Source organism: Notolepis coatsorum (assembly GCF_963971535.1).
Source record: "Notolepis coatsorum genome assembly, chromosome: 1".
Classification (NCBI taxonomy): Eukaryota; Metazoa; Chordata; class Actinopteri; order Aulopiformes; family Paralepididae; genus Notolepis; species Notolepis coatsorum.
In genome coordinates this window covers 118,566,521-118,638,609 of record NC_140165.1, presented here as the reverse complement: position 1 = coordinate 118,638,609, position 72,089 = coordinate 118,566,521, and the positions used below count along the sequence as shown (strand labels likewise).

General features: G+C 49.7%; 2 protein-coding genes across 2 annotated transcripts in view; one reads left to right on the top strand and one right to left on the bottom strand.

The window, feature by feature from the left end:
• The window catches only part of abca2 (ATP-binding cassette, sub-family A (ABC1), member 2), a gene marked incomplete at both ends in the record, with an annotated part of 250,124 nt that extends 227,034 nt beyond the window's left edge, over positions 1-23,090 (top strand). Inside the window, 5 exon segments of the mRNA XM_084338063.1 lie at positions 6,104-6,196; positions 14,010-14,112; positions 20,213-20,350; positions 21,917-22,126; positions 23,055-23,090. Coding sequence (XP_084194189.1) covers positions 6,104-6,196; positions 14,010-14,112; positions 20,213-20,350; positions 21,917-22,126; positions 23,055-23,090 — 580 coding nt within the window.
• A 4,581-nt stretch (positions 23,091-27,671) lies between these two features.
• Positions 27,672-56,924, bottom strand: LOC311248828 (radial spoke head protein 9 homolog; the record flags this gene model as incomplete). The annotated part of the gene is made up of 5 exons (XM_084338050.1): positions 27,672-27,832; positions 31,661-31,807; positions 47,698-47,830; positions 47,964-48,123; positions 56,698-56,924. The coding sequence occupies 5 exons, from the start codon at positions 56,922-56,924 to the stop codon at positions 27,672-27,674; spliced, it is 828 nt and encodes a 275-aa protein (XP_084194176.1).
• Between the last annotated feature and the right edge of the window lie 15,165 nt (positions 56,925-72,089).

The window sequence follows — 72,089 nt, the reverse complement described above, 5'->3', positions numbered from 1 at the left end:
GTTTCATGTAGCGTGTGGTGTGTCTTTAGCTGCTGAACTGTTTCATGTAGCCTGTGGTGTGTCTTTAGCTGCTGAACTGTATCATGTAGCGTGTGGTGTGTCTTTAGCTGCTGAACTGTTTCTTGTAGCGTGTGGTGTGTCTGCTAGCTGCTGAACTGTTTCATGTAGCGTGTGGTGTGTCTGCTAGCTGCTGAACTGTTTCATGTAGCGTGTGGTGTGTCTGCTAGCTGCTGAACTGTTTCATGTAGCGTGTGGTGTGTCTTTAGCTGCTGAACTGTTTCATGTAGCGTGTGGTGTGTCTGCTAGCTGCTGAACTGTATCATGTAGCGTGTGGTGTGTCTGCTAGCTGCTGAACTGTTTCATGTAGCGTGTGGTGTGTCTGCTAGCTGCTGAACTGTATCATGTAGCGTGTGGTGTGTCTTTAGCTGCTGAACTGTTTCATGTAGCGTGTGGTGTGTCTGCTAGCTGCTGAACTGTTTCATGTAGCGTGTGGTGTGTCTGCTAGCTGCTGAACTGTTTCATGTAGCGTGTGGTGTGTCTGCTAGCTGCTGAACTGTTTCATGTAGCGTGTGGTGTGTCTTTAGCTGCTGAACTGTTTCATGTAGCGTGTGGTGTGTCTTTAGCTGCTGAACTGTATCATGTAGCGTGTGGTGTGTCTTTAGCTGCTGAACTGTATCATGTAGCGTGTGGTGTAGCAGTCTGTCACGGTAGGACACTAATCCTAATCCAAAACAGACTACAGATTACAAAAGGTAAAAAATTACACAAAGACTTTCAATCTGATTTCAATCTGAACAGTGTTCGCTTCTCTGGGCCCTCTCCGCAGCAGGAGTTAGTATAGAGAGGTGTAGTCTGACGTCACTCTGGACCGCCCGCAAGGTCCACCCGTATAGAGAGGTGTAGTCTGACGTCACTTTGGACCGCCCGCGAGGTCCACCTGTATAGAGAGGTGTAGTCTGACGTCACTCTGGAGCGCCCGCGAGGTCCACCCCTATAGAGAGGTGTAGTCTGACGTCACTCTGGCCCGCCCGCGAGGTCCACCCGTATAGAGAGGTGTAGTCTAACGTCACTCTGGACCGCCCGCGAGGTCCACCTGTATAGGGAGGTGTAGTCTGACGTCACTCTGGAGCGCCCGCGAGGTCCACCCGTATAGGGAGGTGTAGTCTGACGTCACTCTGGAGCGCCCGCGAGGTCCACCTGTATAGGGAGGTGTAGTCTGACGTCACTCTGGACCGCCCGCGAGGTCCACCCCTATAGAGAGGTGTAGTCTGACGTCACTCTGGACCGCCCGCGAGGTCCACCCGTATAGGGAGGTGTAGTCTGACGTCACTCTGGAGCGCCCGCGAGGTCCACCTGTATAGGGAGGTGTAGTCTGACGTCACTCTGGAGCGCCTGCGAGGTCCACCCCTATAGAGAGGTGTAGTCTGACGTCACTCTGGACCGCCCGCGAGGTCCACCCCTATAGGGAGGTGTAGTCTGACGTCACTCTGGACCGCCCGCGAGGTCCACCTGTATAGAGAGGTGTAGTCTGACATCACTCTGGACCGCCTGCGAGGTCCACCCGTATAGAGAGGTGTAGTCTGACGTCACTCTGGACCGCCCGCGAGGTCCACCCGTATAGAGAGGTGTAGTCTGACGTCACTCTGGACCGCCCGCGAGGTCCACCCGTATAGAGAGGTGTAGTCTGACGTCACTCTGGACCGCCTGCGAGGTCCACCCATATAGAGAGGTGTAGTCTGACGTCACTCTGGACCGCCCGCGAGGTCCACCCGTATAGGGAGGTGTAGTCTGACGTCACTCTGGACCGCCCGCGAGGTCCACCTGTATAGAGAGGTGTAGTCTGACGTCACTCTGGACCGCCCGCGAGGTCCACCCGTATAGAGAGGTGTCAATCAACAGTTATCTCCCGCCTCGACTACTGCAACGCACTGCTAGCTGGCCTCCCGGCCACTGCCACCAAGCCTCTTCAACTCATTCAAAACGCAGCGGCCCGCCTGATCTCAAACCTACCGAAGTCGGCCCATGTCACCCCACTTCTTAGGGACCTGCACTGGCTCCCCATTGCTGCACGTATCCGCTTCAAGGCCCTCGACCTAGCATACCGTGCGGCAAAGGGAACCGCTCCCGCCTACCTCCGGTCAATGGTCTCTAACTACACACCCTCAAGACCCCTACGCTCTGCATCTTCTGGCCGCCTCAGATCTACTCCTATCCAAGCTCCCGGAGGGTCATCAAAGAGAAGCCGCCTATTCTCAGTCCTTGCCCCACAATGGTGGAATGAACTACCCATCCCAGTTAGGACAGCCGAATCCCGTCCAATCTTTCGCCGTCGACTAAAGACTCACTTCTTCAACCATTATCTGAAATGATAAAAAAAAAAAAAAAAAAAAAAAATCTAACCCTGACTAACCTGTCATGCACTTGTCCTAATAAACTAACCTACACTGTAACACGCAACACTTTGATGAACATTGTTACTCAGCTGATAGAGTTATACCCTTCTTGCTGTCTTGTCGCACAGAACTTGTAAGTCGCTTTGGATAAAAGCGTCAGCTAAATGACTAAATGTAAATGTAAAATGTGTAGCCTGACGTCGCTCTGGACCGCCCGCGAGGTCCACCTGTATAGAGAGGTGTAGTCTGACGTCACTCTGGCCCGCCCGCGAGGTCCACCCGTATAGAGAGGTGTAGTCTAACGTCACTCTGGACCGCCCGCGAGGTCCACCTGTATAGGGAGGTGTAGTCTGACGTCACTCTGGAGCGCCCGCGAGGTCCACCCGTATAGGGAGGTGTAGTCTGACGTCACTCTGGAGCGCCCGCGAGGTCCACCTGTATAGGGAGGTGTAGTCTGACGTCACTCTGGACCGCCCGCGAGGTCCACCCCTATAGAGAGGTGTAGTCTGACGTCACTCTGGACCGCCCGCGAGGTCCACCCGTATAGGGAGGTGTAGTCTGACGTCACTCTGGAGCGCCCGCGAGGTCCACCTGTATAGGGAGGTGTAGTCTGACGTCACTCTGGAGCGCCTGCGAGGTCCACCCCTATAGAGAGGTGTAGTCTGACGTCACTCTGGACCGCCCGCGAGGTCCACCCCTATAGGGAGGTGTAGTCTGACGTCACTCTGGACCGCCCGCGAGGTCCACCTGTATAGAGAGGTGTAGTCTGACATCACTCTGGACCGCCTGCGAGGTCCACCCGTATAGAGAGGTGTAGTCTGACGTCACTCTGGACCGCCCGCGAGGTCCACCCGTATAGAGAGGTGTAGTCTGACGTCACTCTGGACCGCCCGCGAGGTCCACCCGTATAGAGAGGTGTAGTCTGACGTCACTCTGGACCGCCTGCGAGGTCCACCCATATAGAGAGGTGTAGTCTGACGTCACTCTGGACCGCCCGCGAGGTCCACCCGTATAGGGAGGTGTAGTCTGACGTCACTCTGGACCGCCCGCGAGGTCCACCTGTATAGAGAGGTGTAGTCTGACGTCACTCTGGACCGCCCGCGAGGTCCACCCGTATAGAGAGGTGTCAATCAACAGTTATCTCCCGCCTCGACTACTGCAACGCACTGCTAGCTGGCCTCCCGGCCACTGCCACCAAGCCTCTTCAACTCATTCAAAACGCAGCGGCCCGCCTGATCTCAAACCTACCGAAGTCGGCCCATGTCACCCCACTTCTTAGGGACCTGCACTGGCTCCCCATTGCTGCACGTATCCGCTTCAAGGCCCTCGACCTAGCATACCGTGCGGCAAAGGGAACCGCTCCCGCCTACCTCCGGTCAATGGTCTCTAACTACACACCCTCAAGACCCCTACGCTCTGCATCTTCTGGCCGCCTCAGATCTACTCCTATCCAAGCTCCCGGAGGGTCATCAAAGAGAAGCCGCCTATTCTCAGTCCTTGCCCCACAATGGTGGAATGAACTACCCATCCCAGTTAGGACAGCCGAATCCCGTCCAATCTTTCGCCGTCGACTAAAGACTCACTTCTTCAACCATTATCTGAAATGATAAAAAAAAAAAAAAAAAAAAAAAATCTAACCCTGACTAACCTGTCATGCACTTGTCCTAATAAACTAACCTACACTGTAACACGCAACACTTTGATGAACATTGTTACTCAGCTGATAGAGTTATACCCTTCTTGCTGTCTTGTCGCACAGAACTTGTAAGTCGCTTTGGATAAAAGCGTCAGCTAAATGACTAAATGTAAATGTAAAATGTGTAGCCTGACGTCGCTCTGGACCGCCCGCGAGGTCCACCTGTATAGAGAGGTGTAGTCTGACGTCACTCTGGACCGCCCGCGAGGTCCACCTGTATAGGGAGGTGTAGCCTGACGTCGCTCTGGACCGCCCGCGAGGTCCACCCGTATAGGGAGGTGTAGTCTGACGTCACTCTGGAGCGCCCGCGAGGTCCACCCGTATAGAGAGGTGTAGTCTGACGTCACTCTGGACCGCCCGCGAGGTCCACCCCTATAGGGAGGTGCAGTCTGACGTCACTCTGGACCGCCCGCGAGGTCCACCCGTATAGAGAGGTGTAGTCTGACGTCACTTTAGTTTCCCGCGAGGTCCACCCGTATAGGGATTTATCATTGGGAAAATGGATGATCGGCTATTGTAACAATTCTACCTCATGAACATTGAAAAGCTTTCCATTTCTGCACAAAATGAGATCCCTTCTATCACTAACATTATTTTTTAAGCATTTTTGGTTGAAATAAAATTCTGCAATTCTTTTTTTTTTTCGATTAATTGCGAATATTTTCATGTTGAGCTATAGATTGTGGATGAATACGCACAGAAAGGTACACAATGCCAATGTTCATGCTTTATTGGTTTTAAACGAGACGATTTAGAAATGGGCAATGGGCAAATGCATTGCGTTTTCAAGATGGGGGACGGTGAAGGCAGCTGGGTGGCGCAGGAGATGCTGGTATCGTCATACTAACACAACATGCAGTGTTAGAGGGTGGGAAAGCCGGTGGGTGGGGATTGGACGTTGTGGACAGCGACTCCTACAGGTCGGTTGGGTGACGCCGGTGCGACGGAAGCAGGAAGTATCGGGGGCAGCGTGAGCCTCCCACGCGTTACTCCTCGCCACTGAGAGTTCGAGCTGCTGCGGTGAAAAGATGCGACAGGCTGCCTCCTCGTGTACCGGAGGGGACACGTGATGCAAGGCTTCTATCCTCACTACAGCCGACCAGTGGGAGGCATAGTCTAGCAACGTTCAAGACAGGGGAGGGGAGAATTGGATCATACGAAATTGGGATGGGAGAAAAAATAGAAAATGGGGAGAAAAAGTGGATACAAAAAAAAGATGGTGGACCGGCCGGAAACAGCAATCACGTAACCACTACACCTCCCTATATTGTGCTATGCTGTGAATAATAGGAATGAACTGATGAAATGATTAAATGAAATGATGGACTGATGAAATGATGGTCAGTTTTAGCCCTTCTTATTTTATGTTTTTTACACTTTTACAACAAATCAAATCAAATATATTATTAATATTATTACTTATGAAATGAATACAAATATATATATATATATATTTTGATAATAAAAGAGAGAAAATGTAACTAACAGTGTTCCCTCTCTCCGCAGCATGGAGGAGTGCGAGGCCTTGTGCACCAGACTAACAGTGTTCCCTCTCTCCGCAGCATGGAGGAGTGCGAGGCCTTGTGCACCAGACTAACAGTGTTCCCTCTCTCCGCAGCATGGAGGAGTGCGAGGCCTTGTGCACCAGACTAACAGTGTTCCCTCTCTCCGCAGCATGGAGGAGTGCGAGGCCTTGTGCACCAGACTAACAGTGTTCCCTCTCTCTGCAGCATGGAGGAGTGCGAGGCCTTGTGCACCAGACTCTAACAGTGTTCCCTCTCTCCGCAGCATGGAGGAGTGCGAGGCCTTGTGCACCAGACTAACAGTGTTCCCTCTCTCCGCAGCATGGAGGAGTGCAAGGCCTTGTGCACCAGACTAACAGTGTTCCCTCTCTCCGCAGCATGGAGGAGTGCGAGGCCTTGTGCACCAGACTCTAACAGTGTTCCCTCTCTCCGCAGCATGGAGGAGTGCGAGGCCTTGTGCACCAGACTAACAGTGTTCCCTCTCTCCGCAGCATGGAGGAGTGCGAGGCCTTGTGCACCAGACTCGGCATCATGGTCAACGGCAGGTTTAAGTGTCTGGGCAGCATCCAGCACCTGAAGAACAGGTCAGCGGGGGTCAAACCTTCCTTTGAACCCTTTCACTACCTTTCACTACTATCCGTCTGTGGTGTGGTAGTGAAAGGGTTAACCCTTTGTTGTGTGGCAGTGAAAGGGTTAACCGTCTGTAGTGTGGTAGTGAAAGGGTTAACCGTCTGCAGTGTGGTAGTGAAAGGGTTAACCTTCTGTAGTGTGGTAGTGAAAGGGTTAACCGTCTGCAGTGTGGTAGTGCAAGGTTAACCTTCTGTAGTGTGGTAGTGAAAGGGTTAATGTGTCTGCCTCCACCTTGTTTCATTTATATTTGTCAAGATAAACATGATTTATTCCATTTATGTCTTGATTATAATAGATTATTATAAAAAAAGAAATTTACAGACATCAAAATTCAGAAAAAAAACAAATGGCACTCTTATTGATAAATGGGATCTAGAAGGGGTAAATATTAACCATTATGCTGTCTAGATGGCTTGTAATTGAGATAAAGTTAACGTTAGGTTATGACTATAACCAAGTTCTGTTAGTATAGCGACGCTCGGCGTCACTCTCTGCACTGTCCTTGCACACGTGCACACGCACTGAATAAAGACCACAATGTACCTTTAATCCCAATATTTGTCTGACCACACCCCTATCAGCTTACCCATATAAGCAGGGGTGGGGCCACCCACTCGCCTCCTTCCCAAGCTTTCACCACAAGGCGAGATCAAGGGCTGCAGCGGCGTCGGACGCCGAGCGTCGCTATACTAACAGAACTTGGTTATAGTCATAACCTAACATTCTGTATCGTATTAGCTCTCGCTCGGCGTCACTCTCTGCACAAGGGAGGCCGAGCGAGAGCCATCGGCCGACAAATACACCCCGCTGAAAGCCCCCCACAACCATCAGAACAGGGAGGGCCGAGCCCCCCCGACCCACCCTAATGGAGGGCACCCCCCCTATTGGGGGCTTCACGGGAGGGCGATGGACCCGACCGTGCGAAGAGGCACTCAAGCAACTCAACGCACAGGGTGAGCAGCCGTGGCTTGACCCCACGACTACACACACGCACAACCCGCATGCCACCCGGGAACGAACGGAGGAAACAACCTCGTTACTGCCCCCAGAATCACGGGGTCAAGGGCAAACCCAACCCCGTGGCAAGGCCGTAGCAGCGGAGCGCGAAGGAAGACCCAGACCCACCAAAGGGACTGGAGCCCCTGGAACGGGGGCCCGGAGAAGTCCATGATGCCAGCATCAAGACCCCACCAGGTGGGCACTTAGTGACCCCGCCCCCCACATCGCCAGCGTATTCGGACAAAGGCCCCTCAGCCGAGCGGGTCCTGTCCCCCCAATAGTACACCGCCTGGCACACTGACCCTGCAGAACAGGCAGTCAGCATGGCCGTAAGCACACAAAAAAGGTTAACCAACGGAAGCAGGCAGCGCACCGGGGAAAAACCAGGCAACAGGCTATTAACCCTAGCCTGGAGACTGCGGACGAGACAGGCGCCAGAGGGGACAGCTGAACACAGCCGCCCCGGCGGAAGGGGCGGAAGCTGGCGGTGTTGCATGACCAAGCCTCAATTTAAAAAAAACCCACCCAGAGGGGTTGAGGCAGAGAAGGCTGACACGATTGGCAGACGTCATGAACGTGCAGGGGCACCCTCAAACGGTGAACCCAGGAGTTGACACTGCTCCAACACACCAGGGAATCAACCACCTTGGTGTTACCCAATGCGGTGGTTGTTCCTATAACCCCTCAAGAAAAAACTCCAAAACACACCTGCGGGTATACACCGGCTATACCGCAGTACAAGTGTTTCAGTTTTTCAAAAAAGGGTTAACCCAGGCCTACGGGTCGATGAAACATTACTTCGGACCGGGCCCGGCGATACGGGAAGCACAGGGTCACCAGAGGAGGTCAAAGACCACCCCAACAGGCCCCTCTTCGCCATGCGTGAGAGAGGAGCGAAAAAGAATGGAGAACCAGCCCCTAAGCACACCGTACTTGGTATTCCCAGGCGGTCTCCCAACCAAGTACTAACCAGGACCAACCTGTGTAGCGGCCGAGATCTGACGAGATCGAGCGTGTACAGGTTGGCATGGCCGTAAGCCATTGCTGAGTAAAAAACTTACCCAACCAGGGTCTCCATAGTGCTTAACCCTGTGACACCCGGACCAACCTGGCATTTTTCCCCCTGAAAAAAGCCCAAGTCCCTCAGGGTACCAGAACAGCAGATTTGCATCCCCGGCGGACAACGGGTTCAACTGATCCGGACCAGCGTGACCAGAACCAGTCCTGTGCCCTAACCACGCCGACATGCCTACTCCAGGAGAAGGGGCAGATATGCGTGTTGATCTTAAACATGAAAAGAAGGCGCCACCCAGACGTTCGGGCGAACCGCGCCCGGTGGCCCACCCCCAGGGGGTGAGACCCCTCTACATATGTTCAGATCCATTCCGTCATCATCCCCCAGACATGAACGAGAATCCGTCGATGACAAAAACCAGGTCGTTGGATTTGGTCATCGGAAGAGGAAAAACCTCCATCCCAGTTGCTTTATAAAAACGCCGTTTTAACCTCAAGCAACCAAGGCGTGCCAGTCAGTCGCCTGTTTACAGAACACCCCAAGCTAGCACTATACGTGCGTCGGGACACACCCACATCAATGAACAGGCTATTTAGACCTGTCATTGAATCCCCAAGGCGCCATGGGGAACGACAAGAGGGGTGTGACACTTCCTAACTCCAACTCTTTTTAGTAGAAAAGAAGGAAGCACCAACAGTATGTATCCCAGTCTACACAGCCGGGGGTAAAAAAAATTCACATTTTTACATCCCACCACCCTCCCATAGGAAGGAGACGGGAATCCAGAGAGACTTCCCACGCGAGCTGTACAGATTGAAAAGAATATATTGCTCCTTGAGCCATGTAAAAAATTGGATTTAGGGCTCTCCGGGGAGGAGGCACTGAACCCATACACACTCAATAATCGAATTGAATCGAATACATACACAATAGAGTAGGACTCCTTCTAGAGGGTCCACTCACCTTGACAATCTGAGGAGGAGGCTCTGTACTCTGAAGGAGGCTCCCTTACATGGAAGGAGGAGTCCCAACTCACAGAAGGCCAGAATAGGAGCTTGGTGAGGAGGAGCCCTGACCACCCCCGCGAAACAGATCCATCACATGGACCTGAACAGCACACGGAAGTCCTACCAACAGAGACGCGCACGGTGACGTACTCTATGGCGGGGGAATTTCTGCGGTGCACACGCCCAATATTCCAGGCCGTGGGACCAGGAAACTCCTCCCCCCCCCCCCCCCCCCCCTCACCCTGTAACGTGCCGAACCGCAACGTGACAGGAACCTTGAAGGACAGGTGGGTTTACCCCTGACCAACAGAAAAAAGGGGGAGGAAAGGTTACCAGTTCACCCCTTTACGACCCCACACCCATGATACGATGTAATGACAAAAAGAGAGTATGACAGTCATAGTCAGCTCTATGAAACGTCTGACAGCTTCACACAGCGCATGAGCTAACCTGCTATCTGATTTTTACTAAGGAAAAAACACAGAATAGAAAGGGCTCTCCAAGAGCCCCGGTACCAAACTTACACATGTGCTTCTGTGGCCAGTCCAACCCAGTTGTAGGTCACATGACACACACAACCCATCATCATCTACAAAAAATGGCAAAAACACACTACAGAGGAACGCCATTTTTCATAATGAGAGAATACATAATTCTTAATTAGTATCGGCCACAGGCCTTGCTAAGCACACACGAAAGCGACCAAACAATTTTTTCTTTTAGGAAAATAAAGTTTCTCCAGCAGTTTTAGCACAACCTCAGCAATCAAGCTAAGGGTTACATCGTATCCCTACCACACAGTGACACAATGTAGTGCAACAACATGTCTGAAAGGAGGATGAAGAAGTCCCCAGGGAACCGGGGGGAAACACAATCCTCCTACTTTACCCTTAATACGGCCAGTTAAAACAGGAAAACCTGTTAATATGTGAACACGCTGTTCATTGTCATTACAGGCTGAGAAAAGAATCATTCTTTACTCATTTGTCACTAAGCATAGCTTCATAGGTTAGTTAACCCCCTTAGTTGTGAGTACACGGTACATATAAACACACATGATGTTTCTCACACAACAACCAGATCATTTTCACATCTGTAACAACAACCCGATTTGCACGGAGAAGCTATTACCAGTGACAAGACAATTCACACATAACTCGTGTCGTATCCTAAATGTATTGCAGCAACACACGTTTTTGGAAAACATCGTTATTTACAAAACATTTAGAAGGGAAAAACCAGAAGACGTGTATAAGGTCTGGCCAAACCTCGCCTACCCGGAGCGTAGATCAACGAAGTGCAGTCTCAAGGCACCGTAGAAAACACAGCGTCCTGTGTTGTCGATCTGGGCAGCGTCGCCGCTCCAACCCGTCGCTACGGTCCCCTTTGTTGACGCAGGCTTTGCCGTCCTGGCCCAGGGCAGGTTCGACGAACATCCTCTGCCAAAGATGACGTCGTAGTCAAGAGTGTTTAAAACATGTTATAATCAAAGCACGTTCAACAGAGTAGCATTAAGCTAACGGCCGCCCTAACCGTCGGACGCTACCGCCCCTGCCCGCGAGACGCCGAGCGAACGGCGCGCGCGACCAGAGGGGAGCTTCGAATCCCCCCCCCCGCCTCTCCCCGAGGGAGAGGGGAGTCGGGAACCGCGGCGACGCGCGAGGTGCCGGAGCCACCCCGCGCTGGGCCTAGGCCGATAGCAGCAAGCTAACGTTTCCTAGCCTAACCTAGTAGGCCACCTAGTGATCACAGCAGGCCAGCGCCGCAGCTAACAGCTGACTGGCTAACAGTAGGCCACCACTAGCACGTAAGCTAAGCAGCTATCACCTGAACTTGTACACAATGATATAACACTCACCCAGACAGGCCGCCGTTCTGAAACCCTCCTCACTTTTTAAGAGAAAAGAGAAACAAGATGTTAACACAGTTTTACAACGGTGATTTTACCAACACCCGACGGAGCCAGCACAATACCCAACTGGCCTGTGTAGCTGACTTGAACACAGATCTTCCGCTATCGAACATCTATGCCCATATCTCCTCGTGAGGGAATACTCTCATTTGGATATGAAAGAAGGGGCCTACACGGTGGCAGAGAGATATCCACTCGTCCAGAAAACACAGGGATCACCAGTGTTAATGGTCGCGGCCCACTAGTTAAAACTATAATGGGCTTCAGACCAAGGTCTTCTGTCGCCTAAGAGGCTGAACAAAGGACCCTAGCCTGGGGCCGGTTTTCATAAACATTGTCAATTAGCCCCCATAGCACTAACAGACAAGTGGAGCCTGCCAGCAAAACAGAACTCACCAAACCTGGAACCCACCGCTTCTCACAACAGCGGCGCGTCCTACAGCCCAGCTGTGTCTTTACCGCAACCAGCACACAGCAAGGACTGCAGTTGGAAAAGCATGTAGCGGCGCGAACTCCCAATACGAAAACCGGTGGAGGATTTTTAGAATGATCATCATCTTCCAGACACTCCAGTACGAAGACAATATCGCCGTATTTTCTCGAAAATAGTGAGAGAGAAAATAAAGATATGATGTCAACGTATCCTTGCTTTCCAACTCTTCTTCTACCATCACATCACTTCAAGTGTGGGGATCTACCGAGGCACTTCCTTGTGGTGAAAGCGAGAAGGAGGCGAGTGGGTGGCCCCACCCCTGCTTATATGGGTAAGCTGATAGGGGTGTGGTCAGACAAATATTGGGATTAAAGGTACATTGTGGTCTTTATTCAGTGCGTGTGCACGTGTGCGAGGACAGTGCAGAGAGTGACGCAGAGCGAGAGCTATACGATACAGAACATCTGTTAAGTATGTTTACATGAATTGTTATTGCGTCATTGTTTTAAAATCCCAATAATGTTGTGGGTCCACCAGACGCTGGGAACACCAACACCAGGGTTCACTTAGTTATCTCTCGTTGACTGACTCGCTTGTGTTGTCATTGTGTGTCCGACTATGCTTGCTTTCGAATACCCGCCCAACTCTACCTCTGATTGGCTTACCATGAAATTGTACTCAACCTCAGCCAATCGTCAGCATGTATGCGCTTGTCTCGCGCACTGCCCACTAACCAAAAAAAGTATTGCCTCTCGGCGCAGAGATCTAGTTGATCTGATGAAAAAAAACGGCTTCAATCATAGTAACGTGCCGCATTTCTTGGCAGTAACGGTAACAGCGTTATTAAGATTGGAAGAGTAATCCGTTAGATTACTCGTTACTGAAAAAAGTAACGCCGTTAGTAACGCCGTTATTTATAACGCCGTTATTCCCATCACTTATAGGAGTGAGAGGAACACCAACACCAGGGTTCACTTATAGGAGTGAGAGGAACACCAACCATGAATGCCTAGTGAGTGAATGTACAGAATATGTTTTAAACAGTTTTTATATTAGCTTTAACACATTGACTGCCACGCTTCTATCCATCAATGTATGATCACTGCCACCACTCTAAGCCTATGGAGATGCTCACCTTCTTTGCAGGGCTATAACTTTTTAAATTGTATTGCTAAATTGACATTACTATGGCCCATTCAACATCGATTATCTATCGTTCAGGATGTAGGAACGTTATACTTTTTCATTCATAGATTCTTCCAAAAATACCGTCTAGAATATAAGTATGTTTTTATCGTTTTCTGCAGTAATTACTAGAACGTGAGTTATAGGCATAAACGCATACGGTATATAGATTATCAACTGCCGTTTGTTGCCGATACACGCTATATTAGAAATTTCAACTGTACATGATCCTAAACGTTATGACTCATCATGTGCGGATGAACGGGGGGGGGGGTCGTTTATAATTCCATGATCATCAGTAAATGCTTTATGTAGTATGGGTTGATTTATTGATCAGATGGTTTGTAAATAAAGAAATGTACAATCGCCTTGAAAATAACGTTACTGTCCTCTTACCATTCGCCGATGAGACTGGAGGAAAAAGATCCCACTTATTTGACGTCGATCGACTAGATCCATTTCCGGTTTGTATGGCGCAATAAACGCCCAAATCATATCGATTATTGAGTTATGGCAGCGATCCATATACACAGATGTGTGTCTAGAGTCCCGCAACAATATATGACTGCCGGACGGATTTCCCAGATGCACCGAGATCACATTTCCGGTTGTAACTCGCCCGATCATCCACCAGGCGGCGGTATTGAAGCGTTGCACTGTTGTGCAGAGTCCCGCTGTCTCAGCAGAGGCTGGGTGGCGGAATTATGAATATCATGGCTAAAAAATTTAATATTATCTCAATAACGTTGTACGCCGTGGCTTGGCAGAATTCGCATGACCAGCAAACCCGTCGTACAACGTGATTGGCGGTCAATGTGTTAATGCCCTTCTTTTTTGTCTGTTTCTTTTCTGACTTAAACGTCTAGCCCAGGGACTACAACTGAAAACTAGCAACCCTGTTAATGTTGGCATATTTACAGTTTTTAATTTGTATTCATTTATAAATGTATAAACTGTTGATTGATATGCACTGTCCCTGATCAAACAAACGAAACGAAACACCAAGATACCTTGAGACTAGACCGATGGCATTGCCCAGAGAACTGCAGTGTTCTCTGAATAACCCCTGTCTTCTACCTTTTGAGAGAGAGAGAGAGAGAGAGAGAGAGAGAGAGAGAGAGAGAGAGAGAGAGAGAGAGAGAGAGAGAGAACCCTGGAGGTGCATGACAGTTATTTCACGCAGACTTTATTTTTGACTCCAGTTGTTATCCCTCAGGTTCGGGGACGGCTACATGATCACAGTGAGGACCAAGACCAGCTCCAGTGTCAAGGAGGTGGTCCGCTTCTTCAACAGGAACTTCCCTGAGGCGGTGCTGAAGGTAGACGACCTCTTCTGTACTCTCCCTGCCTATCTGACGAGGACATAATGATTACCTCCGCAACTAAGTAATACAAATAGAAATGAATGGAACTGTATTACTCTACAGTTGAATCATTTTAGCCCCTTGCCTGTTAACCCTTTCACTACCACACTACAGAAGGTTAACCTTTCACTACCACACTACAGACGGTTAACCGTCTGTAGTGTGGTAGTGAAAGGGTTAACGTAAGGTTATGTATATAACCAAGTTCTGTGAGTTATGGTGCGCTCAGCACCAGTTGCACTGTACTTCACTTCGTTTGGGAAGGAGGCGAGTAGGTGACCACACACCTGCTTATGAAGGTAAGCGGATGGGGGTGTGGCCAGACGAATGTTGGGATGTAAAGGTACATGGTGGAATCTTTTATTCAGTGCACGAAGTGAAGTACAGTGCAGATGATGCTGAGCGAAGCCATAACGAAACAGAACCCTTTGGTAGTGTGGTAGTGAAAGGGTTAAGTCATGGTCCCTCATTCTTCAAATTCCCCCCTCTCCACCTCCCCACCCCCCCTGAGCACAAGGTGACAGTACAGCCCTCTCCACCTCCCCACCCCCCCTGAGCACAAGGTGACAGTACAGCCCTCTCCACCTCCCCCCCCCCCCCTGAGCACAAGGTGACAGTACAGCCCTCTCCACCTCCCCACCCCCCCTGAGCACAAGGTGACAGTACAGCCCTCTCCACCTCCCCCCCCCCTGAGCACAAGGTGACAGTACAGCCCTCTCCACCTCCCCCCCCTGTCTGAGCACAAGGTGACAGTACAGCCCTCTCCACCTCCCCACCCCCCCTGAGCACAAGGTGACAGTACAGCCCTCTCCACCTCCCCACCCTGTCTGAGCACAAGGTGACAGTACAGCCCTCTCCACCTCCCCACCCCCCCTGAGCACAAGGTGACAGTACAGCCCTCTCCACCTCCCCACCCCCCCTGAGCACAAGGTGACAGTACAGCCCTCTCCACCTCCCCACCCTGTCTGAGCACAAGGTGACAGTACAGCCCTCTCCACCTCCCCACCCCCCCTGAGCACAAGGTGACAGTACAGCCCTCTCCACCTCCCCACCCCCCCTGAGCACAAGGTGACAGTACAGCCCTCTCCACCTCCCCACCCCCCTGAGCACAAGGTGACAGTACAGCCCTCTCCACCTCCCCCCCCTGTCTGAGCACAAGGTGACAGTACAGCCCTCTCCACCTCCCCACCCCCTGTCTGAGCACAAGGTGACAGTACAGCCCTCTCCACCTCCCCACCCCCCCTGAGCACAAGGTGACAGTACAGCCCTCTCCACCTCCCCACCCCCCCTGAGCACAAGGTGACAGTACAGCCCTCTCCACCTCTCCACCCCCCCTGAGCACAAGGTGACAGTACAGCCCTCTCCACCTCCCCACCCCCCCTGAGCACAAGATGACAGTACAGCCCTCTCCACCTCCCCACCCTGTCTGAGCACAAGGTGACAGTACAGCCCTCTCCACCTCCCCCCCCTGTCTGAGCACAAGGTGACAGTACAGCCCTCTCCACCTCCCCACCCCCCCTGTCTGAGCACAAGGTGACAGTACAGCCCTCTCCACCTCCCCACCCCCCCCTGAGCACAAGGTGACAGTACAGCCCTCTCCACCTCCCCACCCCCCCTGAGCACAAGGTGACAGTACAGCCCTCTCCACCTCCCCACCCCCCCTGAGCACAAGGTGACAGTACAGCCCTCTCCACCTCCCCCCCCCCTGAGCACAAGGTGACAGTACAGCCCTCTCCACCTCCCCACCCTGTCTGAGCACAAGGTGACAGTACAGCCCTCTCCACCTCCCCCCCCTGTCTGAGCACCAGGTGACAGTACAGCCCTCTCCACCTCCCCACCCCGTCTGAGCACAAGGTGACAGTACAGCCCTCTCCACCTCCCCCCCCTGTCTGAGCACAAGGTGACAGTACAGCCCTCTCCACCTCCCCACCCTGTCTGAGCACAAGGTGACAGTACAGCCCTCTCCACCTCCCCACCCTGTCTGAGCACAAGGTGACAGTACAGCCCTCTCCACCTCCCCCCCCCCCCTGAGCACAAGGTGACAGTACAGCCCTCTCCACCTCCCCACCCCCCCTGAGCACCAGGTGACAGTACAGCCCTCTCCACCTCCCCACCCCGTCTGAGCACAAGGTGACAGTACAGCCCTCTCCACCTCCCCCCCCTGTCTGAGCACAAGGTGACAGTACAGCCCTCTCCACCTCCCCACCCTGTCTGAGCACAAGGTGACAGTACAGCCCTCTCCACCTCCCCACCCCCCCTGAGCACAAGGTGACAGTACAGCCCTCTCCACCTCCCCCCCCTGTCTGAGCACCAGGTGACAGTACAGCCCTCTCCACCTCCCCACCCCCCCTGAGCACAAGGTGACAGTACAGCCCTCTCCACCTCCCCACCCCCCCTGAGCACAAGGTGACAGTACAGCCCTCTCCACCTCCCCACCCCCCCTGAGCACAAGGTGACAGTACAGCCCTCTCCACCTCCCCACCCCCCCTGAGCACAAGGTGACAGTACAGCCCTCTCCACCTCCCCCCCCCCTGTCTGAGCACAAGGTGACAGTACAGCCCTCTCCACCTCCCCCCCCCCCTGAGCACAAGGTGACAGTACAGCCCTCTCCACCTCCCCACCCTGTCTGAGCACAAGGTGACAGTACAGCCCTCTCCACCTCCCCACCCCCCCTGAGCACAAGGTGACAGTACAGCCCTCTCCACCTCCCCCCCCTGTCTGAGCACAAGGTGACAGTACAGCCCTCTCCACCTCCCCACCCCCCCTGAGCACAAGGTGACAGTACAGCCCTCTCCACCTCCCCCCCCTGAGCACAAGGTGACAGTACAGCCCTCTCCACCTCCCCACCCCCCCTGAGCACAAGGTGACAGTACAGCCCTCTCCACCTCCCCACCCTGTCTGAGCACAAGGTGACAGTACAGCCCTCTCCACCTCCCCCCCCTGTTTGAGCACCAGGTGACAGTACAGCCCTCTCCACCTCCCCCCCCCCTGTCTGAGCACAAGGTGACAGTACAGCCCTCTCCACCTCCCCCCCCCCCCCCTTGAGCACAAGGTGACAGTACAGCCCTCTCCACCTCCCCACCCCGTCTGAGCACAAGGTGACAGTACAGCCCTCTCCACCTCCCCCCCCCTGTCTGAGCACAAGGTGACAGTACAGCCCTCTCCACCTCCCCCACCCCCCCCCTTGAGCACAAGGTGACAGTACAGCCCTCTCCACCTCCCCACCCCGTCTGAGCACAAGGTGACAGTACAGCCCTCTCCACCTCCCCCCCCCTGTCTGAGCACAAGGTGACAGTACAGCCCTCTCCACCTCCCCCCCCCTCCTGAGCACAAGGTGACAGTACAGCCCTCTCCACCTCCCCCCCCCCCCTGAGCACAAGGTGACAGTACAGCCCTCTCCACCTCCCCCCCCCTGAGCACAAGGTGACAGTACAGCCCTCTCCACCTCCCCACCCTGTCTGAGCACAAGGTGACAGTACAGCCCTCTCCACCCCCCCCCCCCCTGAGCACAAGGTGACAGTACAGCCCTCTCCACCTCCCCACCCCCCCTGAGCACAAGGTGACAGTACAGCCCTCTCCACCTCCCCACCCTGTCTGAGCACCAGGTGACAGTACAGCCCTCTCCACCTCCCCCCCCTGTCTGAGCACAAGGTGACAGTACAGCCCTCTCCACCTCCCCCCCCTGTCTGAGCACCAGGTGACAGTACAGCCCTCTCCACCTCCCCACCCCGTCTGAGCACAAGGTGACAGTACAGCCCTCTCCACCTCCCCACCCTGTCTGAGCACAAGGTGACAGTACAGCCCTCTCCACCTCCCCACCCCCCCTGAGCACAAGGTGACAGTACAGCCCTCTCCACCTCCCCACCCCCCCTGAGCACAAGGTGACAGTACAGCCCTCTCCACCTCCCCACCCCCCCTGAGCACAAGGTGACAGTACAGCCCTCTCCACCTCCCCACCCTGTCTGAGCACAAGGTGACAGTACAGCCCTCTCCACCTCCCCACCCTGTCTGAGCACCAGGTGACAGTACAGCCCTCTCCACCTCCCCCCCCCCCTGAGCACAAGGTGACAGTACAGCCCTCTCCACCTCCCCACCCCCCCCTTGAGCACAAGGTGACAGTACAGCCCTCTCCACCTCCCCACCCCGTCTGAGCACAAGGTGACAGTACAGCCCTCTCCACCTCCCCCCCCCTGTCTGAGCACAAGGTGACAGTACAGCCCTCTCCACCTCCCCCCCCCTGTCTGAGCACAAGGTGACAGTACAGCCCTCTCCACCTCCCCCCCCCCCCTGAGCACAAGGTGACAGTACAGCCCTCTCCACCTCCCCACCCTGTCTGAGCACAAGGTGACAGTACAGCCCTCTCCACCTCCCCACCCCCCCTGAGCACAAGGTGACAGTACAGCCCTCTCCACCTCCCCACCCCCCCTGAGCACAAGGTGACAGTACAGCCCTCTCCACCTCCCCCCCCCCCTGTCTGAGCACAAGGTGACAGTACAGCCCTCTCCACCTCCCCCCCCTGAGCACAAGGTGACAGTACAGCCCTCTCCACCTCCCCCCCCCTGAGCACAAGGTGACAGTACAGCCCTCTCCACCTCCCCCCCCTGTCTGAGCACAAGGTGACAGTACAGCCCTCTCCACCTCCCCACCCCCCCTGAGCACAAGGTGACAGTACAGCCCTCTCCACCTCCCCACCCCGTCTGAGCACAAGGTGACAGTACAGCCCTCTCCACCTCCCCACCCTGTCTGAGCACAAGGTGACAGTACAGCCCTCTCCACCTCCCCACCCCCCCTGAGCACAAGGTGACAGTACAGCCCTCTCCACCTCCCCACCCCCCCTGAGCACAAGGTGACAGTACAGCCCTCTCCACCTCCCCACCCCCCCTGAGCACAAGGTGACAGTACAGCCCTCTCCACCTCCCCACCCTGTCTGAGCACAAGGTGACAGTACAGCCCTCTCCACCTCCCCACCCTGTCTGAGCACCAGGTGACAGTACAGCCCTCTCCACCTCCCCCCCCCCCCCTGAGCACAAGGTGACAGTACAGCCCTCTCCACCTCCCCACCCCCCCTGAGCACAAGGTGACAGTACAGCCCTCTCCACCTCCCCACCCCCCCTGAGCACAAGGTGACAGTACAGCCCTCTCCACCTCCCCCCCCTGTCTGAGCACAAGGTGACAGTACAGCCCTCTCCACCTCCCCACCCCCCTGAGCACAAGGTGACAGTACAGCCCTCTCCACCTCCCCACCCCCCCTGAGCACAAGGTGACAGTACAGCCCTCTCCACTTCCCCACCCTGTCTGAGCACAAGGTGACAGTACAGCCCTCTCCACCTCCCCCCCCTGTCTGAGCACAAGGTGACAGTACAGCCCTCTCCACCTCCCCCCCCCTGTCTGAGCACAAGGTGACAGTACAGCCCTCTCCACCTCCCCACCCTGTCTGAGCACAAGGTGACAGTACAGCCCTCTCCACCTCCCCACCCCCCCTGAGCACCAGGTGACAGTACAGCCCTCTCCACCTCCCCACCCCCCCCCCTGAGCACAAGGTGACAGTACAGCCCTCTCCACCTCCCCCCCCTGTCTGAGCACCGATATTATCGGCCGATATCGGCATTAAAATGTGATATCGGAAAATATTGGTATCGGTTTTCAAAACTTTTATTTTTTTTTACATTTCTATAACCTTTATTTACCCAGGCAAGCAAGTAAGAACAAATTCTGATTTTATTTATTGTCAAAAGTATGCATAATGTTGTATTAATTCCACAACAAGAGATATGTAATGTTAATTACCTGAAATTATTCAGATTTTTTGGGGGGGGGGGGGGAACCCTGCATATATCGGTATCGGTTGATATCGGTATCGGAAATTAAGAGTTGGACAATATCGGTATATCGGTATCGGTAAAAAAGCCAATATGGAGCATCCCTAATTATATTCTTATTTGAGTCCCATGACTACCTAAATGTTTAGCGTTGTTCAATGTGAGCGATCTGTATAGTGCCCCCCCCCCCCCCCTCTGGATTCTTAAAGGGGTTCTGTTCTCTTCCGGTCCCCCAGGAGCGGCACCACACCAAGCTGCAGTACCAGCTGAAGTCCGAGGTCATCTCTCTGGCTCAGGTGTTCAGCAAGATGGAGCAGGTGGTGGAGGTGCTGGGCATCGAGGACTACTCTGTCAGCCAGACCACTCTGGACAACGTGAGCGCTTTAACCCAGACCTTTCAACTAGGGATGTCCCATATTGGCATTGAAATGTAATATCGGAAATTATAGGTATCAGTTAAAAATAAAAAATTTTACATTTATATAACCTTTATTTACCCAGGCAAGCGAGTAAGAACAATTCTTATTTTATTAATTGTCAAAAGTATGCATAATGTTGTGTTAATTCCATGACAAGATATATGTAATGAATGAATTACCTGAAATTATTATGTTTTTTGGGGGGGGGGGGGGGGGAATCGCGCATATATCGGTATCGGTTGATATCGGTATCGGAAATTAAGAGTTGGACAATATCGGTATATCAGATATTGGTAAAAAAAGCCAACATCGAACATCCCTAGTTTCAACATTCTAAATGAGCTACATTTGAAGGATTTTATGCACTTTGCTGTTCCCAATGTCCGAACAGAAATGGGAAAGAAAGCTTTTGTTTTCCGCACCTACTGCATGGAACAGACTCCAGTCCGATCTGAAGATCCAAAGCTTGGTAACACTGAGTGTATTTAAGGCTGATGGTGAAGCCTACTGTAACACTGAGTGTATTTAAGGCTGATGGTGAAGCCTACTGTAACACTGAGTGTATCTAAGGCTGATGGTGAAGCCTACTGTAACACTGACTGTATTTAAGGCTGATGGTGAAGCCTACTGTAACACTGAGTGTATTTAAGGCTGATGGTGAAGCCTACTGTAACACTGACTGTATCTAAGGCTGATGGTGAAGCCTATTGTAACACTGACTGTATCTAAGGCTGATGGTGAAGCCTACTGTAACACTGAGTGTATTTAAGGCTGATGGTGAAGCCTACTGTAACACTGAGTGTATTTAAGGCTGATGGTGAAGCCTACTGTAACACTGAGTGTATTTAAGGCTGATGGTGAAGCCTACTGTAACACTGAGTGTATTTAAGGCTGATGGTGAAGCCTACTGTAACCACGTGTTCTGTGTGCTGGTGTTGTATCTGACCATTTTGTAACGTTACTTGTATCTGTAATTTCTCTGTGTGTATTTTGAGACGTTGTGTTGCTGCTATTCTTGGCCAGGTCTCCCTTGTAAAAGAGATCCTGGATCTCAGTTGGGACAAACCTGGTTAAATAAAGGCTATATCCTGCCTACCAATGTCATTGATCCAGAGTCCCTGCTCCTCCACACTGGATGCCCACGGCCCTGACATGAACATGAAACCTACTCCACAGGGCACCCAAAATAGTGTTTTTCCTGCATCTATTTCAGGGCTTGTACAGACTGGATCGTGGCCCCATTGACCTTACGTATATATTTCGTGGCAAATGGGAAGCATACTTTTGTAAATGACAAATAAACTTGAATCTCGACTACCCAAACTTTAAATATCAAACATGAATAGCTAAATGCACATCACATATTACACACATATCACATCACATATTAGCTAAAATGCACATCATTTGACTCTTTGGTATACACATTTTATTACATTGTATGTGATTATTATACAACATAATTCATCAAACATTATACAGCATGCATATCATTGCTTTCCCTCATTATTCCCTGTCCAGGTGTTTGTGAACTTTGCCAAGAGGCAGAGTGACAACCTGGAACAGCAGGAGAGCTCTCCCCCTAGTGGCGGCCAGTCGCCTCTGCAGCGCATCCTGAGTCTGCTGAGGTCTGGGCCGGCCAACACGGAGCTCAACGCACTGGTCAGCGAGGAGCCAGAGGAACTGGAGAGTGACGATGACGAAGGACTCATCAGTTTTGAAGAGGAGAGGGTGAGAGGAGAGGGTGAGAGGAGAGGAGAGGAGAGGAGAGGAGAGGAGAGGAGAGGAGAGGAGAGGAGAGGAGAGGAGAGGAGAGGAGAGGAGAGGGGAGGGGAGGGGAGGGGAGAGGAGAGGAGAGGAGAGGAGAGGAGAGGAGAGGAGAGGAGAGGAAAGGGGTGGAGAGGAGAAGAGAGGAGAGGAGAGGGTGAGAGATGAGACAGGAGTGGAGAGAGGAGAGGGTGAGAGGAGAGGAGACGGGAGGACAGGATGGGACAGGAGAGGAGAGGACACAGGGTGGGAGGAGAGGAGAGGAGGATGGGACAGGAGAGGAGAGGAGAGGGGATGGGATGGGAAAAAACAAGCCAATGTAGGGAAGAGGAGGAGAGGAGAACAACACGTAGAAGAAGAAGAAGGAGGCAATGTACTGTAGGAAGAAGTTTGCTTTTGATTGAAGGGAATGAATGAAATGGATGAATGAAAGTGGATCAGGAGGTAAGAGAGCGGTCGCCTGGTAATCGGAAGGTTCCTGGTTCGATTCCAGCTCCTCCCGGCAGCGCTTCGAAAGTGTCGTTGAGCGTGAGGCATACGTTGTAAATATAAAGGCAGCCCTTTCCATTTGCCGTTCTGAAAGAGAGAGAATGAAATGATCAGACCAGAGGTTTTTATCTATTTTGATCTTAGCATGTGAGCTTTATTAACCCCTTTTACTACCACACTACAGACGGGTAACCGGCATCTGTAGTGTGGTAGTGAAAGGGCTAACCTTATGTAGTGTGGCAGGGAAAGGGTTAACCCTTTGTCGTGTGGCATTGAAAGGGTTAACCTTCTGTATTGTCACAGTGAAAGGGTTAACCCTTTGGTAGTGTGGCATTGAAACATGTCACGTCGCATTGGCATGAAGTGTATTGATGAGCTGTAGCCTCTCTGTTTGTCTGTGCAGGTACAGTTATCCTTCAACACAGACACGCTCTGTTGAAACTGAGGAAAACTCAAAGAGCAGAGAAAGATGCGGCACAGAGGGACCAAGAAGAGAAGAAAACATAACACACTATATATATATAATTCACAGACCCTCTGAGGCCGAGAGGAGAAGGTATACCTGCTCAAGAGGAAAGAGGACCAAAGCTCTCTGTGCAGTGAGAATGTATTTGAATAGGATCAATGGGGACAGTATCGCAGCCTCAAATGAACCTGCCTTGTTGGGAGGGACTGAGGTGTCCGGACTCCGATATATGAAGCGAGGTTCAAAGGGACAGAGAAGACGGGTGCGTGAGGACAGGCGCTTGCCGTGTCACCAGAACCGGCCACGGTTGAAGCCTTGGGGTGACTATAGAGAAGCCAGGTCCCGTATCTCACGGTTTGGGGACAAACACACAACACAGCGACGACACAACGAACCAATGCTTGCATTTGAATGAAGATGTCGTCTCGGAATGTTCTCATATTTATTTTCTTCTTTTTTGAGAATGTATATCCATATAGATGGGCCGATGATGAAATTGAATAATACCAGTGATGTCAGTAAAAAAAAGAATTCCTTCCAATTCCATTCCTGATTATGGTCTCATTGGGTTGAACCATTTCTCACATGTTTTTGAACACCGTGCGTTTTGATTTTAAAATGTTTCCAAATGCGTTTCCCTGCCAAAGTAGTCAACCAGAAATGGCCCCTTTTCAACCAAACTCAACCTGCCTTGAGAGCATGCTGTCTGTTGATGTGATGAATTGCGTTGAATCAAAAGTCCTTGTGTCATAATAATACAGTATATTTTTCTGTGGCAAGAAGAACGATTTATTTTGGATATTGAAAACAAAACAAAAAAAAAGAATTCTATGGACTGATGTCTGTGATTGATTTCGCAATAACAGAGGGTTTATAGCGAAGTGCATCTCTGGAAGTGGCAAGTTTTGACACAAGAGAATTCTTGTCCTTTTCTTTTGAGTTCACTTGTAAGCTCCAGCGGGTCTCCTCTTGGGAGAGAATGTATCCATGGAATGATTATCGTCCTGGTGGTGGCGGCTCCCTTATTTGAAGCCTAGTCGTTTTTTGACACAGTAAAGTGTTTTTTTTGTCTCTTTCACTCTTACTACTATTGAATGCTCTCTTTTGTGCTTTTCACATAATCCTCATGATGGGTTGGATTCTGCCAAGAAGATCTTGTTTTCTGGACACAGTGTATTAATAGCTTATTTTACAGTGAAGGAAAAACCATAATAATAACACAACATATGAACTGAAGTTAACTGGTGTCTTACGCTGAGGCCATGTACACAATGCTCAATATTAACTACACTACCATCACTGTGATACTCAATGGAACGCTCTGATCATAATATTGTTTCATTTTGGAGATGTACACATTGGACGATTTGCAATGAAAGTTTTTGAGGAAGGTTATTATTGAAGGTTTGGGGGTACATTTGCAAAATATCCACTTACAAGGCAAACGTTGATGTATTTTCCTGAATCTGTATGTTGGCATGTGATTTCAACTGGTCTTTTCATGAGGTGTGTTTTGTGATTATTCAGTTGTAACCCGTCTTATTCCTCTCAAAACAATTACTGTTTCACAACCAATTTCAATAATATTTTAGTGATTATATGTGGGACTTACTTGGACTTTTCCCCCCTAATTCCTACTTGAAACCGGGATTGTCAGTAAACATGGAAAATTGACTGTTGTAATTTATTTATTTTCTTAGAATGTAAAGCTGGAGTGCATTATGTTGCATAGGTTTTGGGGCAACTTTCTTTATTTTTGATTAATAATTCTAATATAACATTTTACATTAGTCTGGGCAATAACTTAAACTCAGACTTAAAGGAGCAGTTCACCCAAAATAATAATACAGATAGTTTTGGTGTCATTTGCTTAGTTTTGGAGATACAATGGAGCTGAATGGCACTTGGCTTGTGGCGCCCTAAAAAAAAACGTTTGAAAAACCCAAACACTTTTTTACTGAAGTATACCTGTATTAATTATTATGGGTGTTTAGTTTGGTAGAAAATAGTTCCTACATGAAACTGCCCACAACAAGGTCTCTGGATTATCTATTCTAGAGTAACAAGGTCATGATTTCTGGAAAGAAAAATGTTTCCTAAATATTTCCTGGTGTTTTGAGCCACAAGCCGAGTGCTCCATTGTATTGGTGTGATGGCAGACAACTCCCAAAACTATGTATATCACACTGAAATTATCTGGATGGATATGGATTTCATTATTATAAAAAAAAGATTGGGTGAACTTCCCCTTTTAATTATGACCATAACACTCTTATTTAGTTATGTGAGCCCAATCCTCAATGGAACTATTTTAACGCATTTCATTTGAGGGTTTTGATCATCGATCTGCGATGCACCAATATCCAAGCCTTTAGCATTGCCCTGTAAAATGTTTAAGAAGAAAATATCAGGCCATTTCAATCTAATAACATAACTAAATGTATTGTGACATAAAATGATTAAGAGGTAGCTTATGACACCAGCAACTATTGGGAGGTGCAATCATGAAGAAAAAAAAGAATCCTCAAAATATCAAGGTATTATTTAACTTTGCTCTGAAGCTAGAGCTTTGGAATTGATCCTGTGTATGTTTGTGCATAAGAAAATGGGTATACATATATATATATTTATATTTTATGAATGTCTTTAAACATTTTCTGCTGTAAAGCATCTGTTCCAATTATTATCATTTTGACTTTAACATTTGAGCTTGTGTCTGATTAAACAGTTGTTTCTGAACTCTGTGCTTTGCATTTGGTGACTAGTCTTATTTTAGTGTCATAAGACAGACAAATACATACATGTTCAATTTTTTTAATTTTTTTTAGCTGCATAAACAAGGCTGTTGGTGAGTTACTATATGTACAAGGAATCAAAATGTATGTGTTCAAGAAACATCACTAAGAATGAGTATTAAGAAGCGTATTCAAAGAGCATTCCAGACCTAGTACCAATAATAACTTTAAAGAATGTTTAAACCATGATTAATCTTGTCTCAAAGCTCAATAATCTCTTTCCAATGTGGTAATTTGATGAGGTCTCAAAAGAGTATACAGGGCTATTCTACGCAGTATGCAAAACCCCAAAGATTTGTGACATAACACTTCTACTTACTGTTGTGCCTGATAGATATCGACACACTCCTAAAACCCTTCAAATCCTATTAAGGATAATCTGAAAGACAAAATCTAACAACTGCAATGCAAATAATCTTTATTCGATCTATTTTATGAAATAAAAATAAAATAAAGCAATTGACCATATTCACACGGTGGCCATTTTGCTCTTTTGTCAATCGGGTTGGGGTTTCGTGGGAAAGGTTCGTGATTCAAGAGGCGTCTTCGTCACATACCGTACACCAGGGGCGTAATTTGCGGGGGGGTCCCCGGAAAATGTCCCCCGCATGATTTCAGAATGCAGTATTTGTCCCCCCCATGTTTTTACCCCCAAACCGCTGCAGTAGCTAGTCGCTACTACACAGTGCCGGCACTGCAGATTTACCCTACTCTTGGAATTCATTGCCAGATCCTCAAAGTCATACATAGGGGCGCTGTCTCGATAATGCAGTGTTATTAAAGCAGCGTGTAGCCGACGCATGAACCAGTTGGAAGCGTCAACGCGGAACTGGAAATCCGTTGGTAAAGAAATAGCGGCCTGGAATAATTTTTGGGACGCTCTCAATTCGCAGTAAAGGAATATATCTGCGGTTTCTAACGCAGGAGTCCTGGACCCCCGACAGGTAAGGTAAACGATTTTAGATGTATCACTTTAAGTGTGCGGCTGTTGTCCGAATACTAGTGAATATTGAAAAATAAAGGCATGACATTTAGAGACGTCCCCGTACAGCAACAGGTGGGGTAGGCTGGGCAGAGATGTATGCATCAAAACGATTACATTGTTTGTCTCGCATACATTCGATTTATAATGCGAGCACCTGCATTACAATCAAATGACTGATCTGTTATGTGTTATGGACCCGAGTCTCGAGAGGCACTTTATAATAGAAAAAAGACAGTGCAAACATGTATATGTCGCTTACAGTTTATTATGCCTATGCAGCTTGTTTATTTTGACAGAGTTAAAAAAATGTCACTAGTATCATTATATTAAATTAGCGGACGTGCAGCTGGACAAGCCCTGGCTCCACGATGACCACTTCTTACAAGAGGCGCCACCGCCTGGGAAAATGCGTATTGCACACCTGGTATTAGAAGAAAAAAAATTGGAAGGGGGGGGCGCCCCCCCCCCCCCCCCCCTGCGATGTCACTGACCACGCCCCCTAATATGTCCCCCCCACCGCTAGGAACAAAGTTCCGCGCCTGCCGTACACGCACGAGACATGTAGTGAAATGAAGGTGGCCACACCCGCCTTAATTGTGCAAAAAATACAAATAATAATAGTATAAAATATAATAGATAATATGTATATGTAATGTATAATACTATACAAAAACATACAGGTTGGGAAAGGGATCCCAACCTGAGCCTCAAAATGGCCCACGTGTGAATACGGTAAATAAAAAACAATAACCTTCTCCTCCTGCTCCTTCTAATCTATATCATGAAGGGAAGGTCGAGATTCTTGAGTCCCTCGCCGACGTAGATGTAGCCGTGCTGCGCGGTCTCCGGCACGTGGAAGAAGGTGAGGCCCAACCAGAGCAAACTGCGGAGAACACACACCCTGCTGCCCTCCTCCTGCTGCATGCTCCAGGACCCTGCTCACACACACACACACACACACACACACACACACACACACTAAGCAAAGTGTGGGATTTATCAATTTGAACTTGTGCTTGACTTTGTGCTTATGTCTACGCACAGCTCTGAGCATGCTTAGCTGACGCCCAGTGGTAGAATATCGTTACTACGGCATATGCGCTGCTCAGTTCATGCATTAGTTTCAACGCGGAAATAAGCTTCCGTGCATTACTTCCAACACTGGCGTGTTCAACTTCTGTATGACCCGTAATTCATTATAGTTAATTGTAAAATAGCGACAGTAGTGTAATTATAACGGGCTCATGCGGGAACAAGAGGTTGGCTTGCTTGTTTGGCACAGGGGGCAAAAGCAGAACACCCACCTCCAAACGCCATTAAATATTGTTTCAAATAAAAAGCGACATACTACAGTTGCTATTGCATGTACATATTTGTGTTTCATTACACGTATATGTACATACATACCAACTGTTTCGCCTGTTTTATAGCAACACTACTATCACCCACATCTAAGAAGGGAGATCGCCCCTTGAACGGCCCTTCTAAGGTATCTCCCCTCCACATTGCCTGTGGTGCTTTTTTCCTATTGCTAGGTTTTTAGTGAGTTTTTCCTTACCTTCGTGTGGGGTATGTCTGGGAGTGTTGCATTTATTTATTTTACATTTTATTTTGGATTTCATGATGTTTTTTGTTTTGTTCTTGATTTATTGTGATGTTTCTTCTTGACTTGTTTAAAGAAGACGTGTCCGGCCCATGGGGACATTAACGTGTGTTGTCTGGCCTTAAAGAAGACGTGTCCGGCCCATGGGGACATTAACGTGTGTTGTAGGGCCTTAAAGAAGACGTGTCCGGCCCATGGGGACATTAACGTGTGTTGTCTGGCCTTAAAGAAGACGTGTCCGGCCCATGGGGACATTAACGTGTGTTGTCTGGCCTTAAAGAAGACGTGTCCGGCCCATGGGAACATTAACGTGTGTTGTCGGGCCTTAACACTTTGAATGCCCAGCAGGGGGCGCTCATTTAGTGCTTGAATGCCCACATCCACTCCAATGTTAACGTTAATATCGCCTAATCTATGTTTTAAATTATGTGTCTAATCTGCCCGTCGCATTATCAATGACTTATTTCCAGTCAACATTGTCGAAGCAGATTGTTCGGTTCATTTCCATTTCATAGCATTTAGAAAACCCCTCGTTTTCACGGAGAAAAAAGAGGATTCCATGATAATCGCCCCGTACTGTAATATTCTAGAACGTTGTCATTTGTCGGCCTATTTATGAATCGTTTTCAAATAAACGCTAGATTATCGATAGTATATGTGTGCGTGTGCACGCTGGTGCCGCGCGCTGAAAATAGATTCTCTCAGTTCCTGATCGCTCTTAGAGTCAAACAGCCATATCACATAATCACATAAAAGCTTATATCTCCGTAAAAACGGGTCTGATTATCCTAAGACTGGTAACATAGATTCCTTACCTGAGATCAGATGGTATCCAAATTGATTATTCCAATTCCTGATCGCCATTTGAAAAAATCGATCCTTTTATTGATCCAACGCGTATACTGTAAAAACACATAATCCCCGCTGCTCTGAGGGTCCAGATAGAAGCTGATCGACGCCGGTTGCATGAGTGAGAAGTAAAATGTGGAGTCCGGGTTTTTTTTTCTCATTCATTTTCATTGAGTCCAATCCAAAAGGGTGAATTACCATCTGGGAGACGATAGGGGGCGCTTTTTTCACATCTGAGCGCCTGGGGTGGCTGATTTTCCAACGGTAGACTCGGTTGATGAAATATGAATATTCTCGTGATGGGCATTCAACCCGCGGGGGGTAAACCCGAGAAAACTCAGGTTGGGCAATCAAAGTGTTAAAGAAGACGTGTCCGGCCCATGGGGACATTAACGTGTGTTGTCTGGCCTTAAAGAAGACGTGTCCGGCCCATGGGGACATTAACGTGTGTTGTAGGGCCTTAAAGAAGACGTGTCCGGCCCATGGGGACATTAACGTGTGTTGTCTGGCCTTAAAGAAGACGTGTCCGGCCCATGGGGACATTAACGTGTGTTGTCTGGCCTTAAAGAAGACGTGTCCGGCCCATGGGAACATTAACGTGTGTTGTCGGGCCTTAACACTTTGAATGCCCAGCAGGGGGCGCTCATTTAGTGCTTGAATGCCCACATCCACTCCAATGTTAACGTTAATATCGCCTAATCTATGTTTTAAATTATGGCTATGTGTCTAATCTGCCCGTCGCATTATCAATGACTTATTTCCAGTCAACATTGTCGAAGCAGATTGTTCGGTTCATTTCCATTTCATAGCATTTAGAAAACCCCTCGTTTTCACGGAGAAAAAAAGAGGATTCCATGATAATCGCCCCGTACTGTAATATTCTAGAACGTTGTCATTTGTCGGCCTATTTATGAATCGTTTTCAAATAAACGCTAGATTATCGATAGTATATGTGTGCGTGTGCATGCTGGTGCCGCGCGCTGAAAATAGATTCTCTCAGTTCCTGATCGCTCTTAGAGTCAAACAGCCATATCACATAATCACATAAAAGCTTATATCTCCGTAAAAACGGGTCTGATTATCCTAAGACTGGTAACATAGATTCCTTACCTGAGATCAGATGGTATCCAAATTGATTATTCCAATTCCTGATCGCCATTTGAAAAAATCGATCCTTTTATTGATCCAACGCGTATACTGTAAAAACACATAATCCCCGCTGCTCTGAGGGTCCAGATAGAAGCTGATCGACGCCGGTTGCATGAGTGAGAAGTAAAATGTGGAGTCCGGGTTTTTTTTTCTCATTCATTTTCATTGAGTCCAATCCAAAAGGGTGAATTACCATCTGATAAGATATTCCTTTATTGATCCCCTTGGGGAAACGATAGGGGGCGCTTTTTTCACATCTGAGCGCCTGGGGTGGCTGATTTTCCAACGGTAGACTCGGTTGATGAAATATGAATATTCTCGTGATGGGCATTCAACCCGCGGGGGGTAAACCCGAGAAAACTCAGGTTGGGCAATCAAAGTGTTAAAGAAAACGTGTCCGGCCCATGGGGACATTAACGTGTGTTGTCGGGCCTTAAAGAAGACGTGTCCGGCCCATGGGGACATTAACGTGTGTTGTCGGGCCTTAAAGAAGACGTGTCCGGTCCATGGGGACATTAACGTGTGTTGTCAGGCCTTAAAGAAGACGTGTCCGGCCCATGGGGACATTAACGTGTGTTGTAGGGCCTTAAAGAAGACGTGTCCGGCCCCATGGGGACATTAACGTGTGTTGTCGGGCCTTAAAGAAGACGTGTCCGGCCCATGGGGACATTAACGTGTGTTGTCGGGCCTTAAAGAAGACGTGTCCGGCCCATGGGGACATTAACGTGTGTTGTCGGGCCTTAAAGAAGACGTGTCCGGCCCATGGGGACATTAACGTGTGTTGCCGGGCCTTACAGAAGACGTGTCCGGTCCATGGGGACATTAACGTGTGTTGTCGGGCCTTAAAGAAGACGTGTCCGGCCCATGGGGACATTAACGTGTGTTGTCGGGCCTTAAAGAAGACGTGTCCGGCCCATGGGGACATTAACGTGTGTTGTCGGGCCTCGATAGCTGCTATAGACCTATTCAATGGAACAGCTTGGACCTAGTTTACCCATCAGATACTGATATTAGCAAAACACTGCAACAGGAAATAAACTTGCACAATGACCGTAAAAGGCTGAATGGGACAGTGTGCTGTGTGGATAGATGGTGGCTACCGCTGGCTGACGTGTATGGATGTGGTGGTACTTGATATACAGTAGGACGTGGTGTAGTGGACCTTTGGGGACGTCTTTACTCAGCGGCTCCAGGAAGTCAATAGACAGGTCCCAGTCAGCCATCTCCAGGAGGGGTGTCTTCTTCAGGTTCTCTGGTTCAGTGAAGTGGAAGAAGTTGTTGAGCCTTGCTGCCTCAGAATGGGAAAGGCCTGAGGGAAGACATATATACACGTTCATGCACACATACCCCCAGAGGAATTAAACACTAATGTCAAGAACCATATGTGAAAACAGACATATTATTCAGAACCTGCCAATATATAACAAACAGTGGATGACGGACCATAGAGCTTTGTCGAGTTCTCAGTGTCTAGCAATAATACAACAGTGTTTGAATTATCAAGGGACCACACACACACACATACACACACACACACACACACACACACACACACACACACACACACACACACACACACACACACACACACACACACACACACACACACACACACACACACACACACACACACACATACACACACACACACACACACACACACACACACACACACACACACACACACACACACACACACACACACACACACATTATTGGAACATGAAAGAATGCAATATCCATCCAACATCTTAAAAAACATACAAAAAAGGTTTGAAGGAACATTTGCTTATTATATTATAAGTGTATTATAACTTGCGTATTGTAATCAGTGTACTGTATTTTAACTTACACACACACACAAACACACACACACACACACACAGTCCTTATATTGATCTCATTTTCCAACTTGCTATATGTAATATAATTGTGTTTATTATTATTATAGGTGGAGGATTTTTTTTATAAGCCTTCTGGGCTTTTCTGCCTCTTCCTGCACTGTATATCTTTTGTACTTTACAGTTGTCCTTATTGTGTTGTTGTTTTTATATACAGAGCCCACACTACAGGAAGCACAGAGCCCACACTACAGGAAGCAGAGCCCACACTACAGGAAGCAGAGCCCACACTACAGGAAGCACAGAGCCCACACTACAGGAAGCAGAGCCCACACTACAGGAAGCTCAGAGCCCACACTACAGGAAGCAGAGCCCACACTACAGGAAGCACAGAGCCCACACTACAGGAAGCAGAGCCCACACTACAGGAAGCTCAGAGCCCACACTACAGGAAGCACAGAGCCCACACTACAGGAAGCACAGAGCCCACACTACAGGACACAGAGCCCACACTACAGGACACAGAGCCCACACTACAGGAAGCACAGAGCCCACACTACAGGAAGCACAGAGCCCACACTACAGGACACAGAGCCCACACTACAGGAAGCACAGAGCCCACACTACAGGAAGCACAGAGCCCACACTACAGGAAGCACAGAGCCCACACTACAGGACACAGAGCCCACACTACAGGAAGCACAGAGCCCACACTACAGGAAGCACAGAGCCCACACTACAGGACACAGAGCCCACACTACAGGAAGCACAGAGCCCACACTACAGGACACAGAGCCCACACTACAGGAAGCACAGAGCCCACACTACAGGAAGCACAGAGCCCAAACTACAGGACACAGAGCCCACACTACAGGAAGCACAGAGCCCACACTACAGGACACAGAGCCCACACTACAGGACACAGAGCCCACACTACAGGAAGCACAGAGCCCACACTACAGGAAGCACAGAGCCCACACTACAGGAAGCACAGAGCCCACACTACAGGACACAGAGCCCACACTACAGGAAGCACAGAGCCCACACTACAGGAAGCACAGAGCCCACACTACAGGAAGCACAGAGCCCACACTACAGGACAGAGCCCACACTACAGGAAGCACAGAGCCCACACTACAGGACGCGTGAATACTTTCGGCAACCAACATGCCCTTCCTCGTTGCTCTGATTGGCCGAGCGTGCGCATGCGCATGAGCCGCGACAAGCTCCTCAGAGGCAGGAATACTAAGCTCCCCCTTAACGCAATTTATACAAATGGAAGTATTGATTACGCCGTAAGGAATCATTAAAAAAATATACCGTTAACTGGAATATGTTGTGCCTTTACACATATGTTGGATTATGTAATTGGTTTGTCATGACAAACTGTAACTGAGGGGTACAATTCCCTGACTGTATTGATAAGTATGGTATCATTAAACCACTACCGCTTTATGTACTTTAACTACTGGCCATACAGTACACGATATCTAAATATGATGAACACTTTCCCACAATGAAATCGGGTCCACACAAAGGTAATAATCAAATATTTAATATATAGCAAAAGGTACATATAATAGTTACTATTACATTTATGATTTGAATGCACTTGTAAGGCAAATGAGTACTCGTAGGCAAATCAACACTGAATGTCCAATCTCTGGTTACGCAGGAAGCAAGTATACAACCTGGCTCTTAGGGAATTATAACGATGGCACACTTAATGATTATAGCTGGATATACTGTAGGGGTCCTCCCGGTTGTAAGCCGGTAGGGGGGGTAGGAGAGCCGTCGGCAGTATCCCGTCTGGTCAACGATGTCTAGGGAGACTTCAAGTACAGAAGACAGTGCAGTAGAATCTTGATCCACAGATGAATACACCTTGGCTCTCTTGTAGGCTGTAGCTGTAGCTGTAGCTGTAGGTCCACAATGAAGAAGAAGCGAGGCGACCTCAGTCTGGTCTGAGCGCCGTCTCACCTTGACTCCTTTCGGGGTAAATCCAACACTCACCGGTGTTGGCGATTATCCGCTCCACAAATCAAAGTACCAAAGCAAATATATATTCCATGCCGCATAGGGCTCAGCAGTCGTCGGGTAGGTAATCCAATGTACAGGTCCACTCGGTCCTCGCCTAGAACTCCTCGGATGAAAGCACCACGTGTGGTCTGCCCAACCTGGTTAAGACTCTAGATAACACGAGGAAGCGATGGGGATGCTGCTCACTTTAGAACTCTAACCGCACGATGCACCATACATAATAGACTATTATTACTTAATAGAAATACGGTGCCAAACTCTGACAATTCAGCTATTAATTCGCACGAGGTCTCAATGCTATTCTAAGGCCAAACAGGCCATACTACACCGCACGCGGTATCGTGGGGTGAGGCTTCACGTTCTGTTACTTAGTTGGGTAGAAGGGTAAAGGACTAAGGGATAAGAGGACTTCTACATTTACTTGCGCCATATTTATATGCACGGTGAACAAATAGTGCCACTCTCTTTTCGGTAGCCGTATTCCTGCGCAGAGCCGGGGCTAGTAGGGACATGTTTCGTCGGTACCATTGAACTTGGCTCCAAGGGGCTTGTCTCCTGGCGCCAGGTCCTTGTCCAATAAGAGAATGAACTATTATGGGCTATAGTAGACTAAAGGGATATTCCGTGTATATGTACAAGGAATATACAAGGGACATCAAACGACATACAAATACTACTCAACATATATCCATAAATAAATACATATATTCGGTTTAATCTGATCCTTCACAACAGCCGCACCCTAATTAGTCCCACCTAATTAGCTAAGCAGAGACAGATTAACCGCACTGTCCACTACTCAATGTCCGCTGTGAGGGTCAGTCAACTCACAAAGTCATAGGTCATGGTCGTCATCGATAGTATCGGGGAGCCTTGGCAGTTCTATTAGCCTCGCCACGGGTCGGGTGTAAGTCCGTCCTTGGACGAGCACTTCAGCTGCTCGGACCTTTCCATCGGCACCGGTGATCACTTTGCTTACGCGGCCAGCCGGCCACATAGCTCGGGGTAGTGACTGGTCGATAATCATGACGACTGTTCCTTCTGTCAAATTGTCTCTCTCTTTTACCCACTTCTGGCGGGTCTGTAGAGACGGTAGGTAGTGGAGTAGGAAGCTGTTCCAAAACTTGTCAGCCAGTACTTGACTGTACCTCCACATTCTTCGGCCGTTCGCTTCTTCAGGCCTGTACATTGTCTGGGGTAGCGCGGGGTCCAGCCGCCCCATCAAGAGTGTGTTGGGGGTGACTGGGTCGACATCTGCTACATCACTTGAGACGTAACCGAGGGGCTTTGAGTTCAATACTCCCTCGATCTCCGTGAGGACTGTCATTAGGACTTCTTCCGCCACGGTCTGGGCCCCAAGCACGGCGTACAGGGCTGTCTTTATGGAACGTACTTCTCGTTCCCAGGTTCCACCGAAGTGAGGTGCGTTCGGGGGATTAAACTGGAAGTCAATCTGGGATGGAGCGAGGTGGGTCTTAAGTTCTGGGCCCATAGCTTGGAAGCTCTCTCAGCTCTCTTTCCCCGCCTTTGAAGTTTGTCCCGTGATCAGACAACAATGTAGACGGTTTTCCTTTCCGTGATGTGAATCTTCGGAAGGCCATAAGGAATGAGTCTGTGCTCATGGTTGGGAGGAGTTCGATATGTATCGCTCTGGTGGTCATGCATTTGAATACAATACCCCACCGCTTCTCGGTTCCTCTTCCTTTCTTTATATACAGCGGGCCGAAACAGTCCATACCGGTGGAGTGAAAAGGCTTGTCGCCGAGTCGGAGGCGACAGGGAGGTAGGTCAGCCATCCGGGGTATACTGGGCTGGGCTCGCCACTTACGACAGTCTAGACAGGTTCGCTGGAAGCGCCGCACTGCTTCTCTCCCTTGCAGTATCCAATAACGACGTCTGATCTCCGCGAAGACTCTCTCTGCCCCTGCGTGGTGCACATCCTCGTCGTATTTCTTTATAATCAGCTCTGTGACCTTGTGTCGGCTGTTCAAGACTATCGGGTACTTGACGTCATCCGGTAAGTCTGGGGCTCTCCGCAGACGACCACCCACTCTGATGAGATTATGGGCGTCGCTCTCTGGGGCTAGGTGGAGCAGTCTGCTGTCTGATGGGACGGGCTTTGCTCCCTGTAGACAGGCTAGCTCATCGGGGAACAAGTCTCTCTGGGCTCGTTGTAGTAGAAGAAGTTCTGCTTCTTCGTAGTCAGCTGCTGAAATGTCAGTTGTGGGCTGAACCTCTGGGTGGTGCCACAGAAATGTCTTTAGCTGCGCACTCTGTAGGGTGAGGCAATCGTCTAGATCGGGGTCTGTGGGGACGAGTGTGTGTGTCAACCCACAGAACATAGGTTTCTTGTTCTCTGCCTCCTCTTTACTCGCCTCCCGTGGGGTGGGTGTAGGCCACTCTTCTTCGGGGAGCTTGAGAAACTCTGGTCCGTCACTGTAGAGGTTGTGACGGGTGAGGTCATCCAGGGACATTCCCCGGGTGATGACGTCAGCTGGGTTGTGTTTGGTGTCCACATACCTCCAGCTCGCTACTTCTGTTAACTCTTGAATCTCGGTGACTCTGACTCCCACGAAGACCTTGTATCTGCACGAATCAGACCGGATCCATGTGAGTACGGTCGTGGAGTCTGACCACAAGATTGTTCTTTGCACCGGGATGGTGAGTTCACGTTGGATTAACGTGGCGAGCTGCGCTCCTGCTAGGGCTGCGCAGAGCTCTAGACGCGGGATAGATTGTTGCTTTCGTGGGGCTATTCTTGAGCGAGCCAGGATGAAAGCAGTATGTATTTCTCCTCCCTCCTCTCGGGCACGCAAGTAGGCCACCGAACCGTAGGCTACTTCGGAGGCGTCGCTGAATACGTGCAGGTCGATCTTGCATGTCTCTGGCCTCACTGTGGGTGGGAAGTAGCTGCAGCGTATATTAACACCTGGGAGTGAGCGGAGTTCCGTCTCCCACTCTCTCCATGTGGATGCAAGGTGTTCGGGTATGGGATCGTCCCAGCCCTGGTCCTTGTCCCATAGCGCTCTTACAATCATCTTTGCCCTGGTGGTGTAAGGTAGAATACATCCCAACGGGTCATATTGTCTGGCGAGTGTTCTGTATACACTCCGTCTGGTGGTCGGTATTGCCGTCGACCTTCCCTGCTCCTTGGTCAGGGGTTTGTGTCTATAATGGAGCGAGTCTGTTTTGAAGCGCCAGACTAGTCCTAGTGTCATTTCTTGGGCTTCTCCTGGGATGGTCGCCATCCAGGTGTCGCTGCTCGCTGCCTTGTCCTCGGGGGAGAGGCTGCGCAGTACTTGCGGGTCGCTGCTGGCCCACTGCCTGAGATCAAAGCCGCCTTTGATCAGGGAGGCGCGGAGCTTGAGTAGGAGAGCCTCGGCTTCTTCTGGCGTCGAGACGCTTTGTAAACAGTTGTCCACGTAGAAACTATTTGTCACACTTTGTTGGACCTCTTCATCTGCTGCTGGGTCCTCTGCGACGTGTTTTTGTAGTGCAAACGTAGCACAGCATGGGCTGCATGTGGTTCCGAAAGGGAGGACTTCCCATTGATAGATGGCTGGGTGCTCATCTCCGATCCTCTCTCTCCATAGGAACCGCAGCAGGGGCTTGTCCTCCTCCACTAGTCTCACCTGCAGGAACATCCCTTTGATGTCGCCGCTGATAGCCACCTTGTCCTGGCGGAAGCGTAGTAGCACGCCTAGTAGGGAGGGGCCGAGTGTTGGGCCGGCCAAGAGTTCTTTATTCAGATTTTGTGATCCGATCTGGTAGCTGCAGTTAAACACAATGCGATCCTTGCCGTTGTGGTGGACCTGGTGGTGCGGCACGTACCATGATTCGGTCGTCTGATCGGCCTCTTTAATGTCAATTTTCTTTATGTGTCCCGCTGTGATTAGTTTGTTAATCTCAGCGCGGTACACAGCTTCTTGAGCGGGGTCTTTGGCTAGGCGCCGCTCTGTGTTCAATAGATACCGCTCCGTCGCCTCTTTTGTGGCGTGAAAGGTGGGCATTCCCTCTCGCCTCAGGAGTGGAGTTGCGTATCTCATCACTCCGTTGACGTTGACTCTCTTTGTCCCGTGCTCGAGGAGGGCTATAGCGTAGATATCTTCCTTAGAACGAATGTCTTTCTTTTCGTTCTTAAAGGGCATTGTCTCTAGTGTCCATAGCCTCTCGACATGCTGCAGGAGTGTGGTGTCTCCTTCTGTCGCTCTGGAGTGGAGGCAGCTAGTGGCTGCTGTTCGGTTAAGAGACTTGGCGAGGGGGCCTTGTAATGTCCATCCTAGGCGGGTCTCGACTGCTGCAGGACAACCTCTGGGTCCTGTATGGACCCGGTCTATCGGGACTATGAGGTCTGCATGGTCGGAGCCTATCAGCAGGGTCGGGGTGGCACCGTCTATGAGCGGGATAGGGAGTTGACGCAGGTGCACATATTTATCCATCAGCTTGGCGATGGGGTAGGTGTACTGCGATAGTCCTATTTCTTGGCTGGTGAAAGCATTAGTAATCCTATACCGTCTCTCGGGTAGGTCGTCTAGTGAGCGATTGTCTGTTGCTGGGGGTAGGCGGTCAATATGCCTTATCTCTTGTATTACGTAATCCCATATACGTCCATATCTTTGGTCTAGTGCTGCTAGAGCCGCTGTGTATGGGGTAGTAGAGGTGGCATAGGCCAGCGCTATGTTGTGCGCTCTGGGCACTTTCAGGTGCTTCAATAGGATCGCATACTTGTGGCGTTCATCAGCTACATCCACCATCATTGTCTCTAAGCACATCCGTAGCTCCGTGTACTGTGCTCGGTTCTCATGGGTGAAGTCTGGAAACGTCGGTGTGCCAATGTATGACGCCGTGGATGGCTGGCACATCGGTGAGCGTTGGAAGAGAGGCCTCCTGGGCGAGTCTCCTCTTACGCCTCTCGGTGGTCTGGTACTGGCAGGGTACCATGGCCCGCTGGTCCAGGTGCTATTCCTCGCGACTGGTCGTGCGTCATGCTCACCCGTGAATCGAGTCGGGGGTCTGTAGCGCAGAGCCGCGGGGGTATAGCCTGGGCTGTACTGGACCTCCTGGTCCTGTGGAGTAATGTGCTGCTGTCGGGCTTGACTCTCCTCTTCTCCCTCTTCTTCCTCTGCCAGGTCTTCTAGATCCTGTAGTCGTCTGTTTAGCCTCTCCGCGGTGTCCGCTGTTCCTTCCTTGTAGCTGGGTCTCACTTGGACCGGTCGGGGAAGGAGTTCGGAGGGGGGTGTGGGCTCTCTCTGGCGGTCGGGCTCAGGGTCGCTTAATCGGTTAGGGGAGGGTGCCCTTGACCCGTGTCTTGACGAGGCCCTGGAACCCCTTGTGGAGGGAGGGGGTGTTGCCCTGGTGATCAGCTGCTCCATTAGCTGCGCTTGTAGTCTGTCGCGCTCGGCTTGTAGTCTGTCGCGCTCGCCTTGTAGTCTGTCGCGCTCGGCGTCGCGCTTGGTGAGATCTGCTTCTCTTTGGGCACCGGCAGCGGCACGCTGGGTGTCGGCCCGGTCTCTTGCCATATTCTCTTCCGTCTGAAGGCGTCTCAGCTCCAGACGTATGTGCTCTTCTTCGCTCCGTTGCTGTGTTTGGAGTCGATCGCGTTCACCCTGAAGTCGATCGCGTTCGGTAGAGGCTGCTAGGCTGGCGAAGAACGCCTGTGACAGCATCCTCTCCGCCTCGCTGGGGGAAGACGCTTGTTGAGGTGAGCCGCTCCTGGCAGTACCTGTTGGGGATGCGTTCCCCTGCGGGGAGTCCTGGAGCTCTGTCTCCTCGGCGCTCTCCTCCTCTTGTTCCGTGCAGATTTCCATCTCTGGAGGGTTGTCTTCCTCCCGGAGCTCTTGGGGGACTACTTCTTCGGTCTTGGCGGGGGGTAAAGTCGTGTCAGTTCCCTCCTGGTCCCCACCGTGAGCTTGGTCAGTTACATTAGAACCCACTAGGGCCTCTGTGGTCGGGGTATCCTGGTTGATAGGGTCGGACATAATTTTACTTTCTACTTTTACCGCGTTTACCGTTTGTAGAAGGCTAGGTAGTATACTGGCAGCGTAATCCTCTAAGTACTGAGGTGGCTGTCGTCTACGCTGCGGGCGTTCTACTTTAGGAGGACCGTTTCGTGGAGTGTTCATCATAGGCCATTTCAATATTAATACCACTATATTAATATTACACTAATTACCCTCCGGCTCGAAGGACCAATTGTAACTGAGGGGTACAATTCCCTGACTGTATTGATAAGTATGGTATCATTAAACCACTACCGCTTTATGTACTTTAACTACTGGCCATACAGTACACGATATCTAAATATGATGAACACTTTCCCACAATGAAATCGGGTCCACACAAAGGTAATAATCAAATATTTAATATATAGCAAAAGGTACATATAATAGTTACTATTACATTTATGATTTGAATGCACTTGTAAGGCAAATGAGTACTCGTAGGCAAATCAACACTGAATGTCCAATCTCTGGTTACGCAGGAAGCAAGTATACAACCTGGCTCTTAGGGAATTATAACGATGGCACACTTAATGATTATAGCTGGATATACTGTAGGGGTCCTCCCGGTTGTAAGCCGGTAGGGGGGGTAGGAGAGCCGTCGGCAGTATCCCGTCTGGTCAACGATGTCTAGGGAGACTTCAAGTACAGAAGACAGTGCAGTAGAATCTTGATCCACAGATGAATACACCTTGGCTCTCTTGTAGGCTGTAGCTGTAGCTGTAGCTGTAGGTCCACAATGAAGAAGAAGCGAGGCGACCTCAGTCTGGTCTGAGCGCCGTCTCACCTTGACTCCTTTCGGGGTAAATCCAACACTCACCGGTGTTGGCGATTATCCGCTCCACAAATCAAAGTACCAAAGCAAATATATATTCCATGCCGCATAGGGCTCAGCAGTCGTCGGGTAGGTAATCCAATGTACAGGTCCACTCGGTCCTCGCCTAGAACTCCTCGGATGAAAGCACCACGTGTGGTCTGCCCAACCTGGTTAAGACTCTAGATAACACGAGGAAGCGATGGGGATGCTGCTCACTTTAGAACTCTAACCGCACGATGCACCATACATAATAGACTATTATTACTTAATAGAAATACGGTGCCAAACTCTGACAATTCAGCTATTAATTCGCACGAGGTCTCAATGCTATTCTAAGGCCAAACAGGCCATACTACACCGCACGCGGTATCGTGGGGTGAGGCTTCACGTTCTGTTACTTAGTTGGGTAGAAGGGTAAAGGACTAAGGGATAAGAGGACTTCTACATTTACTTGCGCCATATTTATATGCACGGTGAACAAATAGTGCCACTCTTTTCGGTAGCCGTATTCCTGCGCAGAGCCGGGGCTAGTAGGGACATGTTTCGTCGGTACCATTGAACTTGGCTCCAAGGGGCTTGTCTCCTGGCGCCAGGTCCTTGTCCAATAAGAGAATGAACTATTATGGGCTATAGTAGACTAAAGGGATATTCCGTGTATATGTACAAGGAATATACAAGGGACATCAAACGACATACAAATACTACTCAACATATATCCATAAATAAATACATATATTCGGTTTAATCTGATCCTTCACAACACAAACCAATAAAAAAATCGCGATTTACCCGGTGGCTACAACAACACACAGTAACTACATGCATCATTGTTTACAATGAACGGTGGGGCTAATCTAAAGGACTGGACACGGACGCGTTAAAAGGTCAGCAACAATCTACAGACACAAACAAACACAGAACCGGACTGTTATATTAACTCTGCACTGGCTTCCAATAACTCATAGAATTGATTTTAAGGTCCTTTTCCTGACATATAAAGGTCTGAGCAAGGCCCAAAATACATAGCAAATTCCCTAGTTAGTTATTTGCCCTCAAGAACGCTACGGTCATCCACTACAGGTTTATTAGACACACCCAGAAACCAAAAGAGGATCGGAAGTATGGCATTTGCCAACTATGCCCCAAAACTATGGAACACACTACCAACACACATCAGGAACGCCAGCTCCATACAAATTTTTTAAGGAAAATTAAAAACATTCCTATACAGTCTAGCTTACAAATAGTGTACCATGCCTTAGGGAAAGCGAGTATCTTATCGAAATGTTTTTATTATTATGTTTTTATTTTATTTTTTATTTTATGTATTGATCTTTTACTGAAATGTTATTTTACTGTGCTTTGCCTATTGCCATACTTTTATTACTGTTGTCTTATTAATGTGATGCTTTATTTTTAGTACCCGGAGCTGCTAACTGGCTAACGTTATGAGAGCTAACGTTGCTACCTACTGTACCTGGAGCTGCTAACTGGCTAACGTTATGAGAGCTAACGTTGCTACCTACTGTACCCGGCGCTGCTAACTGGCTAACGTTATGAGAGCTAACGTTGCTACCTACTGTACCCGGCGCTGCTAACTGGCTAACATTATGAGAGCTAACGTTGCTACCTACTGTACCCGGCGCTGCTAACTGGCTAACGTTATGAGAGCTAACGTTGCTACCTACTGTACCCGGCGCTGCTAACTGGCTAACATTATGAGAGCTAACGTTGCTACCTACTGTACCCGGCGCTGCTAACTGGCTAGTGTTATGAGAGCTAACGTTGCTACCTCTTTTATCTTTTACTGAAATGTTATTTTACTGTGCTTTGCCTATTGCCGTACTTTTATTACTGTTGTCTTATTAATGTGATGCTTTATATATGCGTATGTTTGTGTACAGCACTTTGAGCTACATGACATGTATGAAAGGTGCTTTATAAATAAATAAAGTTTTCATTCATTCATTCATTCATTCACGTGTCTGTTGCGCGTCAGAGCGCTCCTACTGTAAAATGCGGAAGCAGCCATTTTAGCGAAGGCTAGCTCAGCCTCAGTTTTACTCGTTTATAAAAATTATTTAAAATGTTTATTAGCAACGCCGAGCTTTCAAACCCTGCCGCATCTGTGTGTGAAACCCTAATGGAACGCTGGGTACCTTTGACATTTATATCCGATATATTTTGGACCCACCGCTAGCTTTTAAGCAGTGCTTGATGGTGCACATTAACCTGGCTACTACGGAGGAATAAGTGACTGCGTATTCCAGCCCTTGGCTTGCATTGCAGTCATGAAAGGGTCTACAAGCTTGCCTGATAACGTTAGTTAGAAAGTTAGTTAGTCAGGCTGCTCAGTGCTTACCTGGTCAATAATGTGGTCCTCCTCTTGGACAGATAGATTTGTTAAATCATAATATCCACAGTGGTGTGCTCTGCTGGTCCTCAGTAAATGTCCCGCCGGCGAAAATAAGTTGCTATTAAAGTGCTAAATGTTATTATTGTGTTGTTGTTTTTATATACAGAGCCCACACTACAGGAAGCACAGAGCCCACACTACAGGACACAGAGCCCACACTACAGGAAGCACAGAGCCCACACTACAGGAAGCACAGAGCCCACACTACAGGACACAGAGCCCACACTACAGGAAGCACAGAGCCCACACTACAGGACACAGAGCCCACACTACAGGACACAGAGCCCACACTACAGGACACAGAGCCCACACTACAGGACACAGAGCCCACACTACAGGAAGCACAGAGCCCACACTACAGGAAGCACAGAGCCCACACTACAGGACACAGAGCCCACACTACAGGAAGCACAGAGCCCACACTACAGGACACAGAGCCCACACTACAGGACACAGAGCCCACACTACAGGAAGCACAGAGCCCACACTACAGGAAGCACAGAGCCCACACTACAGGAAGCACAGAGCCCACACTACAGGAAGCACAGAGCCCACACTACAGGACACAGAGCCCACACTACAGGACACAGAGCCCACACTACAGGACACAGAGCCCACACTACAGGAAGCACAGAGCCCACACTACAGGAAGCACAGAGCCCACACTACAGGAAGCACAGAGCCCACACTACAGGACACAGAGCCCACACTACAGGACACAGAGCCCACACTACAGGAAGCACAGAGCCCACACTACAGGAAGCACAGAGCCCACACTACAGGAAGCACAGAGCCCACACTACAGGAAGCACAGAGCCCACACTACAGGACACAGAGCCCACACTACAGGAAGCACAGAGCCCACACTACAGGAAGCACAGAGCCCACACTACAGGACACAGAGCCCACACTACAGGACACAGAGCCCACACTACAGGACACAGAGCCCACACTACAGGAAGCACAGAGCCCACACTACAGGAAGCACAGAGCCCACACTACAGGACACAGAGCCCACACTACAGGACACAGAGCCCACACTACAGGAAGCACAGAGCCCACACTACAGGAAGCACAGAGCCCACACTACAGGACACAGAGCCCACACTACAGGAAGCAGAGCCCACACTACAGGAAGCACAGAGCCCACACTACAGGAAGCACAGAGCCCACACTACAGGAAGCACAGAAACCACACTACAGGAAGCACAGAGCCCACACTACAGGAAGCACAGAGCCCACACTACAGGACACAGAGCCCACACTACAGGAAGCACAGAGCCCACACTACAGGAAGCACAGAGCCCACACTACAGGACACAGAGCCCACACTACAGGACACAGAGCCCACACTACAGGAAGCACAGAGCCCACACTACAGGAAGCACAGAGCCCACACTACAGGACACAGAGCCCACACTACAGGACACAGAGCCCACACTACAGTAAGCACAGAGCCCACACTACAGGAAGCACAGAGCCCACACTACAGGACACAGAGCCCACACTACAGGAAGCAGAGCCCACACTACAGGAAGCAGAGCCCACTACAGGAAGCACAGAGCCCACACTACAGGAAGCACAGAGCCCACACTACAGGAAGCACAGAGGCCACACTACAGGACACAGAGCCCACACTACAGGACACAGAGCCCACACTACAGGACACAGAGCCCACACTACAGGAAGCACAGAGCCCACACTACAGGAAGCACAGAGCCCACACTACAGGAAGCACAGAGCCCACACTACAGGACACAGAGCCCACACTACAGGACACAGAGCCCACACTACAGGAAGCACAGAGCCCACACTACAGGAAGCACAGAGCCCACACTACAGGACACAGAGCCCACACTACAGGACACAGAGCCCACACTACAGGAAGCACAGAGCCCACACTACAGGAAGCACAGAGCCCACACTACAGGAAGCACAGAGCCCACACTACAGGAAGCACAGAGCCCACACTACAGGACACAGAGCCCACACTACAGGAAGCACAGAGCCCACACTACAGGAAGCACAGAGCCCACACTACAGGACACAGAGCCCACACTACAGGACACAGAGCCCACACTACAGGACACAGAGCCCACACTACAGGAAGCACAGAGCCCACACTACAGGAAGCACAGAGCCCACACTACAGGACACAGAGCCCACACTACAGGACACAGAGCCCACACTACAGGAAGCACAGAGCCCACACTACAGGAAGCACAGAGCCCACACTACAGGACACAGAGCCCACACTACAGGAAGCAGAGCCCACACTACAGGAAGCACAGAGCCCACACTACAGGAAGCACAGAGCCCACACTACAGGAAGCACAGAAACCACACTACAGGAAGCACAGAGCCCACACTACAGGAAGCACAGAGCCCACACTACAGGACACAGAGCCCACACTACAGGAAGCACAGAGCCCACACTACAGGAAGCACAGAGCCCACACTACAGGACACAGAGCCCACACTACAGGACACAGAGCCCACACTACAGGAAGCACAGAGCCCACACTACAGGAAGCACAGAGCCCACACTACAGGACACAGAGCCCACACTACAGGACACAGAGCCCACACTACAGTAAGCACAGAGCCCACACTACAGGAAGCACAGAGCCCACACTACAGGACACAGAGCCCACACTACAGGAAGCAGAGCCCACACTACAGGAAGCAGAGCCCACACTACAGGAAGCACAGAGCCCACACTACAGGAAGCACAGAGCCCACACTACAGGAAGCACAGAGGCCACACTACAGGACACAGAGCCCACACTACAGGACACAGAGCCCACACTACAGGAAGCACAGAGCCCACACTACAGGAAGCACAGAGCCCACACTACAGGAAGCACAGAGCCCACACTACAGGACACAGAGCCCACACTACAGGACACAGAGCCCACACTACAGGAAGCACAGAGCCCACACTACAGGAAGCACAGAGCCCACACTACAGGACACAGAGCCCACACTACAGGACACAGAGCCCACACTACAGGAAGCACAGAGCCCACACTACAGGAAGCACAGAGCCCACACTACAGGAAGCACAGAGCCCACACTACAGGAAGCAGAGCCCACACTACAGGACACAGAGCCCACACTACAGGAAGCACAGCGCCCACACTACAGGAAGCACAGAGCCCACACTACAGGACACAGAGCCCACACTACAGGACACAGAGCCCACACTACAGGAAGCACAGAGCCCACACTACAGGAAGCACAGAGCCCACACTACAGGACACAGAGCCCACACTACAGGACACAGAGCCCACACTACAGGAAGCACAGAGCCCACACTACAGGAAGCACAGAGCCCACACTACAGGACACAGAGCCCACACTACAGGAAGCAGAGCCCACACTACAGGAAGCAGAGCCCACACTACAGGAAGCACAGAGCCCACACTACAGGAAGCACAGAGCCCACACTACAGGAAGCACAGAGCCCACACTACAGGACACAGAGCCCACACTACAGGAAGCACAGAGCCCACACTACAGGAAGCACAGAGCCCACACTACAGGAAGCACAGAGCCCACACTACAGGAAGCACAGAGGCCACACTACACACTACAGGAAGCACAGAGGCCACACTACAGGAAGCACAGAGGCCACACTACAGGACACAGAGCCCACACTACAGGACACACAGAGCCCACACTACACACTACAGGACACACAGAGCCCACACTACACACTACAGGACACACAGAGCCCACACTACACACTACAGGACACACAGAGCCCACACTACACACTACAGGACACACAGAGCCCACTACACACTACAGGACACAGAGCCCACACTACACACTACAGGACACACAGGATACAAGCAGCCTAATGTAACATAATAAGTGGTCAACCGTCATTGGTGAAACCACAATCAAAGGGAATTATACACATAAAACTAGATAGAAAACAAACAAACAACATACATGACACAAGCTCCATCACAACTGAAATATTTGACAAAATTGCTATGTGATATTTCCCCCCATTTTGCTCTAATATGTCACGCTCTGGTTGGGTTCCTTACACGGCTGACGGAATAGTGAACGTACCCCGAAAGCTGCGGTTGGTCTGGACCTGGCCGCCCGGCCTCTTGATGAACGCTCCGCGCGGCACCACGGACGCTTCCTTGTCAATCTGGTGAACGGTCACTGCCAGCCTGCTCTCCTCGATGACCGTGGTCTCCTGCCAGGAGACAGCTTTGTTCGTATCAATCGTGACTGTACAGCAGTGTCTCTTAACCCTTTCACGACCACACTACAGAAGGTTAACCCTTTCACTGCCACACAACAGAAGGTTAAAGGGGATCAGCCCTTACTTCTTCAACCCCTGCTGTAGAGTCCTCTTCCAGCGGGTCGCCGACCTCTACTGCCGGCTTCCGGCCGGGTTCCCCAGAGAAGCGTCCTTTGGTTCCGTACACAGCCTCGCCCAGGGCCTCCGTCATACGGGGGAGCAGGTGCCAGCCCACACAGTCGGAGCTAGAGGGACACACATAGACCCCAACATGCACATGATATTTGTAAATCTGGTGTCATAAATGTATAGATGTAGCAGTACTGTCTATCTGTATGTCATATATGTCCTGATGAATTGAAAACGGGGGACCCTGATGTAAACAAGACGAAAGTCTTTCTCTGGTCTGCATCCCCTTAACAATTGTGTGTATTGAGCCGTACTGTATTGTACCCATTCTGCAATCTGTTAATAACATGTTCAATCAATCAATCAATTTGACGGGGAGACAGCTAACGTTAGCTAGCGAGAACACAACATATGATATTGTGATGTGAATGGGCCGAAGTAATGACGTCAGGAGCAGGGACTCAAGTGGCTTCATTATTGAACTCAGGTGTTGCTGATTGTGTGCGGGGATGAGACGCTGAGACTATTGATAAGCCAGTGGGACTCAGATATCGGGGTTGGAGCACGCAAGCAGTAACCAGACTCTGTTAGGGCCCGGGGGTGGGGTTGATCGTGGAGTTATCCACCGGCGATGAAGATAAGTTAGCCAGCCGTCCACAGGTACCGGTAGCGTGAGGAGGGGAGGCTTACCCTCCTGGAGACAGATAGGGACGGGACATAGAGGGTACTGAGTTACATCGCTCCCAAAGACCTTATACTTGGAACGTCCTCGCGGACACCGGGTACGATTACCAGGTTACAAATCAAACTACAACCTGGAGGACCGTGTGCCGGAGCATTCGCCCGGAGAGTTGGACGGGGTCCAAGCTTCGACCCTCGGGGGGGGGTCGCGCCGTGCGGCGAGTTAAGTCCACTGTTACCCACATTTGCACTTAGTATAGGATGTTGTATTATGCTCTATTTTTATAACCTGTATAGGCCTACTGTGTAAATTGGTATATTGTATTGTATATGGTATTATTAGGGTATCCTATAGTTATGCTCTCTGTATTCTACCGTGCCTCTTAATTTTACCTGCATATAGGCTATTTCTTCCTATCCCCTATTTATGCCCTATTTATTGTATAGCCAAGCAGGTAGGATATTGAGTATGACCGATTGAGGAGGGACAGGGGAAGACGAGAGGGGGGATTAATTATTGCCAGAAGAGTGTTCCTTAATTAACTACTATGGTTCGATGTGTTTTGCAAATGCCTCGTCGAGAGGGTGTCTGAAGTGCGTGGTTTATTAGGCCTTTTGTTCCAAGGGCTGTGCCTCTTACAGAGGGTGTTTAATGTGTGGGATTAAACACACCGTGGTGTGCAGTTGCAGTGCCTCGCGTGGGATTAGACACACCGTGGTGTGCAGTTGCAGTGCCTCAAAAAGAGGGTGTTATATAATAGGAGCTCTACGGTACCCAATTGGTCCTCTTAATTAATAGATCCTGTGTCCTCGGTATAATCGCTTAGTATAGGTACTTGAATGAAATAAAGTTGTTACTCCTTGTACCCCGGTTGTGAAGTTGGTTATTTCAGGGCATTAGGACAAATAGCAGTTTCCCTGCTAAATAGCAGTTTCTCCTGCTACTGGTATAACTCACGTTTTTATTACATTGGTGACAGCGGTGGGATATAGAATAAATATGCCTGGAGATAACCAACCGCCGGCTGAGGCCGGCCCAAGTCGATCAGACGCGTCTCCTTCCCCTAGTAGTAATCTGGCTATGTCCCGACCCATTTTTATGCCTGAGACTTTCACTGGTGCCGGCCGGGAATGGTCTGATTGGGCTGAACAGTTTGAAATGGCCGCTGGGGTTAATAATTGGAGCGAATCATTGAGACTAAAATGTATGAGTCTTCTCTTGTCAGGTCGAGCCCGAGAGGTATATGGTGGGTTATCTGCCGCAGCTAAAGCTAATTATGTCTTACTGAAAGAAGCAATGGGTAGATGCTTAGAACCATGTGATAGTGATGATTGGAGCAGGGCCACCTTCTCTTCTCGTAAGAGGCTACATAAGGAGAATATCCGAGAATTTGGTATTGTGCTTCGGAGGCTGGTTGTTAAAGCGTACCCCTCAGCGGACGCCCACACCCAAGATTTATTGGCTAAGGATAATTTTATTTCCAATGTTGGGAATGGGGAATTGCGAGTTAGCCTTTGCAGTGCCAAACCTACAACCTTAGAGGATGCCATTAATCTTGCTGCAGAATTGGAGCTGATTAGGGAGTTGGAGGGTAGTAAATTGGCCTCTGATGCACAGGTGCGTGGAGTCACTGAGCAATCTGGGCGTGACAAACAAATGGATACGCTGCTTGGGGTCGTAGAGGGCCTGCGGCAGGAAGTTAAGTCTCTGAAAACCACTGTACAGACTATAGCCAATTCAAGCCAATCTGTTCCTAAACCTACACCTACCGTGTCTGCTCCCCTTCCATACTCTGTTAGTGCCCCCATTCCCCCGACTAGACGTGAGGGAGAAAGAGAGAGGGGTTGCTTGGAATGTGGGTGTAATCGTCACTTCCGACGCGACTGTCCTTATTTACAGGAAAACTAGAGGGGGTGTGCACAGAGGGTCCAATGCCCGCCCCCATTTCTGAGTCTACTGTGGCCCCTGACAGCTTGAAGGGTGGTTCGGGATATCTCCAAGCTAAGATAGGTGGGTTAGACTGTCATGTACTTGTAGATACTGGAGCTTCTAGCTCTGTCATTCCTAAACAACTGTGGCTCTCTGCTACAAAAGGGGGATGTGATCTGTTAGATTATGTTGGGCAGGCTACAGCAGCTAATGGGGGGGGATGAGCATTCTGGGATGCTGGCAGACGGTATGTCAACTGGAGTCACTCGCACTGGTAGCAACATTTTTGGTTGCCGACATTCCCTCTGATGAGATTTTGCTTGGATTTGATTTTCTTTCAACATATGGTGCGGTGGTTGATTTGGGAAAGAAACAATGTCAGATAATGGGCAGGAAATTTCCCCTGGTTGACCCTAACCCATCATTAGAGCCTCAGGCTGTGATAGTGCTGTCTGACACCCTGGTGCCCCCACGCAGTGAAATTATTATTTTGGGTCAGGTCCAGAGCAGATGGGGAGATTATGCAGCAGCAATGCTGGAACCCTCCACTTCCATTTCCAAACAGTGTGATGTTTTGGTAGCTCGGGTGGTATGTAGAGTCCAGCAGGGCATATTACCGGTGAGGGTTATTAACGTCACTAATGAGGATATTATGCTAAAGCGTGGCATGAAAGTAGGCACCCTATTCACTGATATTGAAATAGAGGAAGGGGGGGCGGAGCTGCATGACGAGAGGGGGGGGGGAAACCTTGCAGCCTTGGACAGTTGATACACTCATGCGTCAGTTTGGCGTGGGGGAGAGGGGTCTTGCCCCTGATGAGTTAAAGGAAGTCAGGGAGTTACTGCATAAGAACCTCACTGTGTTTAGTCAGGGGGAGACTGACTTAGGCAGGACTCCTCTGACCCCGCATGAGATTGATACGGGGGATGCAAAGCCAATAAAGATGCACCCCAGAAGGGTCCCCCTCCATTTACAGCAAGAGGTGACGAGCCACTTGAAGCAAATGCTCGATAGTGGGATAGTTCGGCCATCTTGTAGTCCATGGGCGTCTCCCATTGTACTGGTAAAAAAGAAAGGGGGTGGGCTCCGGTTCTGTGTTGATTATAGGAAACTCAATGAGGTTACTAGAAAGGACGCATATCCCCTCCCTAGGATTGATGATGCCCTGGATAGCCTTTGTCGTGCTTGTTGGTTTTCCACCCTGGATTTAGTGAGTGGCTATTGGCAGGTGGAAGTAGACCCAAAAGACCGCCATAAAACTGCATTCACCACCCGTCAGGGGCTATTTGAGTTCAATGTGATGAGTTTTGGGCTTTGCAATGCACCCAGCACTTTTCAGAGGTTGATGGACCTAATTCGGGCTGATCTGCAGTGGACTACCTGCTTAGTGTATTTGGATGATATAATTGTATTTGGGCGCACTTTCCATGAACATCTAACACGCCTGGGTGGTGTGCTGGAAAAACTTCAGCAGGCCAACCTTAAGGTTAAACCATCCAAGTGTGACTTGTTTTCAACGAGAGTCCAGTACCTCGGACATGTAATCTCTAGTGAGGGAGTGGAGCCAGATGCTGCTAAAGTGGAGGCAGTCAGAGAGTGGCCTGTTCCTACCAGCCAGACTGAGGTTAAGAGTTTTTTGGGATTAGCCTCATATTATAGGCGCTTTGTGAAAGGGTTTGCTGACATTGCCCGGCCTCTGCACCAGTTGACAGAAAAGGGGAGGCACTTTCGCTGGAGTGAGGACTGTCAGGGAGCCTTTGAGCAGCTCAAGTGTAGTCTGATTACCACCCCTGTGTTGGCTTATCCCGACCCCAGCAAACCATTTATCCTGGATACGGATGCAAGTGACGTGGGGATTGGGGCAGTATTGTCTCAAGAGGAGGGAGGACTCGAGAGAGTAATAGCATATGCTAGCAGGGCTCTTACAAAACAGGAACGTAAATATGCCACCACTAAGAAAGAACTTTTGAGTATGGTAGCGTTTACCAAATACTTCAAGCACTATTTGTTGGGTAGGGAGTTTGTGTTGCGAACTGACCACAACTCTCTCCATTGGCTTCATAACTTTCAGGACTTGGAGGGGCAGTTGGCTCGTTGGCTTGAACAATTGGCCAATTTCCAGTATAAAATTGTGCATCGTCCAGGCAAGCTACACAGCAATGCTGATGCCCTTTCTAGGCTGCCGGCTTTTTTGGAAAAAGAAATATCTGACCAGAAGGCCTCTCAGGCAATAACAGACAGGGCTGCTGTAAGGATGTGCGCAGTACAGGAAGCTCTGCCTTCTGTAGTGTCCAGTGGGGAAAAAGAGACTGATTTGTGAAAGGGTTTGCTGACATTGCCCGGCCTCTGCACCAGTTGACAGAAAAGGGGAGGCACTTTCGCTGGAGTGAGGACTGTCAGGGAGCCTTTGAGCAGCTCAAGTGTAGTCTGATTACCACCCCTGTGTTGGCTTATCCCGACCCCAGCAAACCATTTATCCTGGATACGGATGCAAGTGACGTGGGGATTGGGGCAGTATTGTCTCAAGAGGAGGGAGGACTCGAGAGAGTAATAGCATATGCTAGCAGGGCTCTTACAAAACAGGAACGTAAATATGCCACCACTAAGAAAGAACTTTTGAGTATGGTAGCGTTTACCAAATACTTCAAGCACTATTTGTTGGGTAGGGAGTTTGTGTTGCGAACTGACCACAACTCTCTCCATTGGCTTCATAACTTTCAGGACTTGGAGGGGCAGTTGGCTCGTTGGCTTGAACAATTGGCCAATTTCCAGTATAAAATTGTGCATCGTCCAGGCAAGCTACACAGCAATGCTGATGCCCTTTCTAGGCTGCCGGCTTTTTTGGAAAAAGAAATATCTGACCAGAAGGCCTCTCAGGCAATAACAGACAGGGCTGCTGTAAGGATGTGCACAGTACAGGAAGCTCTGCCTTCTGTAGTGTCCAGTGGGGAAAAAGAGACTGATGAGTTAGCCGATGCACAGATGGCCGATAGTGAGTTAAGACAAATAATTAACTTTAAAAATCAGGTTGGTTCTGGTTCAATACCGGTGGACGCTGGCCTGCAGAATTATGCTACTGTGTGGAGTCAGCTCCAGGTGCAGGGGGATAGGCTGGTGCGGATTCCTCCTGCAAATTCCGATGCAGCCTCTCGGGTACAGGTGGTGCTCCCTCAGTCAATGGTGTCTGGGGTTTTAGAGCAGCTGCACAATGTCTCCACCGGGGGGCATTTGGGGGTGCAGAAGCTGCAAGGGAAAGTTAAAGACCGGTTCTATTGGCCAGGCTGGTTTGGCGATGTCAAGAGATGGGTGAGAGAATGTGTCGATTGTGGTTCAAGGAAGAGTCAGGGGAAGCGGCCATGTGCACCCCTACAGACATCCAGGGTATCTAGACCTTTTGAACGGGTGGCACCTGACATTCTTGGCCCCCTCCCCGAGACCCCTGGGAAGAATAAGTATATTTTGGTTGTGGGGGACTATTTTTCCAAGTGGACAGAGTATTTTCCATTGCCTAACCAGGAAGCACGGACAATTGCCAAAGTCTTGACCGAGGAGTGGGTGTGTCGTTTTGGGGCGCCAAGGAGTATCCACTCCGACCAAGGTCGTAACTTTGAGTCAAATCTATTCAGGGAGTTATGTAGGCTTCTGCACATGCAGAAAACAAGGACATCACCATACCACCCCCAGTCAGATGGCCTGGTGGAGCGCTTTAATCGAACCCTTTTGTCCATGTTGTCTCTCTTTGTGGAGGACAATCAGTTAAACTGGGACACACTGTTGCCTTATGTTATGTTGGCCTATCGTAGTAGTGTGCATGCTAGCACCTCCTTCACCCCATATAAAGTACTGTTTGGACAGGAAATTGTTCTGCCAGTGGATATTATGCTGAAGGTGGGCAATCAGGAGTCCTGTGACTCGGTGGACAATTATGTGTCTAGGTTGCGGGATACATTGTCCACGGTGGTGGAAGCAGTTAAAAGGCACCAGGCCAGGGCCTCGGAACAGCAGAAAAAGTCCTATGACTTTAGGGCCAATTTTCAATACTATTCCGAGGGGGAATTGGTTTGGGTTCAGAATAAGGCCAGGAAGCGTGGGGTGTGTCCCAAGCTCCAGAGGCGGTACAAAGGTCCCTTTAGAGTGGTGGAGAGGGTGACCGATGTGCTTTATAGGCTAGTGCTAGTGGAGGGAGGGCCAGAGAGTGTGGTTCACTTCAACCGACTCAAACCTTTCACCTCTTCTTTGACAGCCCGTTAAATCCAGTCCCAGCATCCAGGAGAGCTAATCCGAGGAGTGGGCCAAACCTGTCTAGCCGCCGTCAGTCCTCTGGGTCCCCGTTTGGTGCCAGTTGGGTCGGCCATCGACCTTCCAGCCGGGATGGCTCTGCGGGGGGGAGACCACCGGAGGACCAGACAGGCGGTGATCGGGGGCCGGAGGACGCAGAAGGAGCACAGGAGGGGCCAGTGGACCGGATCGGCGGTGATCGTGGGCCGGAGGACGCAGACAGTGGACCGGAGGACTCAGAAGGAGCACAGGAGGCCCCAGGAGACCAGACCGCCAGTGATCGTGGGCCGGAGGCAGAGGGGACACAGGGGGCTCCCGCTGCGACGGAAGCTGCGCCCCAGTCGGAGGTGGTTGTGTCCAGTCCAGGGCTGCCGGAAGGTCGGCCTGCAGGGTCTGTCGAGGAGGGACGTCCAGTACGCCAGCGGAGGGCACCCCGTTGGTCTTTAGACTACAACATGTCGGCGTAGGACTCGAGGACGAGTCCTTTCTTTAAGGGGGGGGAGTGTGATGTGAATGGGCCGAAGTAATGACGTCAGGAGCAGGGACTCAAGTGGCTTCATTATTGAACTCAGGTGTTGCTGATTGTGTGCGGGGATGAGACGCTGAGACTATTGATAAGCCAGTGGGACTCAGATATCGGGGTTGGAGCACGCAAGCAGTAACCAGACTCTGTTAGGGCCCGGGGGTGGGGTCGATCGTGGAGAGTTATCCACCGGCGATGAAGATAAGCGTGAGGAGGGGAGGCTTACCCTCCTGGAGACAGATAGGGACGGGACATAAAGGGTACTGAGTTACATCGCTCCCAAAGACCTTATACTTGGAACGTCCTCGCGGACACCGGGTACGATTACCAGGTTACAAATCAAACGACAACCTGGAGGACCGTGTGCCGGAGCATTCGCCCGGAGAGTTGGACGGGGTCCAAGCTTCGACCCTCGGGGGGGGGTCGCGCCGTGCGGCGAGTTAAGTCCACTGTTACCCACATTTGCACTTAGTATAGGATGTTGTATTATGCTCTATTTTTATAACCCGTATAGGCCTACTGTGTAAATTGGTATATTGTATTGTATATGGTATTATTAGGGTATCCTATAGTTATGCTCTCTGTATTCTACCGTGCCTCTTAATTTTACCTGCATATAGGCTATTTCTTCCTATCCCCTATTTATGCCCTATTTATTGTATAGCCAAGCCGGTAGGATATTGAGTATGACCGATTGAGGAGGGACATGGGAAGACGAGAGGGGGGATTAATTATTGCCGGAAGAGTGTTCCTTAATTAACTACGATGGTTCGATGTGTGAAGTAAATGCCTCGTCGAGAGGGTGTCTGAAGTGCGTGGTTTATTAGGCCTTTTGTTCCAAGGGCTGTGCCTCTTACAGAGGGTGTTTAATGTGTGGGATTAAACACACCGTGGTGTGTGCAATTGCTGTGCCTCTTACCGAGGGTGTTTAATGCGTGGGATTAGACACACCGTGGTGTGCAGTTGCAGTGCCTCAAAAAGAGGGTGTTTAATAGGTGGGATTACACACACCGTGTTTTGTAATTGCAGTGCCTCATATGAGAGGGTGTTATATAATAGGAACTCTACGGTACCCAATTGGTCCTCTTAATTAATAGATCCCGTGTCCTCGGTATAATCGCTTAGTATAGGTACTTGAATGAAATAAAGTTGTTACTCCTTGTACCCCGGTTGTGAAGTTGGTTATTTCAGGGCATTAGGACAAATAGCAGTTTCCCTGCTAAATAGCAGTTTCTCCTGCTACTGGTATAACTCACGTTTTTATTACAATATCTTACCTATACAGGTAATCTTTACCGGTTAGCTCATCCTCTCCTTTCCCCTGTGCAATGAAATAATCTGCCTTCAAGCCCATAATTTTGCCCCAAAACATGACCCGGTTGAATTTGTACTTTTTCTTGAGAAGTACCAAGGAACATTCCAGAGCCACTCTTTGCTCATTGGTCAAAGTATGGCCGTTACTAGAAACAAAATCCAAATAATAGTATAATGAATTGGAGTCCATTGTGTGAATAAAGAAACGGTTATGTGTAATAATATATTAAAATGTATTTTTTAGCCAGCTAACGCTCAAAAAATTGAAACACGCTCCAGCTGGATTCTCGCGTATTTCAACCTTCTCTCCTGTTAAAATATATTCCTGTATTTTTGCCGTTTTTTTTATACAAAATGGCTGCAATTCCCTTCGTGACGAGCGGTGGAAACAGTGTAGATTAGACAATTAGGATAGGAAGTCAGAACAGAAGACAGTTGCCAACAAAACTCTGGCAAAGTGGGGTTGTTTCCGGAGAGCTCACTCTCGGCCGTGGTTTCTCAGTGTATAATGTATGGTGCTCTCCCTCAACATGCGAGTAGGGTGAGACAACACCATTCTTTAGTCCGAATAATACCCTACTTTATACTATATTATTGTCATTCGTTTAATGTAAAATCAGTCTTACATTGGCACTGCTTTAACTGTTGCATTTACCCATAATCCATTGCTGTATTGCCAGACCCATGTGCCAGTATAACTTTTGTAAAGTAATGAAGCGCAAATGTAAAGTTAATCAATATACAATGAAACAATATCTTTATCTATATCACATGTCATCGGTCACAGGTATCGGTTGATATCGGTATCGGAAATTAAGAGTTGGACAATATCGGTATATCAGATATTGGTAAAAAAAAAGCCAACATCGAACATCCCTAGTTTCAACATTCTAAATGAGCTACATTTGAAGGATTTTATGCACTTTGCTGTTCCAATGTCCGAACAGAAATGGGAAAGAAAGCTTTTGTTTTCCGCACCTACTGCATGGAACAGACTGCATGGAACAGACTCCAGTCCGATCTGAAGATCCAAAGCTTGGTAACACTGAGTGTATTTAAGGCTGATGGTGAAGCCTACTGTAACACTGAGTGTATTTAAGGCTGATGGTGAAGCCTACTGTAACCACGTGTTCTGTGTGCTGGTGTTGTATCTGACCATTTTGTAACGTTACTTGTATCTGTAATTTCTATGTGTGTATTTTGAGACGTTGTGTTGCTGCTATTCTTGGCCAGGTCTCCCTTGTAAAAGAGATCCTGGATCTCAGTTGGGACAAACCTGGTTAAATAAAGGCTATATCCTGCCGACCAATGTCATTGATCCAGAGTCCCTGCTCCTCCACACTGGATGCCCACGGCCCTGACATGAACATGAAACCTACTCCACAGGGCACCCAAAATAGTGTTTTTCCTGCATCTATTTCAGGGCTTGTACAGACTGGATCGTGGCCCCATTGACCTTACGTATATATTTCGTGGCAAATGGGAAGCATACTTTTGTAAATGACAAATAAACTTGAATCTCGACTACCCAAACTTTAAATATCAAACATGAATAGCTAAATGCACATCACATATTACACACATATCACATCACATATTAGCTAAAATGCACATCATTTGACTCTTTGGTATACACATTTTATTACATTGTATGTGATTATTATACAACATAATTCATCAAACATTATACAGCATGCATATCATTGCTTTCCCTCATTATTCCCTGTCCAGGTGTTTGTGAACTTTGCCAAGAGGCAGAGTTACAACCTGGAACAGCAGGAGAGCTCTCCCCCTAGTGGCGGCCAGTCGCCTCTGCAGCGCATCCTGAGTCTGCTGAGGTCTGGGCCGGCCAACACGGAGCTCAACGCACTGGTCAGCGAGGAGCCAGAGGAACTGGAGAGTGACGATGACGAAGGACTCATCAGTTTTGAAGAGGAGAGGGTGAGAGGAGAGGAGAGGAGAGGAGAGGAGAGGAGAGGAGAGGAGAGGAGAGGAGAGGAGAGGAGAGGAGAGGAGAGGAGAGGAGAGGAGAGGAGAGGAGAGGAGAGGAAAGGAGTGGAGAAGAGAGCAGAGGAGAGGACCACTCCTTTTTTCTCCTCTCCTCTGCTCTCTTCTCCTCTCCACCCCTTTCCTCTCCTCTCCTCTCCCAGAGGAGAGGAAAGGGGTGGAGAGGAGAAGAGAGGAGAGGAGAGGGTGAGAGATGAGACAGGAATGGAGAGAGGAGAGGGTGAGAGGAGAGGAGACGGGAGGACAGGATGGGACAGGAGAGGAGAGGACACAGGGTGGGAGGAGAGGAGAGGAGGATGGGACAGGAGAGGAGAGGGGATGGGATGGGAGGGGAAAAAACAAGCCAATGTAGGGAAGAGGAGGAGAGGAGAACAACACGTAGAAGAAGAAGGAGGCAATGTACTGTAGGAAGAAGTTTGCTTTTGATTGAAGGGAATGAATGAAATGGATGAATGAAAGTGGATCAGGAGGTAAGAGAGCGGTCGCCTGGTAATCGGAAGGTTCCTGGTTCGATTCCAGCTCCTCCCGGCAGCGCTTCGAAAGTGTCGTTGAGCGTGAGGCATACATTGTAAATATAAAGGCAGCCCTTTCCATTTGCCGTTCTGAAAGAGAGAGAATGAAATGATCAGACCAGAGGTTTTTATCTATTTTGATCTTAGCATGTGAGCTTTATTAACCCCTTTTACTACCACACTACAGACGGGTAAACGGCGTCTGTAGTGTGGTAGTGAAAGGGCTAACCTTATGTAGTGGTAGGGAAAGGGTTAACCCTTTGTCATGTGGCATTGAAAGGGTTAACCTTCTGTATTGTCACAGTGAAAGGGTTAACCCTTTGGTAGTGTGGCATTGAAACATGTCACGTCGCATTGGCATGAAGTGTATTGATGAGCTGTAGCCTCTCTGTTTGTCTGTGCAGGTACAGTTATCCTTCAACACAGACACGCTCTGTTGAAACTGAGGAAAACTCAAAGAGCAGAGAAAGATGCGGCACAGAGGGACCAAGAAGAGAAGAAAACATAACACACTATATATATATAATTCACAGACCCTCTGAGGCCGAGAGGAGAAGGTATACCTGCTCAAGAGGAAAGAGGACCAAAGCTCTCTGTGCAGTGAGAATGTATTTGTATAGGATCAATGGGGACAGTGTAGTATATTTCTACAGAATCCTACAATAATCTAAGGTTATTGTAGTACAGGACAATGGGATTGCTTAACTGGAAGGAGGAGAAAGGGATCATATATGATAGAACTGTTGGTCTCCTCATCTGACTTAGAGCAGATGAAGAATAAACGTGTAGCCAGACAAATCAGAACTATAGTTCAACTCAACATTTATTTGAGCCAGAGGCCAAGGGTGAATAAGAAGTTGCCTTTTACATACAAAAGATTATCATAAAACATTAACATGGCTGCCGTGTACAGGAATCACAATAAGGTTTGCATCTCAAACCCCAATATGTACAGAAACAGTCACTCGTTAACATAATTTGAACATACATTGACAATACTGTAAGCCCTTTTTGTATGTAAGTAAGCCTAGTTTCTAAGCTAAGATTACAGTCTATTCTAACCAAACATGGTGGTTCAATTTCGGCTTACTTACATTAAAACAGCACAGCAGTAGTCTCTCGATGGTGGGGAGCGGTTGGAGCACGCAGTGTTCGGATCTTTCAAAAATTTTCTATTTGAATCCCTCCGAAAGGGCTGACAGGCACCACACAATGGATGACTCAATGGTTAGTCATTAGAGTTTGTTTATTTGAACAAACTAGTTGAGATGTTTTCTCCACAATACAACCTTTATAATTCCCACAGTTGACCACAGGCTTACCATAGGTCAAAAACCTGTGAAACAGAACAAAATGCAGTGCATACACATTAATCATAATATTAATATACAATATACATTAATATCAATACCAATCAATCAATTAATATTAATATCAATATACATATTAATATATCAATACCACTATCAAATATACATACACTATTCATTTTATATATTATATTATATATATAATTTATATTTATATATATACATTCCACTATACACTTTATCAAACCAGCATGTCATGTCCCCTTTAATTGTGGGTGAAAGGAGGGAGAACTAGAAAGACTCCATTTCCCAGAATGCATGGCAATGTTTACTTCCTCCTCTATAACGCAAGCCACTGAGCTCCCCACACACAACGGACAAGATAGCAGTTCCATTCATCAAAGCACACACACGCACACACCAAAGTTCCCCACATGAATCTCACCGTGACAAACCGGGAAAGCCACCAGGACATTAGTTCAGCTTTGCACCTACGGCGAGGTGCGTTAGCCTAGCCATAAGCTAGCGGCAAACATTCAGACACAACGTTCATTCATTCAGCCAGCATCACTAACACCGTGCACTATGCAAATATTATCCGCAGGCTGCATTAGCAGCCAGCAGCCAACGTGATACATTACATTGTACATATGTGACACAGCCAAGTTAACATTGCAATCCCTTAATAAAGTCCACTTACCAATGGGCGATGTGATCCTGTCAGTGCTATAGTGAGAAGTGACAGCCCGCCACCATTTGAAAGGCAGCTGCGCGAACTGCGCATGCTCAGTCCCAATCACAAACACCTGTTAACTTATTTAGACCCCTTTACACATCTGATCCTTATATTAAATAAACCAAAAGTCTTGACACCTCCCACTTGGCCGACTGATACAATCCAAGGAGGCCACTAAAATACAGGCCACTATAAATACAAGTCACTAGAGTGTTAATGGGCATCTCAGCCTTAAATCAAACTGTTGTAAGTATCTACATTAAAGTGCTTTTAACTAAGTGTCCTTCAAAGGTAAGTGGGACATTGTGAACACAACCCGCATCATGAACACAAACTAACTAAGGAGGTGGGCCCCACCACCTTTCCTCCTACTGAGTGTAGGTTTGCCCTTGAACCACTCAGTTGCCTCACAGGGTTACCCGCTAACTAAACAAAAGAGAGTCACAAAGTCTTTTGGGTACCCGATGGTGAGGACTTCTTCTGCTGGTCTTCAACCGGAATCAGGACCACCAGCCTCCGCACATCCCTGCGAAGGACGATGGTTGTGGGCAGGGTAAAGTCCTTTGCCCGGGGCCTGGATACATGGGGGGCAGGAAACCCTAGGCAGGTTTTGACGTCCGCGTCACGGACCACCCCCTTCTTGTCTGGATACGTGAAGACGATCCGGCCAAGCCGGAACTGTCCTCTTAAGGCATTCTGGTCTGCGATCCAGACCACATCTCCAACCTTGACACTCCTCTCTGCTCGGTGCCACTTATGGCGGATGAACAAGTTTGGCCCTGCCAGTTCGCTCCATTTGACCAGAATTTGTCCACCCCAGCCTGGACAGCCCTCAGCCTGCGCCACGGATGAGTTTCCACATCAATCCCTTGCATGTCTCCTCCTTGTCCGGTGCGCCCGAGGATAAGGGAGTTAGGAGTTAGGTACTCGACTGTGTCCTCTTGTTCCTGTGCCTTGGCGTCGATGGGTCGTTCGTTGGTTAAGTTGGCTGCCGAGTAGAGGAGGGTCTGGAACTCCCCCCAGGTGTAGCAACCGGTGGTTCCGTCGAGGCTGTTGAGAGCTCTTTTTATGAGCTTAACAGCTGCCTCTGCTGCTCCGTTCCTGTGGGGCGAATCCGCAGGATGGAAGTCCCACTGCCACTCAGTGCCATTCTTGGCGGCTGCGTTCTCGACCGATGCCTTCTGCACACATGCTAGGTGCCTGTGCAACTCTCTCAAGGCAGGCTTGGCGCCTACAAAGTTTGAGCCTCTGTCCGACCATAACCTCCTGGGATGCCCCCTTAGAGCAGTGAATCGGGAGTAGGCCTGAAGAAAGCTCTCCCAAGACTGGTCGTCAACAAGGTCAGCGTGGACGGCCCTGGAAGCCATGCAGCAATACACGACTCCCCATACCTTCTTCCTGGTTCTTTTCTTGACGGCGTCCCTCACCTCAAAGGGCCCGAAAAGGTCCAGTGTGGTATTCTCAAATGGGTTTGCCCTGCTGGTACGCTCCGGAGGGAGGTTTCCCATCACTTGCCGGCATAGCTTGGCTCTCTGCTTCTTGCAAGGGACGCACTCGTTGACCACCCTTTTGACAGTTCTCCGACCTTGTACTACCCAAGACTTTCTTCTTGTGCGCAGCAGTGTGGCTGCAATGCCTTCATGATTGGCCTCATGAGCTTCTCTAGCCAGCAAGGTCCCCAGCCATGATTTGTAAGGGATTAACGGTACAGCTGTTCCGTCTTCACTCCATGATTGGACTCTACCGCCGCAAAGCAAGAGTCCTGTGTTGTCATCTCTGGTCACAACAAGGCGGTTCAGGGTCGTGTCCTGAAAGTTTACGCCGTCTTGGGCTGCAAGGGCCAAGTCTTGGAAGGCCACCATTCTCTCTCTTGCAGAGAGCTCTGGTCCCCTTGCCTCCCACTTTGCTGAATCTGAGGCTTGGTATTTAGCGCTCAGCCAGGATTCCGCAGCTCGTCGGACCCAGGCGACAGTTCCACCTAGCTTTGTCAAGCTACTGAACCGTTTGGGCTCCACAAGGCTTACGAGAGCAACACCCCAGGACTTTCTCTTTGGCTTTTCTGCTGCTGGAGGTGGACCTTGGTCTTTCGGCTGTGGTTGCAGCGCAAAGTCTCTCGAGTCTGTACCAACATCAGTACTGCTGGGGCCTGAGAGCTTTTGTGACTGAGCCCTGGTGACTACAGCTGAGAACGCCTTTCTCTGTAGTCTCTTGATGTCATCAGCGACACTGGTCACAATTTCACTGGGCATCTTGACGGGCCACTCAGCTTCAGGCCATCTCAAGAACTCTGGGCCTCGTTGCCACTCTGACTCATTATCAAGCTCCTCAGGAGTTGCTCCCCTTGTGAGGATGTCCGATACGTTGAGGTTTCCATCAACCCACCTCCAGTCTTCTACTGGTCCAGCCATTTGGATCTCTCCAATGCGGTTGGCAAAGAAGGTCTGGTAGCCATAACTGTCCTTCTGGATCGCTCCCAGAATTGTTTGGCTATCCACGAAGTGGACCCAGCGTGCGACCTTGATGCGGCAGTGCTTCTCAAAGTATCTCTTTAGACGGACCGCAAAGACAGCGCCGCATAATTCTGCTTTAATTACGTCTCCTTTCTGGTCAAGAGGAGTAAGTTTGGCCTTTGATTCAACCAACTTCACGACGACCCCATCTTGCGTCTCCCAACGGAGGTAGAGCACGGCACCGTAGGAAGCCTCGCTCCCATCAGAAAATGTTACGCCCAATGGGCAGCCTATGGCTCCTTGAGGTGTGAGGCTTCTCTCAAACCTGACTTGGCCAAGTCTCACATACTCCTCGAAGAGTGTTATGGAAGACTCCCGGAGTTTGGGCGAGAGTGGGTCATCCCAAGTGTCTTTGGTCCGATTCCCTATGCCTGCCTCTTGGTAGGAGCTTCTCACAAGCATTACTCCTTTTTGCTTCACAGGTGTGGCAAGACCAATGGGGTCGTAGAATCCAGCGACCTGGCTTAGCAGTACTCGACGGGTCAAGGGGTTTGGAGTGTTACTTCTCACTTCCTCTTGGCGCAGATCGAGTCCAGTCCTCATCTTGCCTCGTTTTCTCGAGAAATTGATGGACGTCATTATGCGAAGCTTGTCAGTCTCTGGTTCATAGCCAACCCCCAGTGCTTTGCTTTCTTCATCCCGCATCTGGTTGGGTAACACCAGAGTCTTGGGTGCAGACATAGTTGTCTTTGGGTTACTGGATCTGTCCGCAGTTCCAGACCTCCCACTTTGGGCTGACAAGACCCACGGTTTAAGGGAGAAGCCTCCAGCTTTCAAGATCTTTTCGACTCCTTCTGTGATCCTCCACAGTTCTTTTAAGTCATCGTGGGACGTCAGGATGTCATCTACGTAGCTGTCTACCAGAACCCGGCGCTCTTCTACCATGGCTGCGAACTGGGGCAGATTTGCCGTTTCCCTCATGGCGACCTGAGCGATGCAGCCAGCAGGTTTATCTCCGATGTTGACTCTGACAACGACGAAGACTTCGATTTCGTCCTCTGGGTTGTCTCTCCAGAGGAATCGATGGAGTTGGACTTCTTTGTCTTTTAACCACACAGAGTTGTACATTTTTCTCACGTCACCTAGGGCGGCGAACATCCCAGTCCTGAATCTCAGAAGGACTCCTCTGATCAGATTGAGGACGTCTGGTCCCTTGTACAAGAGGTCGTTTAAACTCACCCCTCGGAATTCTTGGCTACTGTTCCAAACAATTCTCACAGGGGTAGTTGATGAGTGAGGATTTGGCGCGACCAGATGACTGATGTACCACTTTGGTCCCTTCCAGCTGTCGTCTTCCTCTTTGGTGAGTTTAGCGGCAGCTCCCCTTGAGACCATCTCGTGGATCTGCTCTCTGTATGCAGCCTTCCACTCTGGCTCCCTTTCAAGGCGTTTCTCAGTGTTTCGGAAAGTCGCCTCCACGGCACGTCGGTTGTCTGGCAGCGTCGCAGGGTCTCCTCTCCATGGATAAGCCGCGTCCCAGTGGGGGGATTTGCTGTGCTTGTCAGATTGTACGTAGGTGAGACATCCTTTGATCTTTTCAAGGTCTCTTTCCTCTCCTAGGGTCATTTCTTTCCCTCCAGGGGGACATCTACCGCACTTGCAGCCGCCACATTGAGGATCGCAGGCCGCGCCGACGCTGTCCCACTTGAACCATTCGATGACTTCTTTGTTGGTAGACGCAGTACTTCGGAGGAGTACTTCTTGATCTTCAACCTGGGCTTTACTTGATCCTGCTGGACCCACAAGGATCTCTCGGTATGCCTTTGAAGTTGTTCTCATCGACCGTGCAAAGTGGATTTCAGACCTATGCACCGCTAGGTCCACTGCCTCAATCTATCTAGGTCGTCCTCGGACGGGCCCTCCATCGGTGCTTCCAGTCATCCCGATCCTCCATGCATCTGGCTAGCTCGCCGGTGCTTTCTGTTCCCACATCTCTCCTGAGTACGTCCACATAGGTTAACGTGGGACGTCCTCGTGATCGATGCCCGTGTGTTGGTTCCCACAGTACAAGTTTGCTGGTTGGCATCTCATGGTGTCTCTGGCAGTGACCTGCCAGCCTCATTCTCCTGACTGCCACTTTATCGCTCACCTTTAGCACCCCCCCATACAAGTTTGCATTAGTGACATGCTCATCCCTGTTGATGTTGAGCACCACACGCATCATTCTGGTGTAGCACCCATCCAAGGACTTCTGCAGGGTGGGCTTCAAGGTCCAGCATTCACTGCCATACAAAAGGACAGACTCAACTGTTGCATGAAAGAAGTTGAGCTTGATTTGACGGGGGAGGTTGGATTTCCACACACTGGTCATGCCGTTCAGAGCCCTCCACGCAAGTGCCTTCCTCACTTTAAGGTCTTGCTCGGACGAGTTGACCCACGAGCCCAGGTACTTGAAATCACTGACTTCCTTTAGAGCAGAGCCTCCTGTTGTCCTTAGAGGTGGATGATCCGGGAGGATGTTATACATTATGACCTCGGTTTTCTTGGCATTTAGCCTAAGGCCAACCTTGGCGCACTCCGTCTCCACTCTGCACAGGAGTTCCTCAAAGAGGTCGGGATGAGCTCCACCAACAGTCTTTCCCAGGGGACCGTCCCAGAGGACGAGGTCTCCCTCCACTCTGATTGGTTGTGGGACTAGGCGACCCTCCCTGTGACTGATCAGTAGGTCGATCTTCTCAGGGCGCACCAAGTCTTTGACTGCGACGTCTGGGAAGAACTTTTGGAGTTGCTGCGGCATGACTGCCTGGTTCACCTTTGCGATGTTTTCCAAGCCGTAACAAAGGAGTTTGTGCTCCGCCACTGTTCCTTTGGGGGTTTTTACTCTCAATCTTAAGGAATACCTTTTGGTAGCAACTGTTTTCTCCATCCCTCCAACTCCTTGGACAATCAGTTTGATGTCTTCGCCATTTAGTTTCAGACGATCAGCGGCTTCGTTCGAGATGTAGTTTGTGTCTGAAGCTAGGTCGATCAAAGTGCCGACTAGCTGACCCGAGTTTGTCGTCACCTCGAGTAGCATCATTACCACTGGATATTCTTTTGGCTCACCGCTGGTGCACACTGTTGTTGATGTTCTGTTTGAGAACGCTTCCTTGAACTCTGCTTTTAATTCAGGGGAGAGTTTGGCAAGGAGCTCCTCTTGTTTATTGGTCAGTCCAAGTCCCCTCCTCTCTACTTTTGAATAGCTCGGCTCCTTCTGCTCTCCACTCTTTTCCATCTTCTTGGTCGGTGGCATCGGACAGAGCAAGTAGTTATGGTCTGAGGACCTCCCTTTCCGACAGACAAGCTCTGTCCCCTCGTTGAGAAACCTGCCCGCCGTTCCCCACCCAGTCCATGGCTGACGGATGCAGTGAGAGAACAAAGACAGGTCCTGAGAGCGGCTGAGAGGAAGTATAGAAAATCACGCCTCACTGCTGACATCGACACATATCACAACCTCTTGTTAACATTCTCCAAAACCATTACTAATGCCAAAGCTTCTTTCTTTCACCATAGGATCGAGGCCTCTGCCAAGAATCTTCGCAAACTGCATGCTACCATGTCCTCCCTCCTCACTCCCCCCCCCACCCCCTCCTCCCTCATCTTTTTCTGCCGAAGACTTTGCGATCTTCTTTGAGGAAAAAGTGGAGAACATCCGCAGCTCCTTCTCCCAACCCCCACCCATTCCAAACGCTGAATCGAGAACCTCATCCTTCACTCTGTCATCTTTCTCTCCCATTACAGAAGCCGAGACCCTGACACTGGTAACGTCGAACCGTCCGACTACATGCCAGCTGGACCAGCTACCCTCCCCACTCCTCCAGACCATAGCACCGGACATCCTCCCATTCCTAACTGCAACCATCAACTCCTCACTCAACTCGGGGGTGGTCCCCACCTCCCTAAAACAAGCCAGAGTCACGCCCCTCATAAAAAAACCAACCCTGAACCCCACCGTCATAGCCAACTATCGTCCTGTCTCTCTTCTCTCCTTTCTTTCTAAAACACTTGAACGTGCTGTATCCAACCAACTTACTGCTTATCTCTTACAGAATGACCTCCTAGACCCCAATCAGTCTGGCTTCCGGACTGGCCACTCCACAGAAACGGCCCTCATTGCGGTCACAGAGGCACTTCACTTAGCAACAGCGAAAGGCCTCTCCTCTGTCCTGATTCTCCTAGATCTATCTGCAGCCTTCGACACAGTCAACCATCAGATCCTCCTCGCGGCCCTCGCAGGAATGGGAGTGGCTGGATCTGCGCTGACATGGCTGACATCATACCTCAACGACCGCTCCTACCAAGTGTCATGGAGAGGGACTCTGTCGGCCACCCGCCCCCTCCGGACGGGTGTCCCCCAGGGCTCGGTCCTAGGACCCCTTCTCTTCTCCCTCTACACTAAATCACTGGGTAACATTATCACGTCTCATGGCTTCTCATATCATTGTTATGCCGATGATACTCAACTCTTCCTCTCCTTCCCTCCCTCAGATATCCACGTCTCTGAGCGGATCTCGGCCTGTCTGTCCGACATCTCCGCCTGGATGACGACCAACCACCTCAAACTGAACCTAAGCAAAACAGAATTGCTCCACCTGCCGGCCAAATCCTCCCCCCTGACCGACCTCTCCATCACAGTCGAGAATGCAGCTGTGACCGCGTCCCCGACCGCCAAGAACCTTGGTGTTGTCCTCGACGACCAGTTGAACTTCTCTGCTCACATCGCAGCGACAACCAGAACCTGCAGATTCCTCCTGAGCAACGTCAGAAGGATACGCCCCTTCCTGACAAAAGAAGCCACCCAACTCCTCATCCAATCAACAGTCATCTCCCGCCTCGACTACTGCAACGCACTGCTAGCTGGCCTCCCGGTCACTGCCACCAAGCCTCTTCAACTCATTCAAAACGCAGCGGCCCGCCTGATATCAAACCTACCGAAGTCGGCCCATGTCACCCCACTTCTTAGGGACCTGCACTGGCTCCCCATTGCTGCACGTATCCGCTTCAAGGCCCTCGACCTAGCATACCGTGCAGCAAAGGGAACCGCTCCTGCCTACCTCCGGTCAATGGTCTCTAACTACACACCCTCAAGACCCCTACGCTCTGCATCTTCTGGCCGCCTCAGACCTACTCCTATCCAAGCTCCCGGAGGGTCATCAAAGAGAAGCCGCCTATTCTCAGTCCTTGCCCCACAATGGTGGAATGAACTACCCATCCCAGTTAGGACAGCTGAATCCCGTCCAATCTTTCGCCGTCGACTAAAGACTCACTTCTTCAACCATTATCTGAAATGATAAAAAAAAAAAAAAAAAAATCTAACCCTGACTAACCTTACTGTCATGCACTTGTCCTAATAAACTAACCTACACTGTAACACGCAACACTTGATGAACATTGTTACTCAGCTGATAGAGTTGTACCCTTCTTGCTGTCTTGTCGTACAGAACTTGTAAGTCGCTTTGGATAAAAGCGTCAGCTAAATGACTAAATGTAAATGTAAATGTAAATGTCATACTTTGCACAGAGGAATTTCTGGGTGCAACTGCCGTCTTCACCATGGAGGCACAAGCACTTGAAGCATGCTCCAGATTTCTTCAACTGAGCCTTCTTGCTGGACAGGCTTAGTCTCTTGAAGACCTTGCAGGAAAACAGTCTACCCGCATGCTCTTCGTCCCCACACGCTATGCATGAGCTTGATTGAGAGCCCTTTTGGGTGTTTCCCGCTGTGGCTTTGGCTCCTTTCTCTACCTCGGTCGTTGGGTCTCTCAGGATAGTCCGCTGGACTGGGCTGCAGCTGATCCAACTCCTCAAGGATGTCCTCTTGTCTCTTCAAGTACTGCAGTAGGCAATCAAAGTGGGTCTGTGGTGAAAAGCCGCTTACAGGGTCAAGTCTATACGTAAGCCACTTTTCTTTCAGGGTGTCAGGCAGCTTACTCTCGATGGAATGAGCCACCACCCGATTCTTCACGGCATCTTCCTCCCCCAGGACTTGGAGATCACGAAGAGCTCTTTCCACAGCCTGAATTAGTTCGATGGTCTTTCTTGGTTGGTTTCCCTTGACGGGGGAAAGTCCATGAACCTCTTTTAAGATGAGCAGCACTATCTTCGGCTTGTTTCCGTACTTGTTGTCCAGGAGCCTGAATATGTCATGGGCGGATCCGTAGCTGGACAACACGAGGTCCCTCTTGACTTTCTCATCTAGGCTCCCTAGGAGATGGAATTTCCTGATGTTTTCCAACCCATGTGGGTTTCCCAGCTGCTGCAGGTCCTCCCATTCAGCTTTCCAACGGTAGTAAGCTCTCATGTTACCAGAAAACACGGGCAGGCGTGCTCGCTCTAAAGTGATCTGGGGCCTGAAGTTATAAGCACCAGGGTATGTGCCGGAACCACCTGGTGGTGCGTGGAAGGTGCCATGTGATGTGCTTGTGGCATTTTGAAGTGCAGCATCGTTGAGATCAGGGGTCATGCTGGGCAAGATAGGCTGGACGATGGGTCCAGGGGTCCGAGAGTCTATGGGGAAGACCAGGTAAGGGTCTGCGTGAGCACCGGTCATTGCAGTTTGCTTATCGCCATGCTCTTTGTGTTCAGGCTTTGCGTGTTCTTGCTGGTCATCCTCGCCGCCAGGCTGGTCGCAGCCTCGCCACGACCATTTATCCCACAGTGGATCATGTCGTTGCTTTAGCTCCTTGCTACGGTCCCTTGACTCCTTTAAATTTGTTATTGGAATCAGGTCTGTCCACTCATGCACAGCTCTGTAGAGCTCGCCAATCTTCCGTTCCAGGTCTGTATTCCCCAGTTCGCGCTCCCTCCTAGTCATCTTCTTATGGTCGGTTGCCTCGGCCTGGTCCAATGCTGCTTCAGCCTCTTCAGCGAGGGTGACAATTGTCTCTTCAGCAAACCTGGCCCAAAAGTTCTTTTCAACGATGACCTTGATTCCATCAAACGTACGGACGCACTCCGCCGTTTTCTCGTCGACTTGCACCGCCTTTTTTGTAGACTCTTCAATGCCCTCTTCTTTCAGGGCCGTGCTGTATTCAAACCCTGCTTCTTCGACTCTGGTATGCTCCATCTTGAAGTTCAACCATGCACCTCTCAGTTCACTTTCTCCTAGTACATGAGCCCTGGAGGTGAGATGGTTGGCTTTTTTGGAAAAAGCAGTCTGGGCTGCTGAACGCCTCTGCTTCAGCTTCTCCAGCTCTTCCTCTGTCGCTGCCATCTTGCTAACTTTTCCTTCTTCGACCGTTGACTTATGAGCTTTTCTCCCAACTGGGCTTAATAGTCTTGTTTTCCGACTGTTCCCTTTTATTGGCTTCAGCTCTTTGTCTTCGGCTAGCAGGTTTAGCAGATGTACAGGGGGCAGTATGGATGGGCTGTTAGCTAACAGTCAGATGGGTTAAGCAGTCTCTTTAATTAATTAATTTGTTGTCCTTGCTTCCAAGATCATCCAGCCTACTTGGTTGAAAGCCGGGCCTTGGTTTTTGACTGCGTCAATTGGTTTTTGACTGTTCGGATCTTTCAAAAATGTTCTATTTGAATCCCTCCGAAAGGGCTGACAGGCACCACACAATGGATGACTCAATGGTTAGTCATTAGAGTTTGTTTATTTGAACAAACTAGTTGAGATGTTTTCTCCACAATACAACCTTTATAATTCCCACAGTTGACCACAGGCTTACCATAGGTCAAAAACCTGTGAAACAGAACAAAATGCAGTGCATACACATTAATCATAATATTAATATACAATATACATTAATATCAATACCAATCAATCAATTAATATTAATATTAATATCAATATACATATTAATATATCAATACCACTATCAAATATACATACACTATTCATTTTATATATTATATTATATATATAATTTATATTTATATATATACATTCCACTATACACTTTATCAAACCAGCATGTCATGTCCCCTTTAATTGTGGGTGAAAGGAGGGAGAACTAGAAAGACTCCATTTCCCAGAATGCATGGCAATGTTTACTTCCTCCTCTATAACGCAAGCCACTGAGCTCCCCACACACAACGGACAAGATAGCAGTTCCATTCATCAAAGCACACACACGCACACACCAAAGTTCCCCACATGAATCTCACCGTGACAAACCGGGAAAGCCACCAGGACACTAGTTCAGCTTTGCACCTACGGCGAGGTGCGTTAGCCTAGCCATAAGCTAGCGGCAAACATTCAGACACAACGTTCATTCATTCAGCCAGCATCACTAACACCGTGCACTATGCAAATATTATCCGCAGGCTGCATTAGCAGCCAGCAGCCAACGTGAT